Source organism: Callorhinus ursinus, unplaced genomic scaffold (assembly GCF_003265705.2).
Source record: "Callorhinus ursinus isolate GAN/ISIS: 27379988/994484 unplaced genomic scaffold, GSC_fseal_2.0 scaffold1, whole genome shotgun sequence".
Lineage (NCBI taxonomy): Eukaryota > Metazoa > Chordata > Mammalia > Carnivora > Otariidae > Callorhinus > Callorhinus ursinus.
The window spans coordinates 66,470,895-66,542,983 of NW_027397063.1; positions in this window are offsets into that span (position 1 = coordinate 66,470,895).

Consider the following 72,089-nt stretch of genomic DNA (forward strand, 5'->3'; position numbering starts at 1 on the left):
ATGTGATAGAGCATATTAATAAAAGAAAAGACAAGAACCATATGATCCTCCCAACTGATGCAGAAAAAGCATTTGACAAACTATAGCATCCTTGCCTGATTAAAACTCTTCAAAGTATAGGTATAGAGGGAATATACCTCAATATCATAAAAGCCATCTATGAAAAGCCCACAGTGAATAATATTCTCAGTGGGGAAAACTGAGAGCTTTTCCCTTAAGGTCAGGAATATGACAGGGATGCTCACTATCATCACTTTTGTTCAACATAGTACTAGAAGTCCCAGCCTCAGCAATCAGATAACAAAAAGAAATAAAAGGTATTCAAATTGGCAAAGAAGAAGTCAAACTCTCTCTCTTCACAGATGACATGACACTTTATGTGGAAAATCCAAAAGTCTCCACCCTCAAATTACTAGAAATCATACAGCAATTCAGCAACATGGCAGGATACAAAATCAATGCACAGAAATCGCTTGCATTTCTATACACTAACAATGTGACTGAAGAAAGAGAAATTAAGACATTGATTCCATTTACAATAGCAACAAAAACCATAAGATACCTCAGAATAAACCTAACTAAAGAGGTAAAAGATCTATACTCTAGAAACTGCAGAACACTTATGAAAGAAACTGAGGAAGACACAAAGAGATGGAAAAACATTCCATGCTCATGGACTGGAAGAATAAACACTGTGAAAATGTCTATGCTGCCCAGAGCAATCTACACTTTCAAAGCAATCCCTATCAAAATACCACTGACATTTTTCACAGAGCTGGGACACACAATCCTAAAATTTGTATGAAATCAGAAAAGACCCCGAATTGCCAGGGGATGGTTGAAAAAGAAAACCAAAGCTGTGGGCATCCCAATGCCTGACTTCAAGCTATATTACAAAACTGTGATCATCAAGACAGCATGGTATTGGCACAAAAACAGACACATAGATCAGTGGCACAGAATAGAGATCCCAGAAATGGACCCTCAACTCTATGGTCAACTAATCTTTGACAAATCAGGAACAAATATTCGATGGAAAAAAGACCATCGCTTCAATAAATGGTGCTGAGAAAATTGGACAGCCACATGCAGAAGAATGAAACTGGACCATTCTCTTACACCATACACATAGATAAACTCAAAATGGATGAAAGACCCCAATGTGAGACAGGAATCCATCAGAATCTTAGAGGAGAACATAGTCAATAACATCTCTTCAACACTGGCCACAACAACTTCTTTCAAGACATATCTCCAGGGGCACCTGGGTGGCTCAGTCGTTAAGCGTCTGCCTTCAGCTAAGTTCATGATCCCAGGGTCCTGGGATTGAGCCCTGCATCAGGCTCCCTGCTCGGTGGGAAACCTGCTTCTCCCTCTCCCATTCCCCCTGCTTGTGTTTCCTCTCTCACTGTGTCTCTCTCTCTCTGTCAAATAAATTAATAAAATCTTAAAAAAAAAAAAGACATGTCTCTAAAGGCAAGGGAAACAAAAGCAAAAATGAACTTTGGGACTTCATCAAAATAAAAAGCTTCTGCACAGCAAAAGAAACAGTCAACAAAACTAAGAGGCAAACCATGGAATGGAGAAGGTATTTGCAAGTGACATTACAGATAAAGGGCTGGTATCCAAGACCTGTAAAGAATTTATCAAACTCAACAACCAAAAATCAAATAATCCAAGCAAGAAATGGGCAGAAGACATGAACAGACATTTCTCCAAAGAAGACATACACGTGGCCAACAGACACATGAAAAAATGTTCAACATCACTAGCCATCAGGGAAATACAAATCAAAACCACAATGAGATACCACCTTACACCAGTTAGAATGGCAAAAATTAACAAGACAGGAAATAACAAGTATTGACAAGGATGTGGAGAAAGGAGGACCCTCTTACACTGTTGGTGGGAATGCAAGCTGGTACAGTCACTCTGGAAAACAGTATGGAGGTTCCTCAAAACATTAAAAATAGAGCTACCCTATGACCCAGCAATTGCACTACCAGGTATTTATTCCAAAGATACAGATGTGAAAAGAAGGGGCACATGCTTCCCAATGTTCATAGCAGCAATGTCCACCACAGCCAAACTGTGGAAGGAGTTGAGATGCCCTTCAACAGACGAATGGATAGAGAAGATGTGGTCCATATATACAATGGAATATTCCTCAGCCATCAGAAAGGATGAATACCCACACTTTGCATCAACATGGATGGAACTGGAGGGGATTATGCTAAGTGAAATAAGTCAAGCAGGGAAAGACAATCATCACATGGTTTCACTCATATGTGGAACATAAGCAATAGCACGGAGGACCACAGGGGAAGGGAGGGAAATCTGAAGGGGGAGAAATCGGAGAGGAAGACGAACCATGAGAGACTCTGGACTCCGGGAACCAAACTGAGGATTACAGAAGGTAATGGGGTGGGCAGATGGGGTAACCGGGTTATGGGTATTAAGGAGGGCACTGGGTGTTGTGATGCGCACTGGGTGTTATATGCAACTAATGAATCATTGAACACTAAAAACTAATGATGTACTATATGTTGGCTAACTGAGCATAGTATTTTAAACAATTAATTAATTAATTAAAAAAAATAAAGAGTCCGCCTTTGGCTCGTCATGATCTCAGGGTCCTGGGTTGGAGTCCCACATCAGGCTCCATGCTCAGCAGGGAGTCTGCTTCTCCCTCTCTCTCTGCCCCTCCCCAATGGCTCATGCTCTCTCTTGCTCTCTGTCTCAAATAAATAAATAATATCTTTTTAAATAAATAACATCAATGCAATCAAATATTCAATATTCTAATCTGTTCCATTTTCCTCTAGATTCAATAAAATCCTAATCAAAACCTCAGCACATTTCTTTTAGGAGGAGATGGAAGGATTAAAACTGATTGTAAACTTTATATTGAAATGCAAAGGACCTAAAATAAATGAAACAATTCTGGAGGGAAATAAAAAGATACCACTAGACATCAAGAGTTACAAAGTAACAGCAATTAAGACAATATGATTTTGGAGTAAAGCTCATCAAATAAGTGAATAGAGCAAAATAGAGTTCTTAAAAGCCAACCTATACACATCTAAACCTTTGATTAATGAAAAAATTGGCCTTGCAGAATAGTGGGGAAGGTTGCTTTTCAGTAAATGTTTCTTGTTCAGTTGGAAAGCTGTATGAAAAACTTCACTTATGACCTCTAGTTTACACCATATTTAAAAATCAGTATCAGGTAGTTTATAGTTCTTCATGTGGTGCATATAATAGTAAAATATCTAGAAGAGAATATAGGTGAATATCTTCATGACCTTGGGGTTGAGAAATAGTATTTAAGCAGAAATCTAAGAAGCACAAAGTTTATGGTTAATTATTGATAAATTGGTCTATGTTTAATTTAAGAACTTCTATTCATCAAAAGACAACTTTTGCAAGTAACAAAAAGCTAAGCCACAGTGTAACACTTAGATATTTCTATATCTTAAAAATAATTAGATTTAAAATAAAGAATTGGTAAATAATAACTTTAAAAACTCAGACAATTCAATAGAAAAATAGGGATAGTCTCAAACAGGCATTCACAAAAGATGACATCCAAATAACCAATAGATACATGGGGAAGCATTCAACCTCACCAAGGAAACACAAATTAAAACCACAATGAGATCATATTACACAGTACCCACTAACATGCCAGAGGGTCAAAATGAAAAAAAATGGACAAAAATGTATCAGAACAAACATGAAGAAACTGCAACTTACATACACTTTTAATAGAAATGAAAATTGGTACAACCACTTTGGAAACTCTAGGGTAGTATTTATAAAAGTTGGTAGAGGCATGCTCTCTTTTTTTATAAGTAGGCTCCATAATGGATCAATGATCCCTGCCTCATGGTATTCATTCTACATAGCTGTTTCCTCCTGCAGTGTATACACTGCAGAGGTTACAGAGCTGATCTCTGTAACCAGTAAGATACTATAGAAATAATAGTTAATGACTTCTAAGACCAGGTCATAAAAGACACTGTGGCTTCTACCTTACTCTTTTTTGGATCAGTTACGCTTAGGGAAGCCAGCTACAATATCATGAGGGCATGCAAGCAGTCCCATGGAGAGGCCCACATTATGAGGAACTGAACCTCCTGCCAATAGCCAACTGAGGAACCCATCTTGGAAGTGGATCCTCCAATCCCAGTCAAGTGTGCAGATGACGGAAGCCAAGGCCAACATCCTGACTACTGTCTTATGAAAGACCCTTGAGCCAGGAATACACAAAGCCAAATTGCTCCTCGATTCCTAACTAATTGAAATTACGTGAGATTATAAATGTTCATTTTTGTTTTAAGCCAGTAAATTTGGAATAATACACCTTCTGACCAAGCAATTCCACCCTTGCATAAAAAAACTCAAAAAATGTGCATATATATATATATATATATATATATATATATATGCACAAAGAGACAACTAAAACATTGCTTATAATAAAGCTGTTTGTTATAGTCTGAAATGGAAACAAACCAATTATTCTTCAATATTAGAATACTATACAAGAATGAAAACAAACTTCTGCTGCAAGCAAAACCACAGATTAATCTCATAGGTATTGTATTGAGAAAAGGAAGGCAGATACATAAGAATACAAAGTGTATGTTTCCTTCAAATACTTTTTAATAGCAGGTAGAAAGAATCATGGAGACAGAAATCAGAAGTCAGTTCCTCTTTGAAGGGGATGTAACTAGGAGAAAGTGTGAGAGGGTACCGGGATGCAGCCACTTCTGCTTGCTGATCTGATCGGTGCTCACGTGGGCAGGTTATTTCATGAAAGCTCATCAACTGATTTGTACATTTTTCTGCATTTATGTTATGCTCCAATGAATTATTTCCCTTGCAAATGATTTCTATGAAATTCATCTTTTCATCTCCCATAACACTTCATAAAAAGTAGCTACTGTGAATATGTATTGAATAGATAAGTTAAAGAATAGGACATTTTAGATTATATGACAAACAAGTGACACTTTCTATTAAATTTTTAAAAACAGTATTTCAAAATAAGATTATTTGGTTCTCTATGAAGACAATAAGTTGACTATGTACGTATATACACAAACATATACATACACACACCCATATATGTAGTTAAGTTAACATTCTGGTAATAGAAAGGAAAACAAAAAATGCCCTCAGATTAGATTAACTCTCTGAGCCCCAAGGGAATACTTTCTTTCTCACATGCTCTATCATTTCATCTCCTATTAAAAGAGATGCTATAATCTTGTGAATTTGAAATTCACACGCTCACATTATTCTGCATATGGACATCTCTGTGACGACAAAAAATCAAATAATAAATGAAGATTGCATCAGTGTCATTAATCAATTAAATTTTAATTATGTTTACTCTAATGCTAAAGTTAATTCCCCTAAGAGGGCACTCCACTTGCTTGTATTCAATAAGCAGTGTAGCAGACTCATGAATAGCACTTATAAACTGGCACGTACAATTAGCATTTAATTATATAAACAATGAAACTCCACTTACCTAAGAATTATGTGACCATAAGCTGCTATCATCCAGGGTGACTGCAATCTCAGGAGTTGCTGAAGGAGACACCTGATCAGAAGTCCACTGGGAAAGTTTGAAACGGGGGACTAGTCACGTCAACAAGAAGTGTACATTGATTTACTAGACAGCAGAGCAAGTAACACTCATTGATTAACCACTACCTGATCATACAATAAATATTTATGACTACTTTTATGAATCAGACACTGATGAGTGCATGGGAGTTAACAATGGAATAAAATGTCCGTCTTTGGTAGAACAAAGCAAAGTAGAGAAAACACACACACGTGTGTGTTAAACAGCACCACGACAAATGCAAAAGAATTCTCTGGAGACACAAAGGAATAAGTGAGATATTGGCTGAAGGGAGAGATGAAGCTAAATAAAACAGGGTGTATAGGAGTTTTCCAGAGGGTGGAGGGACACATTTTAGGAGTAGTAAAATACCATTACGAGGGATGGATGCTTGAAACATCATGACATAGTAAGGCATCTGCTAGCAATCCAGTATTCCAAAGTGGTAGTTTACAAGGATCAACTGTGACAGAGGAAGAGGCAAGAGCATTAAGCAAGTTCTATGCCATCAAAGATATCATATGCCTCACACTAGAGAGCCTGGACTATATTCCAAAGGAAATGAGCCATCGAAGGCTTTAAGGAAGGCCCAAATCATACCGCTATTTTTCAAAAATACTCTGTTAGCTTGGTTTTCTACCAAAATGGAGCCTGAGAGAAGGACTTCTGATGGATTGTTTATTTTTAAGATGGTTTCAAGAGCCAGAATGAGATTCCTGGGAAAACGAAGCAGGAAACGAGAAAAAAAGAACATAAAGATTTAGTGTTGAGGTCACCATTATGGGCAATGGGAGCTTACTTCTGCTTAGGCCTTTTGAGAAATGTACACGTTTCCCAGAATTATCTGCCTGAATGATAGGAGGTAGGGGCATTTATTCATTGGCCTCTGCTCACAGTGGGTCAGGGTCTGCCCCTGGGAGTCTTTAGTCTCTCCAACTTCTAAGGCCCACTTGCACTCCCTGAGTGAGCTCTCAGACACAGCCCCAAGACAGAAAGTAAAGATGTACCTGTGGAAGGCTGGTAGGAGAGAACTGCTTTCCAGAGGATGAGAACAGTGATACCAAAGGCATCTAATACAGATCTCCCTGAGCACAGATTCTGTGATGGCTGAGTATCCGCAAGCATAGCACCTTAGGACAGAAATGTGAGGGGATAGTGGTAAGCACCAGGAAAGATAGCAGCCTTCCTGACTGTATTTGTAACATGTTAATAGGCAAAGTTGACTTTTTTTTTTTTTTTAAACTTTACCAAATGTGGGCTTTTGCTGGGTACCTGGCTTGAGTACTGTACATTGCAAATCCCAACAGATAGTATTATTGTCCTTAAACAATATCTTAAATTTCTTTAATGGAAGGATCCAGGCACAGAAGTTAGATGGTGTCTGGTGGACATTTTACATGGTTAATTTCAATTTAATTTGCATTATAGCTCCGGACATAATTTTAGATGTGCTGAAACTTCAGCAGTTTTAGAAGTTTTATGTTTGGTGCTCTTATTCATTTGTCAATACTTCTGTCCAAAGCAACAATAGTTTCCCAGAGTTGAATGTTTATATCAGCATTTCTTAACCACTCCATGCAAAGCTTTTGTATGGCACTTTGATTTATTTATTTTTATGGCTCATTTCCTTTATTTTGCAAGCACCAGTATAGACAATCCTTCAGAATTTGCCAGAAAAATACTCAAACACAGAAGGACATGTTTGTCTTTTGATGGTGGATATTTATTCATTTGAGATGGAATTTTGATAAGAATCTTCATTGTGCAGATATTAATAATGAAACTTAGCAAAAGTAATCAGGAAGTCTCAAGAACAAATGCTTCCATAAAGACAGCGAATCAGGGCTCTAATATTGTGAATATTGCATATTGGTAGTGCTTGATCCCCCTGTCCTGAAGGTGAATCATCAGAACATTAAAAAACTTGTCAAAGCAATGGACAGATATTTCAACACTCAATGTGTTATTCCAGTTCCCTCTCTCTTATTCCTTCACTCTTCTTTTTGACAGTCTTCTGTGCACCTATACATAAAGAATTTTATGAAAATAAGACAGAACGTTGTGCTGTATTATAATTAGACCAATTATCCTTAAAGCCTCCTCTTTAGACAATGGATCTTATTAAACAATTCTCACCATGTCCTCCTTTCAGATAAAAAAAAGAAAACAGAAATGGTTCCCTAATATCTATCATTCAAAGATTTCTTTAGTAGAATATCAAGATTCCCCAGGACACAGTTTTCTTGAATAATTTTCCACTATTAGTCTGAATTTCTTATCATATGCCCCGTCTACTCACTATTCCTTAGAGATCATATTCAATATCACTACTTTCATGCCTAACATGTTTTATCACCACCAACTTAAGTGCCTTTGTTTAGGTATCAATATTATATAACCTAGAGAGCAAGGCAGGATTCAGTCTACACTTCTCCATTCTTCTCAACACCTAACACTATGTCCAGAACCTGGAAATTGAATCTCTTTCTTCTAATACTTTCTCTTCCCGTCTGACATATGTAATACCTTTTGACATGTGTATCTTCTGACATATACCTATCTTCTTTATGTAAAGAAAAATACTCAAAAGGCTTTATCAGTTGTGGGTTGTGTCTGATTATTTCTATACTATAACCTACAACATTTGTCATACCACCTATAAGTATGCTTGATAAAAACTCACTGAACAAATGAATGGATAGAGGAATGCACTATAACCTCCCAGTGTATATTTCAACTTTGCACACACACACAAAATCACTGTTGCAATTTATTGAGGGTGATCAGATATTGATGTTTGGGAGCCCTGGTTAAACTGACCTAGCAGGGTTCTTGCTAAAAGTGGATTTTATAAGTAAGCGCACAAATGGATTTAGAAGGTTCAGAAGCCTAAGTCTAGTCAAGCCAAGAATCTTTGCCAGGAGGAAATGGTATCTTTCCTCTTGTCAAACACCAGTCCTTGTTTTGGTTCTATATTTAATTTCTTCTTGCCTCTTAAATATCCAGCCCTGCTTCCTTGTCTTTTGAGTCACAACAATTCCAACTTTCTAGCTCTTCTTAATTCAGCAAACATGATCACACTTCCACCATTCTAAAACAAAACAAAACAAAACAAAACAAAACAAAACAAAACAAAACACAAACAAAAAAAACTCCTCCAGGAAAACTTTCTTGTTATCTATCACCTCTGGATGGATTTAGAGTTTGTGAGGTTTAAAACTTACTATAATTTGTGGGGCCTCTTTGAGAAAAAAAAAACCAGAAATGTATAAATACAAGATAAGGTAAAAATAAATGTTTATTATGAAAAACAGAAATTTCTACAAACGAGCAAGGACTAGAATAATCAGGCCCTTTCTTCTGAGATCTCTTTGAGAATTTATCAGAGGTGTTTACATGGAAATGCTTCCACTGCAACTGGGTGTAGAACATTCCATATCTCTCAGCAATGCACAGCACTCAGGGGACCCAGGCAGATGACTGTCCCTGAAGCCTAAGCTCATTATCTTCTTGGAAAGTCAGCATTTGCTACTGCCTTGTTTTTCTCCCTGTGCTCAGAGCTAGACCTCTAAAAGGAATATCTGATACTCTGTTTCCATTCCCTCCTCTCCTACTCATTCTGCTGCTCACTGCAAAATGGAGTCTACCTCTGCTGCCCCATTGTAATTTTGCCTGAAAATAATTTGTGATTTCTTTCTTGCCAAATCATGTTGATACTTTTCAGTGTTAGTTGCTTAAACATTTATAGTTGTATTTGACCATCAGTTCTTTTTCCTTGACTTCCAATGCTTTCTCCCGGTTAGCTTTTAGGTTCTTTTCTTACTTTCCTTAAGTGCTCTTTTTAATTTTATTCTTGGGATCTTTAAGTGTAATTTTACCCTAGAATCTCTCTGCAGCTCTATTTTAATTCTATATAGCATATTCTTCTTTCTCTACGTAACATCTTATTTTTTCAAATATCTTCCTCTTCTGTCAAATCTCTATAAGCCCATATTACTTTCCTAAATTCCAAGTGTTTATATCCAAATGCTTGTGCAAAGTTCCTGAGGTGGGAACAGGCTTGATTTATTTGTTCAAGGACCAACATGGAAGCTGGTATGTCAAAACTAATGAGTGAGTATAAAAGGGTAGAAGATGAATTAGGAATGTTAGTTAGTATGGTATCTATCAATGGAGTAGTTGCAGCAGAGTCATTAACAAATTACTTTCAGTTGTTTATTGTTTGTATAACTTCACCTCCGACTGAACTCCTTGAAAGAAGAAACTATATTCTCCCTGGTTTCTGCCTTCCTGGTACCTTTTTACTTGTACACCTTTTATTGAATGAATGCATGAATGAACATGAATGAATAGAAGGATTTCCATGAAACTTGCTCTGTGTCATTCAAAAATAAATGACTCCTGGTAAAATACCTGTAACATTTATCTTACAAGAACACAAGAGAGAATTCTTATAAAATTTCAAATGGAATCGCATATCTTCCTTTGATTTTAAATAAGTTCATGATAGAGCTAAGTGAGATAGCGACCTTTAAAAAGTGTTCTATTTACTTTCTGAATTTCATTAAGCATACAATTGATTTGTAAAATTGTATCAGAAATATGTAAACTTTCTCAAAGTGCCTATAATATAAAATTGGTAAAACTGAAAATTTCAGCAATAAATTGCCCTCTTGTCTAGAGTACTAAATGAAGAAATTTCCTTCAATAGTCATTTATATTTGATCACTTAAGTGCTTAGGAAGAAATACTAGGTACTGTCTACATGTTTACATTTTCAATAGAAAAATAGAGATGCTAAAGTTCCATAATAATTCACAGAAGATACAAACATTTCTAAAATGAGTTAAGCCTTATAAAGCCATCGCTTATACTACAATTACCTTTAATATAACTATAAACCGATTGAACACCAATCATTCCCACCTCCTACATTTTTTATGAATTCTGGCAAAATAAAAATAAAATAACAATGTGATTATACTATCACTTTTGTATTTATAGATACTAAACTCCTCCTGAAAACCAAAAAGTACAGGTAGCATAGTAAAAGTAAAAAAAAAAAAAAAAAAAAAATCCATGAACAACATCTTTAACAATCTAGGAGTCAGAACATCCCACAAAAACCTGGAATAAAAATAAGTATGGCCAAATCATAAATAGTAGCAGGACTTGCACAAAATGAGTAACTATATGGTGGCAGCAGCTGAAAGGGGAGGAAGGCACTTGAATTCGGTTTCTAGATTATTTAGCTCAGTAGATGGGTGCAAGCCAAAAATGGATGGCAGCTCCCGAGAGGCAGAGCTGCAATGGTGCACCTAGTTATTTATTTTGTGTGGAAAGAAAGCAACTTGAAGTGAGAATGTGTGTAGGTTCATGGGTAGAGGCTGATGGCCTGCTCATCTGTTGGAGAGCTGGAAGGAAAGGACTGAATGATCAGAGACAAAGAAGTCAGGGATAGAGGCATGTGGATGGAAGCAAGAGGGTGAGTATCAAGAGTAAAATGGTCACACCCCCTCTAACACCCACCATGACAGAGTCACTGAGCAATCAATGGATAAAATGATTTGCCCAGTTGGTGTTGCCCAACATTTGTCACTAGCCATTCCAGAACTGGTATGACTGATGGTCAAATGGAAGGAGTGGCTAAAGTGGCAGAGAAAGAAGCTACACAGGAGTCCAACAGCATGGATTCTTATTTACAAGGCACTTCTATCTACACTTGCCTCTGAATATTCAACTTGTCAGCAACAAAGACCAGTATTGAGCCTCTAATAGGACACAATTCCTCCAGGAGATAAAATTGGCCACTTGGAAATAAATCCCATCAAAATTTAGGCACCTTATATGTTGGTGACAGTTGTAAAGACCCAGTGACCTAGGGCACGTTGAGATATCCTTTTCCAGGTGATTTCTTTGGATTTTGATATCAAATATATCTCATTTAGTCATGCTACTTAGATTCTGATAAGATCACTAACCCAAAATGCTGCCAGTTCTGAGTAGGGTTCATAACAGGAGAAATATCTGCAGTCAGTCCAGGCTGCCATGCAAGCTGCTCTGCCACTTGGGCCATGTTGCTCTGCAAATCTGATAGTTCTTGAATTGTCTGAGGCAGATATGAATGGAATATGGACTACTCCACAGGCATTTATAGGTGACTCATAGTACAAAGCTCAGGGTCTGAGAGAAAAGCAATTTCCTACCCATTACTATTCTCCTTTTGAAAAATAATGTTTGGCTTACTCCTGGGCTTACTAGAGACAAGAGCACCTGACTGTAGGCCAAGATGTTACCATGTTACCCGAAATGCTCATTGTGAATTGGGCATTTTCTGACCTATCCAGCAATCAAGTTAAGTATGCACAGTAGCATGTCATCGTCAAATGAAAGTGGAAGACACTTTCACATATGTGAGATAGACTTTGAAAGTTCCAAAAGTATAAGTAAGTTTCACGAGTAAATAGCAGATATTCCAATGACCCATGATCATGTCATAGCCTCTCTCCCTCTTCACCTGCATCTCTGGTCTCAAGTGCAATTGCCTATGACCAATGATTCAGAATGAAAAAATCTAGACCTGGAAGCATATCTACCATTACAATCCTACTAGAGTATCCCTGAAAAACAGTCCTAATGGAAAGTTCTCTAAGTAGGCTTGTCTTTTTATTAATCAGCAATTTTTAGAACAGCTTTAGGTTTATAGAAAATTGGGGATAGTGTAAAGACAGTTCCCATATAACTATTCTCTCCCCACCCCTCACCCCTTCTCACAGTCAACCCTATAATTAACATCTTGCTTTTGTGTGGTACCTTCATTAACAATTGATGAACTGATATTGATACATTATTTTTATTTTTTCTCCAATAAAATTTAATTTATTAAAACAGACAGTGAGCCATATCTGATCCAGGGGCTATAGTTTTCCAACCCCTTCACTAAAGGACAAAATCAATTAATAACAATACTACCTTGGGGTACATCATAAAAAGATGAGTAATTAAATGCCAAGTTAGAAACCAGTGTTGTACAAGAGGAAAACCTAGAGATCACAGGAACAACCAAACTCTTCTAAATTACATTTATGAAATTGGAACCATGGGTTTTTGTGTGGTGCTTATGAAGCCCTCCAAGTTCAGTCTCAAAGTTCCTTATTGGTTGAAGGGACACTGAACCTGTAATTAAGTCACTGTTTCTCAGCTCCATGCCCATCTATCCATACTATCTCTGTGATGTTAGGGCTGGGGCTCTGTGAACCACCTTTCCACTTTGCCAGCTGCTGCCTGTCAGGCTGTGCCCACAAGGCTGCTAGATGGAAGCCATGCGATGGGAGGAGGGGTGGAGCCTAGTCCTTCCTGTCTGCTTCCTATTGGCTTCCAGCTCCTGTGGATGTGGCCCAGCCACATTCCTTCACTTTAACAGAAGCGCTTCCTTCCTGTCGTAACTGCTGAATTCAGTTGACGCATTATTTTTAACTAAAGTCCATAGTTTATATTAAGCTTCACTCTTTGCATTATACACTTCTATGGTTTTGACAAATACATAATGTCATGTATCCACCATTACAGTATTATATGGAATAATTTAACTGCCTAACAATCCTAATCTCCACCTATTCACCGAGAATTCCTGAAAAACACTGATATTTTACCATCTCTATAGTTTTGACTTTTCCAGAATGCCAAATAGTTGAAATCGTACACTATGTATATAGTCTTTTCAGATGGGCTTCTTTTACTGAGTAATATGTCAAGAACTGAGCTGGACAAAGCTGAGTTTCCAGGTGTTAAGGTGTTACGTTAAAGGTAACAAGCCAAAATGAAAGTTAACAGTCAAGGCTTTAATCACTTACTACAATGCATAAGCAAGAGGCTCACCAGGATAAAGCACCAGTTCCCTCAATCCATTGGAACATTTTCCCCATGGAATGGTGCCAGAGGAAAGTCATATGTATCAGTGCAGATGGGAGAATCTACCAAGGGAGCCCTGAGTAAAAGGCTCCTGCTGTTTTATAGACCTGTGGGGAGGAGGGGAGAAGAAAAAGGCTAGGAATGGAAAAGTACTGAATATGGAGTCAGAGTGGAGAAAAATGTTGCAAGTCCCTCCAATAAGGTGGTCATGGCAGAGGCATCTGAGAAAGGCCTCAGCAAAGGGGTCCCTATAAGCAGGTCTCCAAATTGAGGCACTTGGGCTAGGAATGAGATATGCATAAGAGCATGGCCAGCTGGGGTGGGGAGTGGGGAGGCTCTGAGTACTTGACTGTAATTCTCTTTAGACTGTGTTTTAAGTTGGCTGTGGGGAGGGCAGCTTTCCCTCATGAGGCCTGCCAGGTAAGTGCTTTGTAACTGCCTATGGTCAAGACTGAAAGGCAGCACATAGTATTTTGGCCTGGAGATGGACTCTTCAATATATCTTTAAAGTTCTATCTTTTCTTGGCATGATAACTCTTTTTTTTTAATGAATGAATAATATTCTATTTTATGGATATACCAGTTGTCTAGCCATTCACTTTTTGAAGAAGATCCAGATTGTTTCTAGCTTTGGGGAATTATGAATAAAGTTGTTATAAACATTCAATGCAGGTTTTGTGTCAATTAATTTGAGTAAATATTTGGGAGAGTTTTTGATTGCTGGATCATATGTTGAGACTATATTTGGCTTATTAGAAACTGCCGAACTTTCTTCCACAATGGTTGTGCCATTCCACATTTCCACCAGCAATGAGTGAGAGTGCCACATCCTTGTCAGTTTTTTTAAATTGTCACTGTTTTAGATTTTTGCCATTTAGTCATTGTTTTAATTTGCAACTCCCACATTACATGTTGTTATAGACTGAATGTTTGAGTCCCCATAAAATTAATATGTCAAAACCCTATCCCCCAGTGTGATGGTATTAGGAGATGGGCCCTATGGGAAGTAAAGTAAGATTAGATTATATCATAAGGGTGGAACCTTCATGAATGGGATTAGTGCCCCCATGAGAGTCATAAGACCTTGCTTCCTCTCTCTGTTCTATGTCATGTGATGTTATAAGATGGAAGAGGTTTGTCACCAGAACATACCCTCAGTGGCACCTTAATCTCAGTCTCCAGCATCCCAGGACTGTGAGAGATAAACTTCCGCTGTTCATACCACACAGTCTAAAATACATCATTTTAACAGCCTGAAAAGACACACGTGATATTGAGCACCTTTTCATATGCCAATCTGCCAGGTGTATATCTTCTTCAGTGAGGTATCTGTTCAGATCTTTGGCCCATTTTTATTATTGTTGTGTTTTAAGAGGTTTGTTTATTTGTTCACTTGTTTGTATTTTTTAGATAGCAGGGCTTTCTTAGCTATGTGTTTCGCAAAAAATCTGTCTCAATCAATGGCTTGTTTTCTTTTCTCTTGACAGTGTCTTTCACAGTGCTCAAGTTTTTAAATTTTAATGAAATCCAAATTCACATTTTTTTTAAGAATTACACTTTTAGCGTTGTATCTAAAAACATATCACCAAACCCACAGCCACCCAGATTTTTTTCTTATATTACCTTCTGTAAATTTTATTCTTTTACACTTTGCATTTAGGTCTGTGATCAACTTAGAGTTAATTTTTGTGAAAGGTGTTAAGGTTAGGGGTCAAGATTCAATTTTCTGCATGTGAATGTCTAGTTATTCCAGCACCCTTTGTTGAAAAGACTATCTTTTCTCCATTGTATTGCCTTTGCTTCTTTGTGAAATATCAGTAGACTATATTTCTATGGTCTATTTCTAGACCCTCAATTCTGTTGTATCAGTCTGTTTGTCTAGTCTTTCACCAATTTCACACTGTCTTGATTAATGTAGCTTTGTAATAAGTCTTTAAGTCAGGTAGTATTATTTCTGATGCTGTTCTCCTTCTTCAGCAATGTTTATTGCCTTTCCATGTAAACTTTATAACCAATTTGTTCGTACCTACAAAATAATCTGCTGGGATTTTGTTATCATTTTGAAACATATATTAAGTTGACAATAGCAGGGATAATATTGAGCAATGCACAGGATTTTGCATTTTGCTTGGAAAGGTAGAGACAAGAATTTACCCTGAATAATCAGCAATGGCTGATAGTTTGGCTGATGGTTGGGAACTTGGAAGAAACACAAGGGGGAAGTTAGTTAAAAGATCTGAGGAAAAATTATATAAATAAAACTTTCAAATGGGTGCAGGGTTTGGAGATATTTGTGCCCGTGAAAATTCTCATCAAAAAGCATCTTCAGTAAAGGAGGATTTTAATAATAAAATGGTCAGAATGACTTATTCTGTATATATGTCAATCATCTAACCTCACCTTGCTCAAGGACTTATGACGAAGTGGCCATTGTTGGTAAAGATGGAGGTTTTGCCTGGTCTTAGCAATATAGACTTCCACTCACCAAAGACCAATTAGCTTCCGCCACTGCTATGACTTCAATATGTAACACAGTCAACCAATTCTGAGCCCTTGATAGGGCACAATTCCCCAGGTGATCAGCCAGACAACTGGTGTAGGATTGATTACATAGGACTACTTCCAACAAGAAAGTTTCAATCTTTGCAACTTTGCAATCTTTGTGACTTTTGGTTCTCACCGGAAAATAGACATTTGCTCTGGATATGGATTTACTTTCCCTGATCACAATGCTTCTGCCAAAACCATTATCTGTGGACTTATGGGATGTTTATTTGCTGTCATGTTTTTCCACATAGCATTGATTATAACCAAAACCAAAGCAAAACAAAGAACTCATCTGATAGCAAGTAAAGTGAGACAAGGAGCTCAGGCTCATGAAATTTATTAGTCTTACCACATGCCCCATCATCCTGAAACTTCCAGCCTTATAGAACATTGCGATGGCCTTTTGAAGACTCAGTTATGGTGCTAGGTAGGGGACACTACTTGTAGGGCTAGAGTAATGTCCTCTAAGATGTAGTATATGGTTTAAATTAGAAACCGACAAATACACTGTTTATCTCATATCTAGGATTCATGGGTCTGATCATCAAGGGGGTAGAAACAGTAGTGGCTCTACTCACTAACACCCTAGTGAGGCATTAGCAAAATTTGACCTTTCTATTACCACCACTTTGGATTCTACATGGCCAGAAATCTTAGTTTCCAAAGGAAGAAATCTTCATCAGGGGACAGAGCATGCTTCTACCCGGGCACATAGCAATGGTTCTAATAAAGTGGAAGAAGACAGTGCTATCTGACCATTTTTTGCTCCTCATTCAAGGACATCTAGAAGGTAAAGGTACAGAGGTAGTCCTGAATCTTCTGTGATAATTGGTCCTGACTACCAAGGAGAGACTGGGTTGCTACTACACAATGAAGTTCATCTGGAATGCAGAGGTCCCCTGGCCTGCTTCTTATTATTCATGGGACCTTGTGATTAAAATCAATGAATAACAGCAACAATCCAACAGGAAAAATGTTAACGGCTCAGACTTAACAGAAATTAAGGTTTTGTTACCCTATCAGGCAAGGAACTAAGTCCAGCCAAGATGCTTCTTGCTAAGGGCAAATGGCATAAAACATAGGTAGTGGAAAAAAGTAGTTTTAAATACCATCTAGAGCTATATGATCGGTTGTAGGAATGGGGACTGTCATAGTTATGAGCACCCGCTTCTCTTATTTTAATATGAATATATGTATGCATCTATTAACCATTTTTTCGTGTTCTCTTCTCCCATTCCCATATCATATACTATAAAATGTGGTAGTGGTAATTAAATTTATATCTACATACTTAAATTGTCAGATATCAAATGGAGAATGTGATTCAACTAGAACAGGAGTGAGCATCACCCAAAGATCGATAAAGGGATGATGCACCCTCTGCTGAGGAGAAAGTTGAATATTTGGGGATATAAGAAAGATATGTGCATTATGTTTGGCAAGGATATGATTTTTCTGTTGTCTTTGTTGGAAATTAAATTAACTATAGCTTTCTTTTATATACTTTTGTAGTTTTACCTCTAATGTTACTTTCTAAACAATTTCTTCTCACACACGAGCACACACACACACACACACACACACACACATGCTATAATATTACAGAGACACATACATGTACAGGAGCACCTTAACTAAAACATTTTCACCTAGTTTCATCTCTGTATTCTCTCCGAAAGACAAGTACCCTAGCTTGGTCTCACTTCTCTTCAAATGTCTCCTGCCTGACCTATCTAACAACCTCAGCCCTTCCACCTACCACAACTCCAGCACTGACTGAGACCCAACTTTCTTTCAATTGAAGCATTTCTCTACTGTTTTTTTATTAGCTTATTAGATTAATTTATACCCAACCCCTTTTAAATCTTTAGTATTTCCTGAGTTGGGATTTCAGAAGGGAGCCTGTAGATTTTATTAATTCACCATCTTGCCAAAAACCCTAATTTCTTTTCTGATGCATTCTTTCTGATGCTTAAAAATATATCACTGATGTGAGGACTTTGTAATCTCAGGAAACAAACTGAGGGTTGCTGGAGTGGGGGTGGTAGGAGGGTTGGGGTGGCTGGGTGATGGACATTGGGGAGGGTATGTGCTATGGTGAGCGCTGTGAATTGTATAAGACTGTTGAGTCACAGATCTGTACCTCTGAAACAAATAATACATTATATGGTAAAAAAAAAGAAGAAGAAGAAGAAGAGAGCAGCAAGGGAAAAATGAAGGGGGGGAAATCGGAGGGGGAGACGAACCATGAGAGACTATGGACTCTGAGAAACAAACTGAGGGTTCTAGAAGGGAGGGGGTGGGAGGATGGGTTAGCCTGGTGATGGGTATTAAGGAGGGCACGTTCTGCGTGGAGCACTGGGTGTTATACGCAAACAATGAATCATGGAACACTACATCAAAAACTAATGACATAATGTATGGTGATTAACATAACATAATAAAAAATAAATCATCAAAAATTTAAAACTCTTTCTTCATTACTTCATTCGGTTAAATATGTGAATAATGCTACTGCTTATCAACAATCAGGTCAATGAGAGGAGGGTGAAAAATGGTAAAATAATACTGCAAATACATGTAAATGCAAAGTACAGGTCAAATTCTATTAAAATCATACAGAGTTGCCAAATTTGTTGTGTCCTTGAATGTTAGAAAACAATAAGCAGAAAATATTAGGTATAAAAGTAAAACAAAATGTTAAAGTGTCATTTTTAAAGGTTTAAAATGTGATATACAAATTAGGGTAATGCACGCCACAGGTTGTTCAATTCATAGTTCAAAATGCATTGGAGGAACAAAAATTTATACAGTCTTTTGGGAAAATCCTATCAATTAATTTTGCAAGTTAGAGTCTTATAGGGCAGTAAACATATGGAGCTACCTTTTCTACAAGGCAGAATTCATTTTTATCTCTACTTGATTAAAAAAATAGTAGGTAATGTCTCAGGATCTGGGTCCTAATAAAAAAGTCCCCTATAGTTAAATAATTTCTAGGAAGCCCAGTTAGACAATGTTCTGGTATCACAATGAAAAGACATGCAATCGTACTTGCCTTGTTTCCAAATTTTAGATATTTATTTCAACAATATAAAATTATTTCATAGTCTTATAAATCAACCGTATTCTACTTCTCTTTATTCTTTCCAATCCCTGACATTTTTATTTTTTATGTATTTAATTTAATTTTAGATAGTAAGAATGTCTAAATACTAAATAAGGCTGCTAATCTTCACACCTAGAGATAGGGCTTTTTCTAAACCTTAGTCCCTGATCCCGTCAAGAATTATTTGTGTATTTAAAATCATTTCTCCACTCTCTTTATAGTTCTCTCTCTTATTTTTCCTGCAACCTAGGACATTGACTCTGGTATAATTTTTTCACTTTTAAGGTAAGTTTTCCTTTTTCCTATATTGAGCTAACTTATTTTTTTCAAGACACTAATCTTACTGAAAATAATGTTTTATCTTATGTCCCCTTAATTTTGCCTCTTTAAAATGAAATGTATGAAAAATTTAGTTGCATATTTAATATTTAATTATCATGATAAGATAAATATTCAATGCTCTTTTTACTTTTTTACTCTCATTACTAGATGAAAAATTATAGTCCATTATGTAGTTTTAAAGAAATGATGATGATGATGATGATGGTTAGCCTGAGTACAGCACTCAGAATTTACTAATGTTTTCACTTTCCATGTCTCATTTAATTCTAATCAATTCTCCCTACAATACTTATGGGTAGTCTAGACAGATAGATGATCCTCTCTATGAAGGAATTAACATTGAGACTTGCAGAATAAATGAATTTACTACTTTACTGGTAAACTCTAGAACCACTAATCACAGACAGACCCTTAGAATCCGAATTGTATCTTTTTTCCAATACGTCACATTCTGTGAAAGTATTTTCTAAACTGCAAACTGCTATACAAGTAAGCAGAGTTATCATTACAACATTTCTTATTCCTTTTCTTTTGTCTAACTCTCTGCTACAGTATATATTCATTCACCCAGAAGAAAGAAGTTAGACAAGGCATACATGTATGGGTGTATGTATGGAGCCTGTATGAGGCTAAAAGTGAAACTTTCCCCCTAATTTGTTAAACAATTATATTGGACTTTCCAATTTATGAAACCGTTACTGAAGACACAAGCCCTGATGCTGCTGATACCTATCCCAAATTTATATAAGGAATAAAATAGATCTATAAGATAACTCAGCAAAACACTCCCTGGAGAGACCTTAATATGAAAGAGTCTGTTCCCGCTCAACAGCATGCCTCTCTTTATAAGATTCGTGGTGGATTATATAATTTCTGAGTGATTTAAGGGATTACATAAAGAAGTAACCTAAGTGGTGTTTGCTGTAAGGAAAGCAAAACAAATAAAAAGCAAAGCCATTCTAAATTGCGATCAGCATAGCAATCATTAGCTTCTTCAACTGTAGGAATAATTTGACTCTGTAAAAACGAGAATCTGACTTATTTTCCAAACATGGTGCTCCAGAGCCCATCTTTACCTTGGCGTTTACTGCTGGGATTACCATAGGCAACCAGCTGCTCTCTACTATAGGGAGGGAGGCCAAGACTCAGATGGAAACAGTCAAAGATTAAAATCCTGCCGTTTAAGTGTAAGTGAGAATCAGAGCATCAAGAAAACTTCAAAGAATTTCTGGGAGTCAATAAATGGGCAGTTTTGAATGAATAACTGGGTTTTTACCCTCGTTTTTTTCTGTATTTTTTTTTTTTTTAACAAATTAGGCATGGACATTCTAAAAGCTAGTTTGTAATGACTTTGGAAGCACAAGAAAATTCTATTACTTCTTTTTCAAAGACAAAATAAACTTGTGTTTTTTTTTTTCAGATTTTAAAGTACAGAGTGAACACGATCCAGCTATAACAATTTTTTACTCCCTATTTATGGTCTGACTGTCCCACTTTTTGTTTTTGCTCATCTTCTTCTCCCAACCTCAATAGTTCTTAACTTTTTGCGACACTGGCAACTTTGAAAATATGATGAAAACTATGGTCCCTAACCTTGGGAGCAAATGCACAAACATACACAATTATGTAATCAGGTTATGAGTCCCTAGGATCCTACCCTTTGAGCCCAGCTGAAGAACCTTTACTGCACCTATCATGTTCTTTTATCTTTGCCTGTCAAACTCCAATTCAAATTTCGAGACTCAATCCAAAATGCCACCCCTGAGAAGTCTTCTCTATTTCTATCTCTTTATGCAAGTTGACATCTATTATTCCCTCCATGATGCTTATACCTTTCTTATAACCATTTAATCATTTTGCTTACTTTCCTTCCTTCCTTCAACGTTTATTAAACAGGCACCATAAAACTAAAATGAATAAAACGATTTTCTGTCCTCGAGGAACTCCCGCTGCCCTGATGAGACTTACACAGGTGTGTGACCATGTGAGATAAGTGCTAACATGTAGTGCAGGAAATGCCGTGGACATACAGGGAAAAGGATGCCCAGTGTTTCTTATCAGTATGCTGAATCCTACTTATGGGGAGTTCTGTAATTTACCAAAAACTGTCCAAAAACTCATCTTCATTTAATATCCCCAACTTTGCCAGTTGCACCAATATTAATAACAATTAAACTTACAGTTGATAAAATAAATTGAGAGAAGTGAAAATATTGTACAGAGTGACCTAGCAAATAGGATTCAAAGTAATGTCCTCTGACTCCAAAGCCCATACTTTCTTTCACACTATGGAAGCTCTTCCCTAGCCTGGTGTAAGTCAGTGTAAATCATGTGTCCATTTTCCTACTACATTAGAAGGTTCTTGGGCTCAACGTACCGCACCCTTTTCATTTCATAGTGGGAGGGAGTAATAGGTGATAAGACCTGAGGTTAGGGATAGGAAAAACCCAAGAAGGACGTTTTGGTCTGTTTGGGGTGCTGTCATTTTTATCTTGAGTTGGCCAAGGGCCATTCACAGGTTTTGAACAAATAAGCAAAAATTTCGATTTATAACGTTAAAGGGTCACCGACTGCCTGTGAAGAATAGACCATAGGCAGTCTCATCAGAAGATTTTACAACACCGCCTGTGAAATTTGATGGCAGCTGGATCTAGGTGTCATTGGTAAATATGATAAGAAGTAGTCAAAGTCAAAATATATTTTACAAATAGAGATGAGATGACTTGCTTATAAATTTGATGTTGAGAGAAAGAGAAGAGTCAAGAATATCTTCAAGGTTAAGGGTGTTTATTTGAAATGGGAAGACTGAGCATCGCAGTTTGAATGGAACAGCAAAGTAGAGTTTATTTTTAGATATGTTAATTTTGACCTGCCTACTGCACAACCAAATGGAGATTCCAAGGAGTTGGGTATAATAAGACACCGGAGTGCTGGAGAGAGACTCAGACTCTACTTAAAAATTGGGAAGTCGTCAACATATAGATGGCATACGGAATTGCTTACCAAGATAAGAATTTTAGGGATAGAAGTGATGAAGTCAGGGAAAATAAAACAAAATCAGAAGTGACATAAGAAGACGCAGAAGGGGCCATGCCTATTCTTTCAAAAAACGGGTGACCCCTTTTGTAAAATATTTGGTATGTTGAACTTTATGAAGACTGTTGTTGCATTACCAGCAGTTATCATTGGATACCATGGCCAGAGCAGTTTCACTGAAATGAAGGGAATAAAAGCCTAATAGGAATAGGTTCAAGAGCATATGGGAGGAGAAAGATTGGAGACAGTGACCCTGTTACATGATGATTTCTGGTCCTCAGGCTATTCTGGCGCTCAGTGACCAGAAAGTACATTAAAATGTGGTAGAGCTGAAGACTTAAGATGATAAAAGAGAAGTCATTTTTCCTTCAGTCTTGACTGCAGGGAACTCATTCATCTAACTACATTTATAGGCTGCATGTTCTGTGAAAGATTTTCATAAATGAATGTAAAAGAATTTAAAACCTTAGCAGAAAATGTATATTTAAAAATTAACTAAAGCCAGTTGGAAATTTTTTTGCAAAGTTCAAACACTAGAGCCAATGAATCTGACTGACAAGAGATCTTCTTGGAATCTCAAGTAGAAATATTTCAATTTTACTTTACATGCAATCCTAAAAGTCTTAATTATTTGGTTTCCCAGCTCATAAAGGGTTAGAAACAGATTATTAGACTGAGGTTGCCGATAAGAGAATGAATAAAATGTGAGAGTTTGTTTGCAAAAGTGGCAAGATATTTTAGAATTAAGTGGTAGTTGTAATGAATCAAAGAGTAGAACAATTGGGTCCATTTGGAGAAGGGAAAAGCTAATCTATAGTCCTTAGAAGGCCCTAAAAAGGCATGAAATTAATACTACCAAAAATTATCAGTTACTAGGTCATCTCTTCAGTGAAGTCAAAGAATATCTAAAATGGGATGATCCATGTTAGATAATTTTATGTTGAAATGTATTGGTTGGCCGTCCTTTCTTCTTTCTTCATTTCTTTTCAGTGTCACATAGATGAGCTATTCACAGAATTATCTGAAACTCATATTCCAGCTGTCTGGGATATTTGAAGAATTACTATACTATTCCTTATGAGTATCACCTCATTCTCTCAAAAACATTCTCTATAACTCAGTGTAAAATTCCATTCTTGAAAACAAGTATTATTTATACCCATATTTTAAAATTGTCTCTATCTATAACATATTTATTGTTCTGAGTGATAGAAATAATATAATTTTGTAACTTAGAGTTCAATATCAGTAGGATTTTTACAAGACTGTAAATAATGTGAAAAACTTCATAAATGCAGTTATTCAAAATGATTAAAATAAAGGTTTTTTCCTTAGAAGAAAACAAAGCAAATTATCATTTATTGAGTGCTTACCATGCGTCAGACTAAGCGGTCATATATCTTTCCTACATATTATTTACATACTTTATCATTCTGTTTTATAGATTTTTTACATTGTAAAAGGCAGAAAGACTGACCTCGCAAGAACACGCTGCTAACGTGAGGAGCTAAGATTTGTGACTAAATCTACTTCCAAAGCCTGTCTTGATGCTGAAGTAAGTTTTTGCCATGCGGGAAATTCATACACATAAAACTTCATTTCCAAATAAAGTCAGAAATACAGACATTGCTGTTGCATTCATCTATTTACAGTGGTTCTCAAACTTTAGTATTCTTCAAAATTACCTTGAGTGCTTATTAAACACAGATTGCTGCTCCCTCTCCAAGTTTTTCATTCACTAGATCTGCGGTGGGGATGCAAATGTATACTTCTAACCTCCAAGATGATGTTTATGTTGCTGGCCTGGGGACCACACTTTAAGACCACTGGCCCATTAATTCCTTCAGTACCCCAATAGTTAACAAACACTTGTTAAGTGTTTTAAGGGATATGACCAGTGTGTTAACTCAGTGGAGGAAATCCTTACACAATGGATAGTATATAAAGTAATCATACACTTGAAAGATCTTACAATTTTATTTGTCAATGTCACCTCAATAAAGCTGGGGGGAGAAAGTTCGGGTGTTCATATTGTACCCTAGACATATAGAATCAATCTCCTGAGGGAGGATGAAGGAGTTAATATGCAGGCAGTAGAGTGATGCATGGTGGCCTCATTTCACAGAGGAGAGAATTTTGAGGCTCTCAGGATGATCTAGTGATAGAATAAAGGTTGGACTCAAGTTGGAATCTAATTTCCATTGGTCAAAGTCCTCTGCTATCTCATAGTTACCCCATTCCTTCCCATCTGATCTATTTTCTTTAAATTTTGATCTGCTACTTTCTTTGTGTGTGCGTGTGTGTGTGTGTGTGTGTGTGCGCGTGTGTATTGTTATGTTAATCACCATACATTACTTTCAATAGCACCTTTGCTTATTTCCCTTTTACTTCAAATTCCAGAAGGAGGTAGTTTCCACCAACAGAAAATGGATCAATGAGAAGTGTTCTTGGGAGTTCAAAATAAAATAAGTCAAAGAGTTAGAATCCATATTCCCTTTTTTGGTTAATTCGTTAAAAGCCTTTGATCTCAAAACCTTTCTATTCAGATGAGAATCCCAGAAACGGACACTGGGATGAGGATTTCCCATGCAAATGGTTGTTAAAGAAGCCATCCTAGAAAAACAATGAGTAAGGGAGTGGGAGAAGCAACACAGGGAAAAAGAAAGATCAGGCAAGGATGCAGTTTTAGGCAAAGTACAGCATTTCCCACACAGGAGCTGAGACAGTAAATTATCTTTTGGTGTTTGTCCCTGTTTGAGGCAAGGAAGCTGACTTTTCAACTCTCACACCAGTTAGTTACTTTAGAGGCCATCCTACAGGGATATACATTTCCAAGTATTTCAGACTCTGCTGTCCTGCAAAGAAAGTAGAGAGAGCAAAGGCCTCTGGGTCCTTGGAAAAGTGCACACCAATCTGGTACAGGGATCAGAGCAATGAGGGCAGAGCACCACTAGTGTGCCCTAAGCCACAGGTCTATCCTTAGCTGCCCTTATACCCACTGCTTTGAAATCTGATGTTTCATAAGATGCTGACAGTTTTTTATCTCTAAAATATTTTTACTTTCTAATTCTCATTGCCGCTGTTGTGGTTAAGGATCCTTTTGTCTCTAACATGGTAATTCTAGAAGCCTACAAATTTTGGACGTCAATGGACCTGTTTTTAAATGTTTCTTTTTAATCACTCACCCATTTTGCACAACCATATGAGTGATTTCCATGAGGAGTAGTTGCACTGTTGCTTCTCTTCATATAATAAAGTTTTGATTGTGTCATTTACTTACTCAGAACTTTTTATTTATCACCACAACTGATAGAATGAACTCCAACTGCCCTGGGTGTTCCTGCAAATCCTCCACAATCTAAACCCAGCCTATCTTTCCTGTAGAGTATCTCTCCATCTCAACTAAGATGCTTATATACCAACCATTCCCAAGACTCCCTTTCTCTGAAAAAAATCTATGCACTATTAAACCTCCCTGCTTTTAACTATTCTATTTGCCCTCCTTGGTGCATCTCTGCCCACGCCCCATCTCCCTTCATTGAAATCTCCCCTATTCCTCACGGTCCAAATGAAATACTATATCCTCTGTGAACTCTTGGTTAATCTCCAATCAGGATTAATTACTACCCACTCCCCTCTCTTGGTGTTCCTATAGCACATTCAACATACACTTCTTATGGAATGTTCTTTTGTGTTTTACAGTGTTGTTACATATAAATCTGTCCCATAAATTGTGAGTTCTTTAAGACAGGGATTATGACTTATTTGTTCTATGCCCTAGCACCCACAAAGCACTGCCTAATATATAATAAATCTAGTAAGTCAAATCATTATACTGTACACCTTAAATTTATACAGTGTTGTGTCAATTATATCTCAATAAAACTAGAATAAAAGAGAAAAAATAATTGTAGAATTCAATAAATTAAACATGCACTCAATAGTTTGTGTAGAAAGATATTTTACATACTTGAAACAAAGAACAGTTAGGGAAAATAAAGGTAGGAAACATGACAACTAAAGAAAAAATAGTGTATGTTCAAAATACAGTTCTATACAGGTATTCTTTCCCCTCGTTAAGGTCAAGGAATTCGTGATTTATGGGCTTTTCATCTCAATGTGCTCCCAAACCTAACTTTGTATTACAGAGTGTCATATGGTGGATGAGATGTTCTCACAGAAGCAATATTCTATTTCTTTTTAGTTGGCAGAGATACTGAAAAATCATTATTTTGCTTTAGTGTTTTGATGGTGTGGTTTTCCTTTTGGGTTATTTTACTCTAGTAGCCATGTGAGTGAAGTCTTATTTCTGGGAAGGAAAGGCATAAATTAAGCAACCACAAATGGAAAAAGAAGTAACTCTGTGCGTGTGGTATACATGACTGCTAAATGTGACAATGTTTTAACCTCTACTTACATTTTGTTCTCATTGTTCAAAACTATGGAACCAATGTATTAAATAGATAGTCCCTGATTAATAAAGATAGATAAATAGATACATAAATACATAGATAAAATTTCTGATGGAAAGGTAATATGGGTAGCAGGATTGTAATGTCTTACGATAATGTCTAACTATATTGAAAATAAGAAAAGAGAAAATCCCGCAAAATTCTATAGCAAATGCCATTTGCACCCCAGCCTCAGATCCCTTCCCTTCCAGAGATCTCCTACAAACAGTACCCCCACAAATTGCCAACTTCCTGAGTGCATTCTCTGGCTATGAGAACATGCTCAGCCTAGGCTGATGTATCTGCTAGAGATTTGATACCCCAAAAGTAACCCTCAGCCACTGAGCAATAGAAGTTGGTGGGTAAATACCCCACAATATCTCCCTTTTAGTGGAAAAGATCTGAGATACGGTTCACACCGTATCTCACAGTGTCCCAGAGAAACCAAGACCCAGTTGACCACAGAGGCAACACACTCATGGCTGCCTTCTTTATTAACTTGCCTACTTTTCTTGACTAATCCTCACGCCTTCTCAGAGCTTCCTGGGATCACTTTAAACTATTTGTACGCTATCTCAAAGTACCGAACACTACCTCAAAATCAGTTTTTGAGGGAATCAAAACTTAAGTTCCTATGAAAATATTTTTTTAAATATGGGAAATATGTTTTTTTAATATTTTTATTAACATATATTATTTGTTTCAGGGGTACAGATCTGTGATTCATCAGTCTTACACAATTCACAGCACTCACCATAGCACATACCCTCCCCAGTGTCCATCACCCAGCCACCCCATCCCTCCCACCCCCTCCACTCCAGCAACCCTCAGTTTGTTTCCTGAGATTAAGAATCTCTTATGGTTTGTCTCCCTCTCTGGTTTTGTCTTGTTTCATTTTTCCCTCCCTTCCCCTATGATCCTCTGTCTTGTTTCTCAAATTCCTCATATCAGGGAGATCATATGATACTTGTCTTTCTCTGATTGACTTATTTCACTTAGTATAATATCCTCTAGTTCCTTCCATGTCATTGCAAATGGCAAGATTTCACTTTTTGATGGCTGCATAATATTCCTGTGTGTATGTGTGTGTGTGTGTGTGTGTGTGTGTGTGTGTGTGTATCACATCTTCTTTATCCATTCATCTGTTTATGGACATCTAGGCACTTTCCATAGTTTGGCTATTGTGGACATTGCTGCTATAAACACGGGTGCACATGCCCCTACGGATCACTACATTTGTATCTTTGAGGCAAATACCCAGTAGTGCAATTGCTGGGTCATAGGGTAGCTCTATTTTCAACTTTTTGAGGACCCTTCATACTGTTTTCCAGAGTGGCTGCACCAGCTTGCATTCCCACCAACAGTGTAGGAGGGTTCCCCTTTCTCCACATTCTTGCCAACATCTGTGGTTTCCTGACTTGTTAATTTTAGCCATTCTGACTGGTGTGAGGTGATATCTCATTGAGGTTTTGATTTGGATTTCCCTGATTTTGAACACTTTTTCATGTGTCCGTTGGCCATTTGGATGTCTTCTTTGGAAAAAGGTCTGTTCATGTTTTTTGCCCATTTCTTGACTGGATTATTTGTTCTTTGGGTGTTGAGTTTGATAAGTTCTTTATAGATTTTGGATACTAGCCCTTTATCTGATATGTCATTTGCAAATATCTTCTCCCATTCTGTCGGTTGTCTTTTGGTTTTGTGGACTGTTTCTTTTGCTGTACAAAATCTTTTTATCCTGATGAAGTCCCAATAGTTCATTTTTGCCCTTGCTTCCCTTGCCTTTGGCGATGTTTCTAGGAAGAAGTTGCTGCAGTTGAGGTCGAAGAGGTTGCTGCCTGTGTTCTCCTCAAGGATTTTGATGGATTCCTGTCTCACATTTTGGTCTTTCATCCATTCTGAATCTATCTTTGTGTGTGGTGTAAGAAAATGGCCCGGTTTCATTCTTCTGCATATGGCTGTCCAATTTTCCCAACACCATCTGTTGAATTTTCCACTGGACATTCTTTCCTGCTTTGTCGAAAATTAGTTGACCAAAGAGTTGAGGGTCCATTTTTCTAGGCTCTCTATTCTGTTCCATGGATCTGTGTGTCTGTTTTTGTGCCAGTACCATACTGTCTTGTTGATTACAGCTTTGTAATAGAGTTTGAAGTCTGGAATTGAGGTACCTCCAGTTTGCTTTTCTTTTTCAACAGTCCTCTGGCTATTTGGGATCTTTTCTGGTTCCATACAAATTTTAGGATTATTTGTTCCCTTTCTTTGAAAAAAAGTTGATGGTATTTTGATAGGGACTGCATTAAATGTGTGGATTGCTATAGGTAGCACAGACATCTTCACAATATTTGTTCTTCCAATCAATGAGAATGGAACATTCCCCCCCCCTCCTTTTTTTTGTCTTCCTCAATTTCTTTCATGAGTGTTCTATAGTTTTCTGAGTACAGATCCTTTGCCTCTTTGGTTGGATTTATTCCTAGGTATCTTATGGTTTTGGGTGCAATTGTAAATGGGATCGACTCCTTAATTTCTCTTTCTTCTGTCTTGTTGTTGGTGTATAGAAATGCAACTGATTTTTGTGCATTATTTTTATATCCTGCCACTTTACTGAATTCCTGTATGAGTTCTAGCAGTTTTGGGGTGGAGTCTTTTGGGTTTTCCACATAAAGTATCATATCATCTGCAAAAAGGAGAGTTTCACTTCTTCTTTGCTGATTTGCATGCCTTTTATTTCCTTTTGTGGTATGATTGCTGTGGCTAGGACTTCTAGTACTATGTTGAATAGCAGTGGTGATAATGGACATCACTGTCGTGTTCCTGACCTTAGGAGAAAAGCTCTCAGTTTTTCCCCATTGAGAATGGTATTTGCTGTGGGTGTTTCAAAGATGGCTTTTATGGTATTGAGGTATGTACCCTCTATCTCTACACTGTGAAGAGTTTTAATCAAGAAAGGATGCTGTACTTTGTCAAATGCTTTTTCTGCATCTATTGAGAGTATCATATGATTCTTGTTATTTCTTTTATTAATGTATTGTATCACACTGATTGATTTGTGGATGTTGAGCCAAACTTGCAGCCCAGGAATAAATCCCACTTGGTCATGGTGAATAATCCTTTCAATGTACTGTTGGATCCTACTGGCTAGTATTTTGGATCCATGTTCCAAGTTATTATGCATCCATGTTCATCAAGGATATTGGTCTGTAGTTCTCCTTTTTGATGGGGTCTTTGTCTGGTTTTGGGATCAAGGTAATGCTGGCATCATAAAATGAGTTTGGAAGTCTTCCTTCCATTTCTATTTTTTGGAACGGTTTCAGAAGCATAGGTATTAATTCTTTAAATGTCTGGTAGAATTCTGCTGGGAAGCCACATCTGGCCCTGGGCTCTTATTTATTGGGAGATTTTTGATTACTGCTTCAATTTCCTTAGTGGTTATAGGTCTGTTCAGGTTTTCTATTTCTTCCTGGTTCAGTTTTGGTAGTTGATACGTCTCTAGGAATACATCCATTTCTTCCAGATTATCTAATTTGCTGGCATAGAGTTGCTCATAATATGTTCTTATAATTGTTTGTATTTCTTTGGTGTTGGTTGTGACCTCTTCTCTTTCACTTATGATTTTATTTATTTGGGTCCTTTCTCTTTTCTTTCGAAGTCTGGCCAGGGGGTTATCAATATTATTGATTCTTTCAAAGAACCAGCTCCTAGTTTCATTGATCTGTTCTACTGTTCTTCTGGTTTCTGTGTCATTGATTTATTCTCTGGTCTTTATTATTTCTCTTCTCCTGCTGGGTTTAGGCTTTATTTGCTATTCTTTCTCCAGCTCCTTTAGGTGTAGGATTAGGTTGTGTATTTGAGACCTTTCTTGTTCTTGAGAAAGGCTTGTATTGCTATATACTTTCCTCTTAGGACTGCCTTTGCTGCATCCCAAAGATTTTGAACAGTTGTGTTTTCATTTTCATTTGTTTCCATGAAATTTTTAAATTTTCCTTTAATTTCCTGGTTGACCCATTCATTCTTTGGTAGGATGCTCTTTAGCTTCCATGTATTTGAGTGCTTTCCAACTTTCCTCTTGTGGTTGAGTTCTAGTTTCAAAGCATTTTGCAGGGAATGTGCATTATTTTTATATCCTGCCACTTTATGCAGGGAATGATCCCAATCTTTTGGTATCAGTTGAGATCTGATTTGTGACCCAGCATGTGATCTATTCTGGAGAATGTTCCATGTGCCCTAGAGAAGAATGTGTATTCTGTTGCTTTGTGATGAAATGTTCTGAATATATCTGTGAAGTCCATCTGGTCCAGTGTGTCATTTAAAGCCTTTATTTCCTTGTTGATCTTTCATTTAGATGATCAGTCCATTTTAGTGAGGGGGTTGTTAAAGTCCCCTAGTATTATTGTCAACGTGTTTCTTTGATTTTGTTATTAATTGGCTTATATAATTGTCTGCTCCCATGTCAGGGGCATAGATATTTAAAATTGTTAGATCTTCTTGTTGGATAGACCCTTTAAGTAGGATATAGTGTCCTTCCTCATCTCTTATTACAGTCTTTGGTTTAAAATCTAATTTGTCTGATATAAGGATTGCCACCCAGCTTTCTTTTGGTGTTCATTAGCATGGTAAATGGTTTTCCACCACCTCACTTTCAACCTGGAGGTGACTTTGTGTCTAAAATGAGTCTCTTGCAAACAGCATATCAATGGGTCTTGTTTTTTTATCCAATCTGATAGCCTGTGTCTTTTGATTGGAGCATTTAGCCCATTTACATTCAGGGTAACTATTGAAAGATATGAATTTAGTGCCACTGTATTGCCAGTAAGGTGACTGTTACTTTATATTTTCTCTGTTCCTTTCTGGTCTATGTTACTTTTAGTCTCTTTCTTTGCTTAAAGGACCCCCTTCACTATTTCTTGCAAGCCTGGTTTGGTGTTCACACATTCTTTTAGTTTTTGTTTTTCCTAGAAGCTTTTTATCTCTCCTTCTATTTTCAATGACAGTCAGGCTGGATTTAGTATTCTTGGCTGCATATTTTTCTCATTTAGTGCTCTGAATATATCATGCCTGTCCTTTCTGGCCTGCCAGGCCTCTTTGGATAGGTCTGCGGCCGATCTAATGTTCCTACTGTTGTAGGTTACAGACCTTTTGTCCTGAGCTGCTTTCAGGATTTTCTCTTTGTCTCTGAGACTTGTGAGTTTTACTATTAGATGTTGGGGTACTGACCTATTTTTATTGATTTTGAGGGGTGTTCTCTGTGCCTCCTGGATTTTGATACCTGTTTCCTTCCCCAAATTAGGGAAGTTCTCTGCTATAATTTGCTCCAATATACCTTCTGCCCCTCTCTCTTTCTTCTTCTTCTGGGATCCCAGTTATTCTAATTTTGTTTCTCTTTATGGTATCACTTCTCTCTCAAATTCTCCCCTTGTGATCTAGTAGTTATTTTTCTCTTTTTCTCAGCTTCTTTATTCTCCATCATTTGGTCTTCTATATCACTAATTCTCTCTTCTGCCTCATTTATCCTAGCAGTTAGAGCCTCCTTTTTTATTGCATGTCATTAATAGCCTTTTTGATTTTGACTTGGTTAGATTTTAGTTCTTTTATTTCTCCAAAAAGGGATTCTCTAGTATCTCCTATGCTTTTTTCAAGCCCAACTAGTATCTTTATAATCATCAACCTGAACTCTAGTTCTGACTTACTAATGTCCGTGTTGATTAGGTCCCTGGCAGTCGGTACTGCCTCTTGTTCTTTTTTATGAGGTGAGTTTTTCCATCTTGTCATTTTGTTCAGAGGAGAATAGATGAATGAGAGAACAAAATGCTAAAAGTGTAACAACAACCCCAGAAAAATGTACACTAAACAAGTCCGAAGAGACCCAAAACTTCTAGAAAGTCGTAACTTTTCTGTTCACAGAATCGCTGATATTCCTTTCTTCGATCTCCTGTTGAGTTTGTAGGTGTTCTGAATGGCTTGATAACTATCTAGCTGAATTCCTGGGACCAGATGAAATTTAGGTTTCCTACTCCTTCTCCATCTTGCTCCTCCTGGGGTCAGGAAATATGTTTTTTAATTTATTTTTAGGATTACATATTTTTAATACATGTCATTTATTTTTAAAAAGTGAATTTTTCATTCATGAAACAAACACCCATGTATATACAAACTATTTTCCAGATAGATAGAGCAACACACACACAAACATACATACATACTAAAGATTGCATTCTGTACTTGAGTTTAACTTAGTTTTTCCTTAATAACTTATTTTATTAGTATTTACTTTTCATCTTACAGTTCATAGAGACCATTTTCTCATATTATATATTTTATTACTTTTGGTGACATTGTACTGTAATTTGCTATGGTAGTTATCATTTATAACTTGAAAAGCACATTAAAGTAAAAACTGTCTATTATAAATTTTCATGTACTTATAATTTAGTTACATTAAATTAAACCATTTCCTCTAAATGCCCCTTTGATATTTAGTATATCATTCTCCTTGACTCAGGTATACCACATAAAATTTTATCCATATATAACTATTATGACTAGATTATCCTCTAATCATAATAGCTTGCCTTTCCCTAAATCTGTACACAAAATTTATAATGATGCAAAGTGAGAAAAATATGAAGGAATATCAGTAAGTAGTTTGAGTCTTAAACATTTGGATCACATAACTATTACAATGAAAGCATTTCCCAGTGAAGTTCTAAATAAGAGATTATTTTCCAGTTTCCATTATTTTGATTGAAATATTTTTCTGGTAATTGTAGAATTCCAAATTGAAGTCTTACTGAACATTGACACAGGTGCATTTGCACCTATTTTTTTTTAAGATTTTATTTATTTATGCGAGAGAGAGAATGTGCACTCATGTGCAAGTGAGCAGAAGCAGGGGTGGGGAGGGAGGGAGGGCACAGGGAGACCGAGAAGCAGGCTCTGCACTGAGCAAGATTCCCCATGTGGGACTCAGCCCCAGGACTCTAGGATCCTGATTTGAGCCAAAGGCAGATGCTTAACTGACTGACTCACCCAGGCGCCCATTGCACCTATTTTTTGAAGGAAGAAATTTGCTGTCAAGAGGCACACCATGTGTTATGGGTGATTATTTCTTGTTATAAGGAATGGGTCTTCTTTTCTTCATATTTAAATCATTATTTTACTAAATAAACATAATCTGGCTAATACCTTAAAGAACTATTTACTTTATTACCAGGTATATTAGTAATAAATGGGTAGATTTAATATGAGATTTTAATATTTTTATAATATGCATGTTAGAATAAGATAAACGTGGTCTATCCAGGAAAATGAAAGAATTTAAAGGTTTCTCATAGAACCAGACATTTCTCTTGTGGTTTCTGCCTTTCAAGGCATCCTTATAAAAGGGAACCCTATCCCAGTTAATGAAAATATTTTATTTTGGGGTTTCACCAAATCTTTGTTCTATCAAGAATATTTCTTTGTAATAAAAGTGTAATTTTTATAATAAATTGAAAAAAATTAAAAAAATAAATTCAAAAACTTTCAGTGCTTCTAAAATCATCTAAATAATTTCTAAAAATCAATTTAGCCTTGTTTTTTTTTCTTCTTGGAATTTTAAAATAATTCTAAAATGCAGTTTGAAAATTCTTCCAAACACACATTCTGACACGTTCACAATTGTCTAGGCATTCACTTGCTTCACAGTACACAAATTGAGCACATTTCTATACAACTCCTTTGGGCCTTATAAGAAGAATGAAATGTGATTCCTACTCCTTTGCAGGTTACAGTTCAGTAAGATTGATAAACCAGCACATGAAAACCCACAAGTCCTGCTATAAGAGCTGTACAGACAAAGGAATCTAAGGGTGCAAAGAATGTATTGGGGTAAGAAATAAGAATTCACAGAAGAGGAGGCATTTGTGCTGGTGCTGAAAAATCCAGAGAATTTTATAAAGCAGCGTTGGGGAGGGCATTCTACACAGATATTAGCAGATGCCGAGGCATGGAGGTGAAAGAAGACAGCCCCAAGAGAAGAGTGAGTATTTAGATGTGATTTGGGCCTGGGTATCTAATTGGAGGGAAGAGATGCAAGATGAGATGTGTCCCAGTGTAGTGTGATATAATATGGGAGATCTTTGAGGACCTTAATTTTAGTATCAATCCATCAAAGTCAGACGACTGCCTGAATAGGTCAAACATATTTCCAGGGTGTGAGATAGTTGGAGTTATTCTCAAGATTGCAGGAATTATGTGCAATACTGCTAATGGGTGGATGAGATACAGTGCCTCACCGAGCCCCTTGCCAGCTTAACCCTTCCATTCCTGAGAGTGTGGCAGACCACAGATTTACCCAAATGTCATGGAAATTAGTTGAAATCATTACTTTGAAATCATGTTTCAAAGTAAATGCAATGTTCTAACCATTCTACTGCTCTCTGAGCAACCTGCATGTCTATACATACATACGTAAAACATACACAAGCATATATACATGTAACTGCCGAAATTCATCATATTGGCTATGCTGAGACAGGGTCTACTTCAAATGATTACAAACATAATGGAAAAAGAATTTACACAACAAGGAGACAGAAAATAGAAATCTTTAAAAAAATTTTCATTCTTAGAAAAAATTATTCAGAAAAAGATACCCAACAGTTCAGTTAGTTCTTAGCAGGTATGCTGTGGCACGTTACCCTATGGCAAATCCTTCTCAAATGTTCTGAAAAATTTAGATTTATGTGCAAAATTCATTTTTGCAACGAAATATGACTAACAATTTCTGATGTAGAGAATGTCCATCTTAGCAAGCTGTGTCCCACAAGGTGTTCTACAACCAGTGAGTAAGGAACACAACACAAGTGCAGCTGGCACTCCCGCACTAAAAAAATAATAATATTATTATTATTTATAAATAATAATAGTAAAATCAGTTTACTGAAACATGTGAAAAATGTTAAGGGGAGCTTGAGAGTAATAAGGAATTTTATTCAAACAGTGGCATGATATTGAAGAGCAGATAAGTGAAGTGGTGACTGAAAGAGTTTTTGTAGATATTGAAAGACATAGGTATTTGTTATAGTGATTGTATCATAATAACTGCTGATTTGCTTGGCCCTGATTTGGGTCCTTTAACACCATCAAGTGTGTGCTTCCACAAATTCTAGTATTAGAAAGTGTGTCATGACAACCAAAACGTTGATGATATCACTCTTTTAACACTTGGGATTAAGGCATGATTTATCTCTTGAGAGATCCAACAAGCAGAGGTGAAGTAAAAAAAAAAAAAAAATGTCTGTCAGTTAATGTATCATTTGAAGCGCTGTCATAATTATTTCCTAGTTGTTATTACCCTGTCATATGTATTAATGTGTGGGCTCTGTACTGAGACCATTTAAGTTCAGATTTCACAAGCATATAAATTCCCAATATAATACATTTTGTATTTCTCTGTAGCCACTATATAAAATGGTATGGACATTCCTCAAAAAATTAAAAAGAGGACCACCATATAATCCAGCTATTCCACCTCTGGGTATTAATCCAAAGAAAATGAAAACACTAACTGAAAAAGATATCTGCACCCCCAAGTTCATTGCAGCACTATTTATAATAGCCAAGATATGGAAGCAATTGAAGTCTCCAAGGATGGATGAATGGATAAAGAAAATGTAGTATATAATTTAGTAGAATAGTACTCAGCAATAATAAAGAAGGAAATCTTGTCATTTGAGACAACATGGATGGACCTTGAAGGTATTATGTTAAGTAAAAGAAATCAGACGGAAAAAGATACTACATGATTTCACTTACATGTGGAACCTGGAAAACAAAACAAATGAACAAACAAAATAAAACTCATAGATACAGAGACCATATTGGTGGTTATCAGAGGGTAAGGGGGTTGGGGTGGGCAAAATGGGTGAAGGGGGCCAATTGTATGGTAATGAATGGTAACTAGATTTATTGTGATAATTACTTTGTAGTGTATATGAATATCAAATTATTATGTTGTACACTTAAAACTAATATATTGTTATTTACCAATTTTACCTCAATTAAAGAAAGTATCTGTACCTCTGAAACAAATAATGCAATATATGTTAAGAAAAAAAAAAAGAAGAAGATAGCAGGAGGGGAAGAATGAAGGGGAGTAAATCGGAGGAGGAGACGAACCATGAGAGATGATGGACTCTGAAAAACAAACTGAGGGTTCTAGAGGGGAGGGGGCTGGGGGGATGGGTTAGCCTGGTGATGGGTATTAGGGGGCACGTTCTGCGTGGAGCACTGGGTGTTATGCACAAACAATGAATCATGGAACACTACATCAAAAACTAATGATGTAATGTATGGTGATTAACATAACAATAAAAAATTTAAAGAAAAAAAAGAAAGTATATTTCTTGTTCCTTTAATAGTCTAATGAGAATAGGCAGTGAGCTTGGGAATCTCTTCTGCAAAACTTTATTCAGGGATTTAGATTCATTCCATTTCATATCTTTGTCCTCCTTCCGGACCTCTGGGTGTTCCACTGGATGCTTTGCACTAAACCAAGAAATTAGGGACAAAGAGTGCACAGAGAATCTCATGAGAACAGTTCTAGTAGTTTTAGGGCAGACCGAGAAGTGAATATATGACTTCTATACTGATTGTATTGGCCAGAAGTCAGTCACATGGTTCTACCTACCTCTAGAGGAGTCCAAGAAATGTGTAGTTATGTGCCAAGGAGAGAAACAGCAATGGGATTTGGTTGAACCAGTTATGTTGTTTTTGTTCCAAGTGGGGTATGGCCACTCTCATATAACTTTGATATCTAGAATACTGGGACTAAAATATCACTTATACTGTACTGGTCAAAGAGTTATTTTAAATTATGGCTAGCTTTCTGTAAGATGGATGCTAACAACCCAGAAAGGGACCTAAGGAAATCTAGTAGGGTAGGGAGAGACATAAAAAAGTGCAATGTAACGACGTGGATGGAACTGGAGGGTGTTATGCTGAGTGAAATAAGTCAATCAGAGAAAGACATGTATCATATGACCTCACTGATATGAGGAATTCTTAATCTCAGGAACAAACTGAGGGTTGCTGGAGTGGTCGGGGGTGGGAGGGATGGGGTGGCTGGGTGATAGACATTGGGGAAGATATGTGCTACGGTGAGCACTGTGAATTGTGTAAGACTGTTGAATCACAGATCTGTACTTCTGAAACAAATAACGCAACATATTTTAAGAAAAAAGAAAAAGAAGAAGATAGCAGGAGAGGAAGAATGAAGGGGAATAAGTCAGAGGGGGAGACGAACCAGGAGAGATGATGGACTCTGAAAAACAAACTGAAGTTTCTAGAGGGGAGGAGGGTAGGGGGATGGGTTAGCCTAGTGATGGGTATTAAAGAGGGCACATTCTGCATGGAGCGCTGGGTGTTATGAACAAACAATGAATCATGGAACACTACACCAAAACAAATTATGTAATATATGGTGATTAACATAACAATAAAAAAATTAAAAGATAAAAAAAGTGCAATGTACATGATGTATTGCTCAGTAGACTGAGGATTTTTAGCACATAGAAAAGAAAACTAGAAAGGCCAGCATGTAGACGAGGTACTGGATTGAATACATGGGGCTTTTAATTCTAAAGTTATATACAATGGGGTAAAGGTCCAAAAGATAGATTTGATTAAAGTTGCATAAAACTCAAAGATTCATAAAGGTCATAGTACTGCTGTGGGGCTTATAAACTCTGCATCATTGCGGGTTGAAATTTGCCATCAGCCATCAGAATTCTGTGGTGAATGTGGCACTAGACGGAATATTCTACCAGCTAACCTCTGAAGTCTCTTCTAGGCTGAAATTCTAGATCCTGTGGCTGATTTTTAAACTACGGTTCCTTACTGTGAATCTTGACCAAAAAAGCTATCTCCAAATATCAACCCTTCCCCTTAAATCTGAAAATTATCTGAACACATTATCCCCTCCCTCATACCATTTATTTAACTATCATAAAGTTGTCCAATTTAATTTGAAATGTTTTAAAGTTATTTTAAAATGTCAGCCAAATCATTGTCCTTTCTTTAATTTTATATTTGGAATCACAGAAGGAAGAATTTAGCTTCCTGTAATAAATAATGGCCCTATGTTTCATTTTAAGAGGCAATTCATTTGTGGGTTGGCTGTCAGTATTCTGCAGCTGGATATTCAGTGCCTGCAGTGTTATGGGAAAGACTAGGGAACTCAGAATGACCTGGCAACATTCAGGGCAATCAGTTATTTCAGTGAGGTTGTCTTTAATCCAGTGGCTGTTTTCAAAAATCTTTCTAGCTGTTTGACTTTTCAAGGTTTGATTCCATATCCCCAAATCTTATACTTTGGAAAGTTTCTGATAAACACGTTTTTTTTCTTCCCAGATATTGCATTATCTTTGTGAAATTGAATATTGATCCCTTTCACTCAGTTTTAAAGTCAAGGATAATTCTGAGCCTCGAGTCCTGGTTTAAAGACATAGCATATAATTTTACATGTATACTTCATGGCTCTCTCCAGTGAATTTAGTTTTTGTAATCAGTGTACCTTGTTTGTAGTAGAGTATGGAGACTGAGCTGTCATAGGTTTCATTTGCAAATATAAACTCCTGTGGGCTAGATAGCTTCTTACAAGGCAAATTGGGATGAATTAGACTTTTTAACTTTTATTCAGGTATTAGAAATTCTTAGACTTTGAACAGCCTTCTAATTAATGTCAAATATCTTTAATTCTTTTTGAGGACCTTAGATTTGCAAAATCAGAACAAACAAGCTTGTATTGGTAGAGCCTCAAGGTTCAAGGGTGTAGTGCTACTTTTTGCATTAACAAGGAGAATACTGTGTTCTAAAGTACTAAGGCAGGGGGCGGGAGCAGGGAGTGCTAATTTTTAAATTGTAATTGTAGTTGAGTTGTGATATTTCTCTGAATGTTATAGTCATGAAGTTATTCATAAGACTTTGGAGGAAAGGTACCTCTTATACCTACTGTAGAAAGCCTATAGCATACTCCATAACATCAGTTTTCAGTCTTTACAAAGAGCCGTAATGTTGGCAGTCTCACAGCTTCCAAGGTAGCTCATTACTATGTCAGAAGACTACAGCCTTAGAAGGCTAGTCTACATATTAATGAAAATTCCACTTGCAACTAGTTCTGTCCCCTAAGGCCACATAAGACAATTTATAATTTTATATCTAAGTAATAGATTTGCAGAAACTGGAAGGTTGTAATCAACGTAGATTAGTGCAATTTATTTAAAATAGTCACTACATTATGAATTCATTATGTAGATACCCTATTTAAAAGTTTTCTTTAAAAAAAAAACTGGGCAGAAAAGAAAAGAGCTTGAAAACATCTTTGCAGCCTACACGGTGGGGTTGCATCTTCTGCAAGCTCTAAAGGTAGTTACAAATTAAATTCATGGATGATGTGATTGCTACATTTCTGCTCAGAGTTTAAAGAACAAAATCTGGATATGAATGCCTCTCTAAGACAAGAGTAATTTTTCTTTTACTTTCAGTACACTTTTTTTATGACACTAAAGGATTACTGTTTTTAAGTCTTTCTTTCTCCCTCCCTGCCTCTCTCTCTGTCTTTCAATTTATAGCTCTGCTCTTTTCCTTTGATGTTTGACCCAAATGTAATCAGAATCAGAAACTCTGCCTCTCCTTTAGTCCACATCCTGAACTGATGGATGACTAGATGAATAAATCATTAAATAAATAAGTCCCATGAATATCCTGAACATCAGCTTCATAGCAACAGTCCTTTTCACTTTTGTCTTCATTTTTGTCCCAGGATAGTTTCTTTTACCCAAATATGGTAGATTGGCAACTCGTTTACATATCTTTCATTTGGAGATTGCCAACCTATTCTGAAACTCCAGTACTAATAGATTCCCAGCTGTAAAAGTGTCCCCTTCATGGAAAATCACTTGCTGGGAAAATTTTGAGTCCAGCATTCTCAGAATTTTGACGAAAATGTTTTTTATTTAGTTTTACAATATTATTTCAACACTAGGCACGTCCTCCTTTTGGTGCCAGGATCAGTTTCTATAGCTGGGTTAGGCCATTGCTTGACCATCTACTTCTAGTAGGTATAGATTCTTTGAGGTATTAAATGTTGTACTTGATCTTTATGATGCAAATCATGAGTTAATAGTGTATAAAATCATTTGAATTATGTGGTGACTCAGCCTCAAGTATTCTGGATAATTTTTATTCTTTGGAAATTTCAAAATTAACGATATAACAGACCATTATTTGTCTGCCACAATATATGATTATTATACCTTTTTGTATGAAAGGGAAGAGATTATGTATGTGAGATTTCTCACATAAAATAAAATCTCTTATTATAAACTTTTATTTTTATTTTTTTAACATTTTCTTTCTGGAAAAACTTCAGGCAGAAAAGTTGATATTAATACCAATTTGATAATTAATCTGTGTCTCTTTGTGGTGGTCACTATCTCACTGATATGGTTATATAAAATATCTGGCTGTCATCTTGTATAGCACATTATGTGATAATCAAATTTGAGCTTTCCTTCTGGGGACACCATCTCCCGAGACATTTTATGTATCCTGTCAAGACTGTTAAGCACTGACATTTCATATTTATTCTGAAGAGTGATACTTCCAATTCTGCTTATTCTTTTATTTGAGAATTTATTACAGCATACATAGAACAGTTGATTGTCATCAAACATCTTGCAAAAGAATTGATGTGAAAGTTAGAGAGAAGGGCACAGAAAAATAGATCAATGTGACTCTATATGAAAATAACACCTGCCAAAATTCTCAACAACATCTTTAATAAAGAAAATACAGCTTCTTAAATATGTTTTTTGAACTCATTCCCCCCGTGAAAGAAGAAATATAGTATTAAAATTAAAATGTTATTAAATTTTAAACCCAGAAACTAATCCCAAGGCATCTTGATCCATTAGAAGCTCAAATTATATGATCCTTTTTGAGCAATAAAACCTCCAAATAGCACATAATAACCCCTGTGAAGGTAGGCTTTAGAAGTGGGAAATTATATTCATACCCAGATAGAGGACAAAGGGAGGTCATAGATCAAAGAGATTCCTGAGCTGAAAGAGCTAGGTGTAGGACTAGATGCCAACCTTTAAGTTTTTAATTGTATAGAAGATCTTTATCCTTTATTAAATCTAGCAAAAGTTAGGTGGCTCTTCCATCTGGATGCAATTTTAAACTGCTAAAAGCATTTCCCTGGTGATAAATGGGCACAGGCATTTTTAAGATCAAGTATTTATACCCCATAATATTATCAATGAACTTTTGTGGGTACCTTTAACTTTTATTATAAAATGGATTTATTTAGTATCTATTATGGACATTTTGAAATGTAAAAAGGTAAACAGAAAATCCAGCTTCATCTATTATCAACTCCTGGACAACCGTGTTTTACCTGTCGCCCACTTTCCATTTGTCTTATTCTCATTTGGCCAGCGGAATTATTTTGAAGCAAATCCTTGCAGGTAGTTTTTATTTGTTTATAAAGAACAAGGTGCTATCCTTTAGCAAAGAATATCATATAAATAAGTCTGATCATTATAGATTTTTTAAATGTGGGTTTCTTTGGTGTTGAAGAATAGTTTCAGAGTTGGCTTGCTCTAGTTTAACACCTGTCCCTGATTAAGGTAATAGACATCAAAATTGTGTCCTTATTCCCATCACTGAGTGAGTAAATAAAAATGTGGCAGCTGCTAGAAATCAGACTCAGAGCAAACACAGGGCCTTCATCAACGCACTGATCAGGAGACTTGAACGCTGGGGATGGTGAGAGTTAAAATCTGAAGATGGGATGAAAATGAGCGTATTTTAAAAATTAAGATTATTCTTGGAAAAGTAAGTAAAAAAGCTTTCCACTCAATCCTGAGAAGATGTAGAAACTACAATTAAGATGCACATTGTGTTCTATTGGCAGTAATTTGGTAGAGAAACAGTCTGGCTCCAGCAGGGAATTCACGAATCTAATGGGAATTGTGGCTTGTTGAATTCTAACCTTCAGGCTTTGTCTAACCTGCTGTTTGACCTCAAGAGAGGCTTGGAGCCTACATTTTCTTCAGTCTTCTCTGGGAAAAGAGGCATAGGATGATGATAGTGGTGATGATCAAGCTTGTATATTTGTATACACTTAAAATGGATTGGGTTATTACTCTTGGTAGTAATATGTATTTTTTTTATAATTCACAATGTACATTCGTTTCATTTTCAAAACAAGCCCAAATGAGTAAGGCAGGTATTTTCCCCTCTCTGACTGGGGTAACTGAGTCTGATAGGGTATGTAATTTATTAAAGGTCAGCAAGGAGGAGGGCTGCAGAGCCAATGCTTGAGTTCACTTCTGATTCCAGGTCAAGGTTATGATAGCAGATTGCTGCTATCTCTACTGTGGAAAGATAGTAGATATTAAACCTATGGTTTTCACTTCTGTCCACCCCTCTACTGCTCTTGTTCAGTCCCATGAGACTAACATGTTACGTTTTGAAAGGTTTACAGAGTCAGTCACACATGGGAGCAAGATCACTCCACCAAAATAAGAAATTCTCCTCTAGAATGTACAAAAAGGATTTCAACAAGACAGCAACTAAAAAGGAAAAGAAAAAAAATTCTTTAGGCTGAAGGCAGGTTGGTAAGAAACACACTGGGATTTGTTGGGACTTGAGTGTGACTGTTCACTGAACCATTCAATAGGAGAGAGCACCAGATTGCTCAGCTGATTACAGACAAATCAAGATTTTAAAAGGCCATCACAAATCTGCCTATTCTTCTTTCGCTGAAAAAAAAAAGATGTTTCCTTAAAATGTAATAAAAACATTCATGTCTGTAAATGATGCCTAATTCTTAGGAAGGGAATGAAGGTTGGGGGCTTGCAAAAAGAAGTGTGACATACTCATGTTTCCTCTTATGTTCCTCTCATGATCTCTCTTCACCTATCAAAGGAAACTTCATGGCACCATGCTTAACACTTGTACATGCAGCCAAAACATTGTGTTTATGCAGCCAAGTTTAAAATAAAGGATCAAGACACAACCAAGTTTGAGAGACAGTTTACTATTAATATTTTTTGAAGAATTTTTATTTATTTATTTGACAGATTAGGAGAGTACAAGCAGGGGAGCAGCAGAGGGACAGAGAGAAGCAGGCTCCCCGCTGAGCAGGGAGCCCAATGTGGGGCTCAATCCAAGGACCCTGGGATCATGACCTGAGCCGAAGGCAGATACTTAATCAACTGAGCCACCCAGGAGCCCCAAGACAGTTTATTATTGAAGAGAAAATGCTAGACCAAGAGTCTTGTTCTAGCTCTGGTTCTAGTCCCATCTGCCTTTACTTTGTGACTTGGGCAATTCCACTCAATTCATGAAATTTCCTGAGTGTACCAGCCCTATTAGACAGACACTAAGGGAGTGCAAATCAAGTAATCACCATCCGAGTGGTCTCACAATTTAATAAGAAAAATTAAGGCAATTATATAAATGACCTTAACATAGATGGATTAAGATAAGTGCATTATGAGAGGTACTAATGGAGAAATTTGCAGTTTCTAAGTCAGGTGAGTTCACCCTGGATAGTTTTCAGGAAAGGCTCTGTGATAGGCAGAATTTTGGCCAATAACCACCACCTCCCTTATCATGCCTATAAAAAATGACACATTATATGAACAAAAGGACTCCACAGATGTAATTAAGGTTGCCAGTCAATGACATTTAATTAGGGAGATTATTTTGGGTTATTTGGGTGGACCGAATGTACACACATGAGCTCTTAAAAGTAGAGCTTTCTCCCAGCTGAGGGTAGGAGAGGAAGTCAGAGATACGCAGCTAGAGGGGAAGTCAAAGAGATGTGAACTGTGAGAGACTCAGCCAGCCATGAAAGTCATGAATGTGGGTGCTTCTAGGAGCAAAAATCAGCACCTAATAGCCAGCAAGGAAATGGAAACCTTAGTCCTACAACCTCAAGAAAATGAATTCTACTTACAACTTGAATGATTTTAGAAGTGCATTCCTCCCCAGCGACTCTGGTGCTAAACACAGCCCTGCCAACACCTTGATTTTGGCCTTGTGAAACCAGGAGCAGGGGACCCAGCTGAGCCCACCAAGACTTCGGACCTACAGAACTGTGATACTAAAATTTTTCATTGCATTAAGTATCTAAATTTATGGTAACTTGTTATAACACCACAGAAACAATTATAAGCTTCATGGCTCTGACCTTTAATATATGGTTCGGATTTTATTTTTTATTTTTTTAAAGATTTTATTTATTCATTTGACAGAGATAGATACAGCGAGAGAGGGAACACAAGCAGGGGGAGTAGGAGAGGGAGAAGCAGGCTTCCCACAGAGCTAGGAGCCCGGTGTGGGGCTCGATCTCAGGACCCTGGGATCATGACCTGAGCCAAAGGTAGACACTTAATGACTGAGCCACCCAGGCGCCCTGGTTTGGATTTTAAAAAGAAGAGACTAAGGGAGGCATTCCAGGCATAGGGAAAGTATAGGTAATAGCACAAAGGCAGAACAATTCAAGTGTGATACAAAATCAATTCAGTTTGCCTCATAAAACTGAGTCTCACAGCTTCTGTTAGCTCATCTGTAAGTGTGCCATGCACATTTTTCTTTGGAGGCCTAAGGGTGTAGGAAAGTGCCCCAAGGAAAACTGTGGGGAATATTGAAGAAAACAACCTTGTTGACCTATTTTGGACCATTCCATTGACAACCTCCTTACCCTTACACTGCTTCAACCATTATTGTTTTACCTTTAGCCATCCTCTGTATAGGACTCGATGTGTCATTTGAAGAAAGGATTCAGCAGTTTAAAACTTTAAAACAACTAAAGTCAAGGCTCCCTTCAAATCAACAGTCCATAATTACTTCTCAAGCATGTTATGAGGATCCAATTAGATAACTGTGAAATGTTATAGTTTCACATTATAGGTAGTTTTCCTATGGTGATATGTATTGATAGAAGTATGACCCAGAAGGACTACCACTCAAGATTGGCATTGTCATTAGAAGTTATCATGCTCTAGCACAAGTCTAATGATTTTACTGCAATAGAACCCTCTCCCCCTTCTTTTAGACTAGTTCAGGGTGGCTGTTAAGGGTCTGGAAGAAGAGGAAACGCTGCTCTGCCTAATTATTTATGACCCAAATTGAAGCTTTGCTGCTTTAGTATGTGACTTCTAACCTCTTAAATCAAATCATTATCATTCTGCCAAAGGGAGGGGAAAAGCAGGGGGGAATGCTTAAAGGGACTTTTATGATCAAGAAGAGGAGGTGGCACATATAACATCTACTCTCATCTCATTAATAAGCACTGAGTTAGTTATGAGAACACAATGTAATTATCTGGCAAGCTGGATATGGAGTATTGCCAGGAGCCAAATGACCAGCCACCATGGAAGGAGTAAGGTTGAAGATTTTGACTGATGGCTGTCTCTGTCTCAGGGTCATGTGCAAAAAAAAAAAAAAAAGCCTCCAGGATAAGGAAGAGATGTAATTTTTTCAATAGCAAAAATCCATGGGACTGATGGGGAGATGGTGTGTGTAGGTGGAGGGAGGATAGAGGATCCAATGTTGGTAGCAGGGTTAGCAATAAGAGAAAGGTACTATGAGTTATCTTTCATAATTTATGAAATCTACATGCATTCCACTTATGACAAGATTTTGTGGTATTTCACAATAACAGAGGAGTGCACAGGTACCCAAGTATCCTGAATAATTTCCGGGACCACAGGTGGGCACAGACCTCAAAAGAATGAGAAGCAGTATACCTAAATGAGGCTATATGGGATAGGAGAAACAATCAGTATGGAAGCTATGCAGTGTACACATGTTGCAAATGCAATGAGGTCCAAAAATTTTTACCATTATTAAGGAAGTGAAGGACAATGGGAGTTTGGAAATTTCATGGCAAGGAGCAGAGTCTTATTAAGGTCATCTATGGGTAGGTGAATTTCTTTTTAATATATTTTTTACTGTGCAATAAATTTTTGAGTATACCTCTATGCCAAGAGTGCTTTCAACATATGTTCCATGCCAGAATAAAAGACACAGTCCATCTGTACGACACCTGTATCTTATAGCAAACAGTAAGAGATTCATGGAAAACATTACATGGTCTTTGTTGAAGGACAGTTATCAAAGTTAAGAAAAAAGACCAGGTGTATAATGGTTACTGGTGAGTGCAGTGGAAAGGAAGATGCAAATTGTGTTTTTAAAGACTTGAAAGCCCTCATATAGAAGAGAAATTACATTTTTTTCCCAACTGCGAAGGATAGAGTCACCAAGAAAAAGTGGAAACTTAGAGGATTCAAATACGTTGTTTTAGAAACAACTTTCTTTTGTCCTTAAAGACAGAATGGGAGACCTTGAGAGGAAACTCAGACTTTTCTTAACTAGAAGGTTGCAAGCAAAGTCTTGTTGACCAGCTGGAAGGAATATAATGGGGAGAAGAGGTGGATGCTAGGTGATAGCTCTAAGTAGGCTTTGGGTTCCTTCCATCTGGAGATTGTCACTTCATGACAAGAATGCAACAAAGACAAAATTCCTCCACACTTTAAAAATAATTCATCTGTGCTGGATCATATTTCCTTGTGAAAGAAACAAAAAAACAACCTTTGTTGTGGGACAAGTGTTTTGTGTGTTTTGCTTTTCCTTTCTATTTTTGGAGAAGTTTGTGCAAAGATGACCTAATATGAATCAACCTACTTTAAGGACACTAGACACTATAATTTTATTGATTACTCCTTACTTCCTAAGAAGGAAAAAAAAAGACATTTCTTATAGAGAGTAGAGATATTCCTATAGGCATCACTTAGTTCCCCAAACTTTTAAAGAAATAGAAGCGAGGATATAGACATTACTATATACAGGATATAAGGCACAAAACTATTTGCTTAAGGCAAGACACCAAGTCAATGCAGGAAGTAGAAGATACCTCACCTTTGGCTCTACTTTAATATTTTGAGCCCTCATTGCAGCTGTTTCCTAAAAATGTGACTTTTATGTTGATTAATGTTATTTTAAATATCCCATTATGAGTTCAAAATTATTGGCTTGAAGCTTCCAGCTAAAGTATAACAAAAAAATAAAATAAAAATAAAGACAACATTCACTGTCCAGAAAAAGAAAATTATTAGCTAAAGAAAACAGATTGGAACTTACAAAACAACAAAAAAGATCTTTGAATTACATATCATATTAATTAAAGATACCACCTTTCCTTTGTTATTTCAAAGTATTGAAATGCTTTTTCCAAAAGGTTTTTACTCAAATTTATATCAAAAGTTTAGTCAGCTTGATTAGTATTGTTATTTTTATGTTACCAGCTCTGCTTATACTAAGTTTGTAACTTCTTCTGAAAGCCATCATCTGCCCCCTGAGCTATTGTAACACTCTCCTAAAAACTCCTGAAGTCCAGCTCTTCAATGTCAATGAATGTTGATGGAGAAACATTCTAAATTATAGACTAAGATATGTGACTCTGTCCAAGAAGCATGCATGACCTTCCTCTAAATACAAGATAGTCCAAATTACTTAGCCTAACATTAAGATCAACGAATTAGCAGTAAAATACTTTCTAAAATCTTATCTAATAATTTCTCATAACCTTCACATCCAATCGTACTGGGGCACATAATACCAGTTGTAAAGAGTCATATATTTTCCTTGCTTCTTCTGAAAGTCCTTTGCATACCACAGACTTCATATCTGCTTAACCCATTTCTTTTCTATGCATGAAACCTAATTCAAATCGAAAGTCTTCTTTTTTATTAATTAATTAATTATTTTTAAATATTTTATTTTTAACTAATCTCTACACCCAACATGGGACTTGAACTTACAACCACAAAATCAAGAGTTACATGCTATACTAACTGAAACAACCAGGTGCCTCCAAATCTAAAGTCTTCTTATAGGCCTTTCCTGGACTATTGAAGAGGCATAAACTTATCTTTCTCTTATTTCCATTGTATGTTATAATCAATATTATATATCACCTATTATTTGATTACTTTACATTAGAATCATTTTATATTAGTAACAGTGGCTCTTTACTCATCAGGGTCCAGTCAAGAAAATGTAAAACATACCAAATGTTTTAATAAAAATATGATATATTTGGTTACATAAATATTTAGAAGACTGAAAAGGCAAAACAAGAAACAATGAGATAATAAAGAGCTATTTCCTACAAGAAGCAGCTAACATCTCTGTAGATGAGGTTAAAAAAAGGGAAGAGGTGTTTTTATTTTTATTTTTAATTATTTTACTTTATTTATTTGAGAGGGAGAGACAGAATGTGAGCAGGGGGAGGAGCAGAGGGAGAGAATCTCAAGCAGACTCCTTGCTGAGCACAGGGCCCCACACAGGGCTCAAACTCATGCCCCCCAAGATCATGACGAGCTGAAATCAAGAGTCGCATGCTCAGTGAACGGGCCACCCAGGACCCCAAAAGGCAGGAGGTAAGTTTATTTATTTATTTATTTATTTATTTATTTATTTATTTATAATATTTATTGATTTATGAGAGAGAGAGAGACAGAGATGGCGAGAGACAGCACAAGTGGGGAGGAGAGGGAGAAGAAGGCTCCGTCACGAGCACGAAGCCTGATGCAAGGTTTGATCTGACAGGGCCACCCAGGAGCCCAGGTAAGTGTTTTTAAACTGTCTTGGAGGAGGCTCCCTCAGCTGGGGCCCAGACTTCTTTAAGAGGACACTGCCCTGCTGTACTGGGACCTCAGCATCTCAGAGAAAACAGTGGAGCTGGTGCTCAGACCTTTGAGGAGGGGCACTATTTCTCAGGGAGCACGGTGAGACTGGTTCTGGAGGGAAGTGGAAAAACTGAAAGTGGTTATCAACTGCCACTCACTGCTAGAATAAAGAGACATTGCTGGGATTTGTGGACAGGAACAGAAAACAGCACATTATGGAACTCACCCTCTAATATTTTTCTAGCACTCCTTATTAGCAGAACTATCAGGTGGCAACAGGCAAAGTAGGAACATGGTGGTTTCATAGCTCAGTGAAAGCATCACAAAGAAAGCGTAGAAGGATAGAATTGGCACTGAGAAACAAAGTAATAGCCAACACATTTTCTTGAGGTTCTGAGTTCCCAGAGGGCAAGGACCATGTACGGATCCTTATTTCTCCCACAGAGCATATTATCATGTAGTAGAAATTGAATAAAATAACATTGGGTGACTTTTCTCATGTAGTAGAAAATCAGTAAATATTTTATTTAAAATACGTATAAATCCTTGATTAACTCTGAGCCACAGGTATCTCAAAAGTAAAATAGAAAGGACATCAACTCCTAGAAATAAAATGTAGAGCGATATAAGATAACTTATGTCAAGGATAGGGAATTTTAAATAAAGTTTTATACTTTATTTTCTGTTATTTTATCTTCAGGAGACCATCCCAGAAATAGTGCAATAAACCTTTCCTACTGTTAGGGATACCCTGGTTTTCCAAGGAAACAAATTAGGAGGGCATTCCAATATCTTACCAAGCCTTTTTTTTTTCAGCATTGTCTGAAATTTTTTGCAAGTTTGAAAATAAAAGAAATATCTCTGAAATGAAATTAAAGTAATCTTTTTGGGTAAATAAGAATGAGAAACTTAGAAGGGGGAGGATAAAGTAGACAAAAATATCTTAAGTATAAATTTCCAGATTTGGCATAGCCTTATATCAAAAGCTAATCTGGGATAATAAGAAATGTGTGGCAAACATAGAATTGAAATGAGAGGTATCATCTTAAAAAACAAGAGATCAAGTAAATTAAACTTCCATAGTTTTATCTATTGGTAAATGCTTCTTCATATTTAAGCAGAAAATGAGAGATATTTCCTACAAAGCACTGTTTATTATGGCAAAGTTTATGATATATTTGCCATTTTAAGCATTCAGAGAAAAGAGACAGTGAGATGGAGACAGAGTGAGAAAATAAAATATGTGTGTGGGCATATATATGTGGCAAGCATTTGGTATAGAGGGTTGTGATTGGTAAATTAATACTCCTAAATTCTTCAAGAAGATCAACACAGAAAACATCTTTATTTTCCTTCACTGACTTTCCATGAACTTTAACAAATAAATCATCAAACAAATCCCTACATAGAAAAATGGCTAGCAATAACTGTGAACATTTATTTTTAATTATTTGTTTTTGATTTTTAGAGAGAAAGAGAACACATGCATGAGCAGGGAGGGGGCAGAGGGAGAGAGACTTTGAAGCAGGCTCCATGCTCAGAGTAGAGCCCAACATGGGGCTCTATCTCAGGACCCTGAGATGATGACCTGACCTGAAATCAAGACTCTGATGATGCTTAACTGACTGAGCTACCCAGGCACCCCAATTGTGAACATTTTATTAAGCCTTTAATGCCAGTCACTGAGGCAAGTGGTATACATAACTATTTGCTTTATTTCTCACAATAACCCTGCAATGAAAGTACTATTATGTAACTAGCAAAATATCTGGTGCATAAAGGTACTTGGTTAATATTTGTTGAGTGAATAGATACATGAATCACTAAATTTCCATTTTACTGATAAGATGCTGAGCTATGAAAAAAAAGCTACCCAATGTTATTTTATTCAACATGTTCTGAAGATTTTTTAAAAACTAAAAATTAAAAAAAAACTATTATCAGTTTTTGAGATAAAACTTTGATATAATTAAAATAGTTAATGTTTAAATTCACATGTACATTGTTGAAAGAAGAGAAAATATTCACTCTGTGAGATAATGCCTCACAGAATCATAGCAATATTCTTTAAATTATCAATGGCAACATTATAAAAATTTGGCATAGAAAGAGAACAATCAGAAAACCAGTATTTCTTATTTCTCACTTGATGATGACAAAGTGCATCTGTTCCCAAGAACAATCTCTGCTTATCTACAGAAAAAAGGGGAATGATGATAAAACACATATTTCTGTATGTTTTGAATGCATTAGATCAACTTCAAAAGTGTTTTTTTAAAAGGCCATTTTCTGACTCCTTATCTCTTCTCCCCTTGTTCACTCTATTGCTCTAAGCTATATATGTTAAACTCCCAACTATTCATACATACAGATCCCGTCCAAATCCTACCTCTTTCATGAAATTGTTCTAGATAATTCTGCCCAAAATAGGTGTATCTTTCCTTTGCATACTTATTTAAACTCTGACTTTTGGGGGGCATATTTTACCATCTGCTTGCATAATTGAAAGTTGCATTTGAAGTCCAGCTGTAAGTCAGTTCAATTACTGAATGGTATAAGCTATCTTCCAGAAAGAAAAGCAAATCATATATGAGGAAATTTAACACCATCCAGAGCCTCAAAGTAGCTCTTTAATTTTCTTCCACAATTTCTGGTACTCTATTAGAGTAGACAAGAATTGAGTGAAAATCAGGAGACAATAACAATGGAAAGGCACAAGAAGTTTAGTGTTTTTTTTTTTAATTCAGAACTATAAAATGATTCATATGTAATTAATGTTTAATAAATTAAATTGGATGTAAGTGGAAAGTATAAAAAGAATTGCTCAGAAATTCTATTTTATGCATTACTTAAAATATAATAAAGTTCAATGTATGGATTTAATATCATATTAGGCCTAGATGAAGAAAGAATTTGGGAAGTGGAAGATAGGACAGTAGAAATATCTGGAAAGAAGCATGGAGAGACAAAATTATGGAAAACATGGAACAGATCATAAGATACATTTGCTATGGGGAAGAGGTTCATGTATTTGAAGTTTTAAAGAGAGAATAGGTTATAAGTCATGAATTTCCCAAAACTGACAAAAGATATATCAAGCCAAATATGTGAGTAGTGAACCTTAATTAATCAGGATAGATAAGAAGAAAATCACACCTAGATATATCATAGTAGAACTCTGAAAAATAAATACAAAAATAAAATCTGAAAGCAGCTGAAGAGAAGAAAATGAAAATCATTGTTTTCATCATTTCATCTTAAAATAAAAACAATGAAAATCCTAGGGTGCCTGGGTGCCTCAGTCAGTTAAGCAACTGACTCTTGCTTTCAGCTCTGATCATGATCTCAGGGTCATAAGACTAAGCCCTGAGCTCCATGTCTGGCTCCATGCTCAGCACAGAGTCTGCTTGAAATTCTCTCCCTCTCCATCTGCCTCTCCCCCGCCGCCACACACACACACACACACACACTCTCTCTCTCTCTCTCTCAAAATAAATAAATAAAATCTTAAAAAAACAATGAAAATCAGAAGATAATAGAGTATCTTTAACAGCTAAAAGAAAATACCTGCTCAAATATAATTCTTTACCTAATGGAAGTATTCCCTTAAAAAAATGAAGGTGATATCAAAGATATTTTTCAGACAACCAAGAATTCATCACCAAAGAAGGAAATGGCAACAGGATTCATAAATCATTATGAAAAGAATGGATTAGTCAATAAATGATGTAATTTGTTATTCATATAAAAAATAATGGGGACCTTTGCTTCATACTATACACAGAAATAAATTTCAGATGATTAAAGACCTAATGTGGAATAAAAGAAACTTTAATTTTTTTAGAAGAAATATGTGGTAGAATATTTCTGCAACTGCATGACAGGAAAAAAACCCACAAATCCTAAAAACATGATAAATATGTTTATAATAATAATAAACCTTTCTCTGAATAAAAAAAATTTCCATAAACAAATGAGACTACAATAAACCACAATATGGAAGAAAATATTTATATTGCATACAACTGATAAAAAATTATTATCCAGAACTTATAAATAATTTCTATAAGACAATAGGAAAAGGGGTGTCTGGGTGGTTTAGTTAGTTGAGCATCTGACTCTTGATTTTGGCTCAGGTCATAATTTCAGGGTCCTGGGATCAAGCCCTGAGTCTGGCTCCACGCTCTGTGCAGAGTCTCCTTGAGGTTCTCTCTCTCCCTCTCCCTTTGCTCCTCCCCACACTCGATCTCTCTCAAGCTCTCTCTCTAAAATAAATACATAAAATCTTAAAAAAAATAAAACGATAGGAAAAAAGACATACTCCTCAGTAGAAAAATCATAATAGTAAATGAAGAGACAATTCAAAGACAAGAAAATCTGAATAGCCAAAGCAAAGGAACAAAAGAAAAAGAGAAATTAAAATATGCCCAATTTTAGGAGAAATCAAGGGAATTGAATTTAAAACAATGAGGTACTAGGGATTTTTGCATTTAGCCAAGATAGAGTAACAAATATTGGATTTACTCTTATCCATATGACAACTAAGACAAAACAAAACAGAACAGACAAATATAGGAAATCACAATTTAAAAGATATTAAATATGAACCAATGAAGGACTCTGAATCCTTAGAATGAGAGACAGCAACAGAGATACTCCCTCTAATTGTCCACGTCATTGACTTGAGGAAGTTTCTAGGTCTTATTGCAGTGATGAGGAACCTGGATATAGTGGTAAAATAATGAGCCTACAAAGATTTCCACTTCTGATTCTTTTGAAACTGAATATATTACCTTACATGAAGACAGGATTTTGTAGATGGTGATTAAATTAATAACTGCGATATGGGAGAGATTATCCAGGATTATCTGTATGAGCCCAAACTAATCACATGAGTCCTTAAAATCAGATAAAATTTCCCAGTTCAGTTCAGAGTTAGAAGGAGACATAATTATGGGAAAATGGTTAGAGAGATGGAATTTTGTTTGCTTTAAAGGAATGGGCACAATTCAAGGGATTTAGGCATTCTCTAGAAGCTGGAAAAATCAAGGATATGGATTCTCCCCTGGAGCATCCTGAAAGGAACTCAGCCCTGCTTACTCCTTGGTTTTAGCACAGTAAGACCCATGTTGGACTTTTAACCTACGGGACTGTAAGATCATAAATTTATATTGGTTTAAGCCACTAAGTTTGTGATGATTTGCTATGGTAGCAATAGGGAGCTAATATACCAGGAGAAGCATGGCAGACTTCCTGGGATTCTAGGAAGACCAATGTGGCTGGGCTTCCTAGATAGGAGAAAGCTGCATGCAGAGATTTCCAAATACCTGCAGAGTCCCCCTTATACATTCAGCTGAGAGCTGATCAGTGTATGCATGTAACAAAAATATCTGAGACTCAGGAAGAAGCATCCACAAGGACTGTAGGTAATAATACCCAACACTTAACACAGCTATGAATAGTGCTTGCTCCCACCAGCTAGAATGGAAAATCTATGATTCATGGGACATTAGGTGATTATACAAATGGATCTTACCTTAATAATGGGGAATTAGTAGCACTAGAATGAGCCCTGCTCGGAAGTGTGGTCTAATATCACTTGGAATTAGAGGGTAATAAGTTAAATACATATTCTATAAACCCCAAAACAATCTCTAAAAGGCATAAAGTATCTAAGAAAATGGAGGGGAGAAAACGAAATTATAAATAAATAATTGAGGGGCGCCCGGGTGGCTCAGTTGTTAAGTGTCTACCTTCAGCTCAGGTCATGATCCCAGGGTCCTGGGATTGAGGCCCACATCAGGCTTCCTGCTCCATGGGGAGCCTGCTTCTCCCTCTCTCACCCCCCCTTCTTGTGTTCCCTCTCTCACTGTGTCTCTCTCTGTCAAATAAATAAATAAATAACCTTAAAAAATAAATAAAAAATAAATAATTGAAAAGTAGGCAGAAAATGAGGACATGGGAAAAAATAACAGATGGTGCAAAGAATAAACAAGTGTTGGTTGATTGATTTAGATGTAACAATGTAAATTATCACATTAAATGCAAATGGCCTAAATATCCCAAATAAAAGGCAGAAATTATCATACTGGAAGAAGAAGCGGAACCCAACTATATGTTTCCTATAAGAAACACACTTCATATGTAAAGACATAATAAATTAAAAGTAAAAGCTAAGGAAAAGGTATGCTGGCACAAATCAAGAGAAAGCAGGTGTAACTATATTAATATCAGACAAATTAGATTATACAAAAATTATATTACCAGGTACATAGATTATATAGGTAAATTTGTCAAGAGGAAATAATAAGTCTAAATAAACATCTGTAAGAGAGCTTCCAAATAAATAGAGCAAATAATGATGGAACCACAAGGAGAAATAGATAAACCCACAACTATAGTTGGGTATTTCAATACCCCTCTCAATCATTCATAGAATAAACAGAAAATTACCAAAATTGTATTAAATCATATCCAAGAACATATATAAACTAAAATACATAATGAACAAGTGAGTTTATGCTACGGATGCAAAGTTTGTTTAGTATTTCAAAATCAATCAATGTATTTAACCATATTTATAGCCTAAGTAGAATAAACATAGAATAATCTCAAAAATACGCAGAAAAAATTTTTAACAAAATCCAACATAGTCCCCGATGAAAACTTTCTGCACACTTAGAAAGTGTGTAGGAAGGAGTTAACTCAGCAGGCCTGAGTTGTTCAAACCTTACACGTTCCCACTTTTCATGAATGGTCATTGGCCAAGTCCTCAGAATGAGCTCTTGGGATGTTCTAACTGATAAGAAAGTTTTGAATGTTTATGGCTTTAAACCATACTATACTAGCTAGTCTAGATAATTTAAGCAAACAATGATTTATGTGAACACCTGCTTTCCTTCTAGGGGTCTGGAATTTCAGTAACTATGATCAGTAATGCAGACATTATGTGCCTGTATGGTCAAACCCCAATAAAAACTCTGGACATCTAGACTCAGGCAAGTGTCCAGTAAACAGCACTTTGTATGTGTTGTCACAATCTATTGCTAGAGCAATTAAATGTGTCCTACACAAGTCTACTGGTAGAGGACTCCCAGAAGCTTATGCATGGTTTCCTTCAGACTTTGCCCTATGTGCTTTTTCCCTCTGATGATTTTGCCGATATCCTTATACTGTGATAATCTGTAATAGTGAGTATAATGACAAGCAAATCACTAATCCTCAGAGTAGTCTTAATGACCCTGACACAAAGATAACAAACACAACCTTATAAAGAGAGTCTATGAAAAACTTACAGCTAATATCAAACCAAATGATGAGAGACTGAATACTTTGCCCCAAGATTAGATACAAGACAAGGATGTACACTCTTCTAGTCAATGGTGTAATATAAATTCTGGCTAGTGTAGGAGAAAGTAGTGAAAAACAATTCCTTTGTAAAAGAAATAAAATCTGTCTTTATTCACTGACATGTGTCTATAGGGTTCAATATATTCTACCAAAAAAAGCTATTAAAACTAAAACATGAGTTCTGCAAGGTTACTGTATGCATAAATCAATTGTCTAAGCACTAGCAACAAATAAATAGATAAATAGGACTATTAAACTAAAAAGAGAGTCCAGAAATTGACCCACATACATGGACACGATTTTTGGTAAATGTGCAAAGGTAATTCAGTGGCAAAAAGAATCTGCTCAACAATAGTATTGCAGCCTCTAGATGTTTATACAGAGAAGAGGAAAAGGAAGAAGAAGAAGAAGAAGAAGAAGAAGAAGAAGAAGAAGAAGAAGAAGAAGAAGAAGAAGAAGAAGAAGAAGAAGAGGAGGAGGAGGAGGAGGAGGAGCAGGAGGAGGGGAAGGGGGAGGAGGAGGAGGGAGAAGAGGAAGAAGAGGAAGAGGAAGGAGAGGAAGAGGAAGGAGAGGAAGAGGAAGAAGAGGAAGAGGAAGAAGAGGAAGAGGAAGAGGAAGGAGAAGAACAAGAAGAAAAAGAACAAGAAGAAGAACAACAACAGCCTTGAGCTATTCCTTGCATCATATATAAATCTAATCTAAAATGGGTCACTGAACTAAATGTAAACCCTAAAATTATAAGATTGCAATAGCAAAATATTTGAAAAAAACCTCTGTAACTTTGTATTAGAAAAATTTTTTAAACTTATGAAATGAAAAATATGATTCATAAAAGAGTGAGGTAAAGAATTTGATTTCATTAAAATTAAAAGTTTCTGCTCTCTGAAAGTCACTGTAAAGTGAATAAAAAGCAAGAAAAAGACTAAAAGAAAATACCTGTAAATCATATATTTGATAAATTATACTTAGAATGTATAAAGAAACTTCAAAATTCTCATTCATTCTTGATGAGTTTGAAAAATGGTAAAATCCCTTCAGAAAATAAAATTACACACAAACCTGCTATATTACTCAGCCATTTCATTTCTAATAATTTACCACAGAAAAATAAAAGTATAGATCCATATAAAGATTTGTACATGAATATTTATAGCAAATTTATTTATAGTACCCAAAACCAGGAAATAACCCAAACTTCTATCAATAGTTAATGTGTAAACAACGTGTGGTCTATCCAGACAATGAAATATCTTTCCACAAAAAAAAGGATGAATATTCAGACTACAACAAAGATGAAACTCCAAATAATCCAACTGAATGAAAGAAGCCAGGCATGCCCCCCCAAATGCATATACTATTACTTCATTATACAGAATTTTAGAAAATTCCAACTAAACTATAGTGGCATAAAACAGATCAGTGGTTGCCTGGGCACAGTGGTGGGACACAGGGAAATGAGCAGAGACGGCTTACAGAGTGGCATAAGGAAATGTTTGGGGTGATAAATATTATCTTATCAGGGTGATTATTTCATAGCTGCATTTGTGTGTGTGTGTGTATGTGTGTATATACAAATATATATATATATACACAAACATATACATTTATATACATATATGTATCAAAACTTATCAAATCGTATGCTTTAAAAATATGCAGTTTATTGTAAGTCAATAATACTTCAGTAATTATGTCAAGTTGTTAAAAAACAAAATACTGATGTATATCATTTTACATTTTAAACCAAGTGTTGGTGAGCATGTAGAACAATGGCAGTTCTCATATATTGTGGTGGGAATATAAATCGTTGCAAAAAATGTGAACAACCTGGCAAATGTGACTAAAGTTGCAAGTCATGCATACCCTACAAATCCATCAATTCTATTCCTTATGATATTCCTGCTCAAAATTCTTGCACATATTCACAGGGAGACGTGATGTACAAAAATGCTTACTTCCATATTGTAATAACATTAAAATAAATAAACCATGACATGTAGAACAAACAATATATGTTTAAGAATTTATACACATGTAGTACAATTAAAAACATACATATGGGAATGATCTGCACATAAATCTTGTTCCTGGGGATTAGTGGAAGGGAATTGATTGGGGGAGGATTCTAAAGAATCTTTAATATTTCTAAGTTCTTGTTTCTTAAGTGGGTGGTAAGTAGATTGATACTTATTCTAGTATCCTCTATACCTGTGTGTTTAAAACATTTCTAACATAAAAGGGAGCAATTCTACATAATTTACAAGTATGAGTATTGAAAATAAGAAGGACAATTGAGTTTATGCAGGGTCACATAAGTAGCAAAAAAAAAGTTCTGTGTAGGATTTAAACCTTCCTTCTCTGGTTCATTCACACCACTGTTTTTATCTTAATAAAAAAGAGAGAGAGAGAGAAAGAAGCTGATTGCTTGCATATCAGATCACATAAAGATAGTAACTTGGTTTTTGCCATCATAAAGCATTAAAATGCCTACTTAAGAAAAAAATAAGTAGAAAAGATAAAAGAGCTTGCATAAGCATACTCTGATACCTGGGTGTTATAAAAGTAATAGAGCAAATAAACCCATAGAAATCTGAACTGCCAGGAGCCTGTGGGAGCAGGGAAAGGGAATATGGAACACATAGGTAATAATAAAGATATTTTATTTAAAAAAATGAGAAAAGATGTAATTAAACAAAGGAGACTTCCCTGTCCTCATGTGGAGATTTTTTAAAAGGAATATAGAACAGTAAAATTCATGTCAAAAACATTCCCTTGTGCTGCTATAAAAAATTAAATAATTTTTAAGTCTATACCTCAAATGTGAGACAGGAATCCATCAAAATCCTAGAGAAGAACATAGGCAGTAACCTCTTCGACATCAGCCACAGCAACTTCTTTCAAGATACATCTCCAAAGGCAAGTGAAACAAAAGGGAAAATGAACTTTTGGGACTTCATCAAGATAAAAAGCTTCTGCACAGCAAAGGAAACAGTCAACAAAACATGGAGGTATCCCACAGAATAGGAGAAGATATTTGCAAATGACACTACAGACAAAGGGCTGATATCCAAGATCTATAAAGGACTTCTCAAACTCAACACCCAAAAAACAAATAATCAAGACAAAAAATGGGCAGAAGACATGAACAGACTTTTTTTTTAAAGATTTTGTTTATTTATTTGACACAGAGGGAAAGAGCACAAGTAGGCAGAGCAGCAGGCAGAGGGAAAGGGAGAAGCAAGCTCTCTGCTGAGCAGGGAGCCTGATGTGGGGCTCGATCCCAGGACCCTGGGATCATGACCTGAGCCGAAGGCAGCTGCTTAACCGACTGAGCCACCCAGGTGCTCCGAACAGACATTTTTCAAAAGAAGACATACAAATGACTAACAGACACATGAAAAAATGTTCATCATCATTTACCATCAGGAAATTCAAATCAAAACCACACTGAGATACCACCTTACACCAGTTAGAATGGCAAAAATTGACAAGGCAAGAAACAACAAATGTTGGAGAGGTTGTGGAGAAAGCGGAACCTTCTTACACTGTTGGTGGGAATGCAAGTTGGTACAGCCACTTTGGAAAACAGCGTGGAGTTTCCTCAAAAAATTAAAAATAGAGCTACCCTATGACCCAGCAATTGCACTACTGGGTATTTACCCCAAAGACACAGATGTAGTGAAAAGAAGGGCCATGCACCCCCATGTTCATAGCGGCAATGTCCACAATAGTCAAACTGTGGAAAGAGCCGAGACGCCCTTCAACAGACGAATGGATAAAGAAGATGTGGTCCATATATACAAGGGAATATTACTCAACCAACAGAAAGGATGAATACCCAACTTTTACACCCACACGGATGGGACTGGAGGAGATTATGCTAAGTGAAATAAGTCAAGCAGAGAAAGTCAATTATAAGGTTTCCCTTATTTGTGGAACAGAAGGAATAGCATGGAGGACATTAGGAGAAGGAAGGGAAAAATGAAGGGGGGCAATCGGAGGGGGAGATGAACCACGAGAGACTATGGACTTGGAGAAACAAACTGAGGGTTTTAGAGGGTTTTAGGTGGGGAGGATGCGTTAGCTAGGTGATGGGTATTAAGGAGGGCACGTATTGCATGGAGCACTGGGTGTTATACAAAAACAATGAATCATGGGACCCTACATCAAAAACTAATGATGTACTGTATGGTGGCTAACAAAACATAATAAAATAAAATAAAATTTTAATGCAATATATGTTAAGAATAAAAAGAAGAAGATAGCAGGAGGGGAAGAATGAAGGGGGTAAATCGGAGGGGGAGACGAACCATGAGAGACGATGGACTCTGAAAAACAAACTGAGGGTTCTAGAGGGGAGGGGGGTGGGAGGATGCGTTAGCCCGGTGATGGGTATCAAGAAGGTCACGTTCTGCATGAAGCACTGGGTGTTATGCACAAACAATAAATCATGGAACACTACATCCAAAACTAATGATGTAATGTATGGTGATTAACATAACAATAAAAAATTTAAAGAAAAAATCAAATTTAAAAAAAATGAAGGTATTTGCTAAAATGGACTTATATGCATTTGTGCATATGCACATTTATATGTGCATAATATTAATGAACATAAAATACAAAGCTATAACATGTAACACATATATCATTTAGCTAAGCATTATCTTAAGTTGAACAAATTCAGTTTTTGACACAAATATCATCATAGAAGAGGTTGTATTATTTGATGAAGTTTGTTTGCAAACTTCAGCTAAATCTTGATCACCAAATATATTCAGTTCAGATATTAACAATTAGAGGAACATGCTCTGAAATAGTGGCCTGAGCCGTCACTATTTATTTCTTCAATATAGATAAATTATTAGGAATTATTTATTCAAGATGTATTCATTATCACTAAACATAGATTAGCATAGGTAGGTGCCAGGTACTACCCAAGCACTGTTGATATAGAGATGCACCTGTACTTAAAGACAGATATTGAGTGGATTATCAAAATACACTCCTTTGAATGCTATAATAGGAGTGTCTTTAAAGTCTTTCTGAGAGGGCACCTGGGTGGCTCAGTTGGTTAAGCGACTGCCTGCAGCTCAGGTCATGATCCTGGAGTCCCGGGATCGAGTCCCACATTGGGTTCCCCACTCAGTGGGGAGTCTGCTTCTCCTTCTGACCCTCTCCCCTCTCATGCTCTCTCTCACTCTCTCTCTCTCAAATAAATAAATAAAATTTAAAAAAAAAGTCTGAAAAAGAAGAGGAAGACAGGTCAGGAGAGTCAGCAAGACTTCACAGATGTCATTAAAAATGAATGGAATAAGGCTTGGGAAAGTATTTTTGAAGCACTGAAGATTTTTAACATTTAAGAAATTATTATTTGTTATTATAAATTCCCCCACTTCAGTTCTCAATAAAGAGGACATTTCACAGCATGATGGAACTTTGTACATGTAAGCATTCAAATATTTTATGAACTACCAAAACTCAAATCTTTTCAAATATTTATTTTTCCAGAATCTACTTAGAAGTAAACATCAAACCCATAAGTGAAAATGCAGTTAATATTTTACCAAGGATAGTTTCTGCACAATTCATTGCCTAACAGGCATGTTATGTTTTTTTCCTAAATATTAATGGCAGGCAGAATATTGACCTCCTAAAGATGTCCACATTCTAGTCCCTGGAATCTATGAGAATATATTAGATTACACAGCAAAGAATACTTAAGACAGCAACTAAGGTTGCTAATTAGCTGGTTTGAGATGGAGTGATTATTCTGTATTATCCAGGTGGGCCCAAGTGATCACATGGGCTCTAAATGTGGGAGAGGGAGGCAGAAATGTCAGAGTATGAATGATAAAATGTGAGAAAGACTTGAGAGGCCATTGCTGGCTTTGAAGAGGGAGGAAGGGACCCTAGGGCCAAAGAACGCAATGGCCTCTAGAAGCTGGAAAAGGCAAAGAAGTAGATTCTCCCCTAAAGCTTTCAGAAAGAAACATAGGTCTGCTTTACTTTAGCTCAGTGAAATCCATTTTGACTTTTTTTTTTTTAAGATTTTTTATTTATTTATTTATTCATGAGAGAGAAGAGAGAGAGAGAGAAGCAGAGGGAGAAGCAGGCTCCCAAGGAGCAGGGAGCCTGATGCGGGACTCGATCCCAGGACCCTGGGATCATGACCTGAGCCGAAGGCAGATGCTTAACCATTTGAGCCACCCAGGCGCCCCATTTTGACTTCTGACTTCAGAACTGCTAAGACAATCAGTGTGTATTGTTTTAAGCCGCCAACTTTGTGGTAATTTGTTACAGCAGCCACAGGAAACTACTACAGTGAACATTTATTTTATTCTCTAAAAAACAAGTTCTATAAACTTGTTTATAGAGTTACTTGAAAACTCCAGCCACTGCTATTATAGATTTCTATGACCACATTTTCCACAAATGGAGTTAATGGCTTAAAACAACACCCATTTCTTGGGTCACAATTCTGTAGGTCAAAAGTATGGACAGACTAGACTGGATTCTATGTTCAGGATCTCACATGGCAATATCAAGATGTCAGCCAGCTTGGCCTCTTAACTGGAGACTCTGAGAAACTATCTGCTTCCAGACTCATTTCAGCTTCTCAACAGATTCACTTCTGTACAGCTCTAGGCTGAGATCTCCATTTCCTTGCTGGCTATCAACTGGCAACAACTAAGGCTGCCTGCATTCCTTCTCAAGCGGTCCACTTAGTCCACCTCAAGCCAGCATCGATGCATCAACTCCTTCTCCTGCTTCAAATCTCCAAATCTCTCTCATGCCCTCTTCTGTCATCAGCTGGAGAAAGTTGTCTACTTTTAATGCCACCTGTGATTAGATCAGACCCACCTGGATAATAATCTCTCTCTTAAGGTCACGTAACATAATCGTGGGAGTGATGTCTCACCATTTTCACCGGGTTCTAAGGATTAGAGTAGGACATATTTAGAGGTCAATTATAGAAATTCTGTCTACCACAGCTACTCAATTGACTTTTTAATTTTTAATATATTTAAATATTAATGAATTTATTTATATGGCTAGTTTATACACTGCTCTGTATTCTGTTGCATTTTTTTATGGAAACATATTTCCACTAAAAGATAGGAAACTCCTAAGCACAGGAATAATATATTACATTTATTCATTAATTGACACTATGTTAGAGCTAAGGATACAGACATAAATAGGATTGTCAGGAAGCAGTCTAATAGAATAGTATTTGGAAAAGCTGGAAGAAGTGTAGACAACTTTGAAGAATATTAAAAAATCTAATGGTATTGATACAGTACTTACATGTATGATTTAAAGGTTGTGGGACTGTGGATAAGAATCTCTAATCTCTAATCATGTTTATTAGCGAGGTTTTTTTCCCTAAATACATTCAAAATCTATTCAGTGAGCACCAACTATGAGCTAAAATGGAGAGGAAAAAACAAAACAAAACAAAAAACAACTCTTAGTCTCCCAACTAAAAGAATGTAATGAGGATCGAATGACATAACTTAGGTCCAAAGGTTATAAAGCTCTCAAAGTACTATTCAAATATGAATTATTAAAATTATTAGTGCAGGTTTTATTTGGCATCTTCTATGTCTACATCATCCAGTAGTGGGCAAATCATAGAACAGATACTCAGTGAAAACACTGAGCACCGCTGTCATCAACAAGTAAATATATGTATTATATTTCACTTGTCTTTTTAACTTTCAAACTTTTCTCTGGGAAGTTAAAGTAATTCCCTATTTCTCACTTCTTCATCTGTTTTCTTCCTGGTTTGCCCTTAGGCTGTACAGGGATTTAGTTTTACAAGTGCTTAAATGTTTCCTGATTCGGGAAACCTTCCTGATGGGGGAGGTGGATTCAAGGCCAGACAAGGGTAGCAGATGCCACAATACTGGTGAGAAATGTCTGAGCTTGCCACAGCCAGCTAGAGAAGTTCCCTGTAGGAGATGGGGAAAACTTAAAATGTTGCTGCAAAGTTGGCTGCCATACTCAAGGGACCAGTGTAGCGCCTTGGAAGCTACCCCAAATCTACTATCCAACAGGCTCATTAATGTAGTGCTGCAGAGTGACATTAGCTGGAGGCAGTCACAGTGGGGCTTTCAAATTTACTGTGCATCAGAATTATCTAGGGTTGCTTGTTAAAAATACAGGCTCCAGAGGTATACCCTAAGAAATTCTGGCTTAGAAGGTCTAGGGAGGGGAAACACAACAAAGCCTAGGAAACAGTACCTTTTAATAAAATAGCCTAGGGAATTCTGAAATATAAAGGCAAATAAAATATATTTATATTACTCTTCTTTAGTGATATGACCAACAACAATTTGCAAAGAAAAAGTAAAAAAGAACTGAGTTCTGGCCTTTCTCCTAATGCAATAGCTTTACTTAAAGTCTTATTTGCCTGTTTAACTTCGTTCAGTGCTATGGCTTTTATTAATGAAAAGTTTTAGTTTTGTAGATTCACTTAATGTTGTAAGCCATAATATGGAGAGATCCTCTGTTTTTCATAGCATTTTGTTTTTCTTTATTTGTTTCTTTTCTCTGCTGAGATCTCCTATTTTTCATTTATTTCATGCATTTCATAATTACTGAAGCATTTTTATGATGACTACTTTGACAGTTTTGTCTGGTAATTCTATCATTTCTGTCATTAGTGTTAGCAACTATTGGTTGTCTTTTTTCATTCAGGGTGAGATCTTTTGTTTCTCAGTATGATGAGTAATTTTCAATTAAAATCTAGATAATTTGAGTGTTATGTTATGAGAACATGGCCCTTATTTAAACATTCTGTTTTAGCTGACCTCTTCTGACACCACTCCATCCAGAGGCGAAGGAGGGCATCACTGCCTTGGTACTGCCAGGTGGTGGTAGAAATCCAAGTTCCCTACTCAGCCTCTTTTGAAAACCATGGGGGAAATGACTCCTTCCTACAGCCAGGTGTGAGTGAATTTGTACTACTCACTAGGCCTTTGCTGATACTTCCCTTGCTGGAAGTGTAAGAGTGCCTCATCACTGCTCCATCCATGGCCTCCACTGACACCCAGGGTAGAAAGTGGCCTCCTTAATGCTGGCAGTGAAGGAAGTCCTGAGTGTCCACCAATACCCCGGCCTATACCTTCCTAGTATGGAGAAGATGGTGCGCTTCATTATTGGAGGGTAGGGTCAGTTTTTAGCTCCCTCGTGGTTTCTACTGACACCTGTGGATGGGGTGGGCCTCTTTATTGCTTAGCCAGGATGAAAGTCCTGGTTCCCTATTGCCTCCTCTGCCACTGTACCGTCAGGCATACTACCTTGTTGCAGCCCTGTAAGGGTGGAAGTCCAGGTTCCTTACTTGGCATTTGCAGGAGGAGTTGGGGTGGGGTCACATTTTTATCTGTGATGTTTAGCTGGAGGAGAGTGGTTATTGCCTAAAAGTGTTCTGTCTTGAGAGCTTGCCCCTTTCCTTGTCCTTTTGCTAGACAGAGCAGACTTTTTGAGAGGCTTTTTCTTTTGGCAAGTATTGGCAGTTCTGAATTGCCAACTTCAGGGATATGTTTCAAAAAGAAAACCCAAGAAACTCACCACATGTCATTCATAAAGTAGCAAAGTCCCTAGCTATTCTATCTACTTTTCACCTTTCAGAATCTTCACATATTTGCTTTATATAGAATCTTCAATGTTTTCAGTTATACTTAGCAAGAAGAATAGGGAAAAGTATTTCTACTCCATCTTTCCAGAAGCAGAATTCTTGGAGAAACATTTTTTTTTTAATCAATGGAAAAAAATGTGTGAACCAAAGATTTAATATCCAGCCACATCTTTATCCATATATCCATGGATGGACATTTAGGTTATTCCCATATCTTGGCTATTTTAAATAATGTTGCAATGAACATTAAGGTACATATATTTTTCAATTTAATATTTTTGTTTTCTTCAGATAAATACCCAGAAGTGGAACTGCTGGATCATACGGCAGTTCTAGTTTTAATTTTCTGAGGAACCTCCATACTGTTCTCCATAGTGGCTGCATCAATTTATATTCCCACCAATGGTGTATGAGATTCCCTTTTCTCCACATCCTTGCCAACACTTCTTATTTCTTGTCTTTTTGATAATAGCCATTCTGACAGCTGAAAGGTGATGATATTTCATTTTGACTGTCAATTCGATTTATCTTTTAAAAAAATAAGTATTTTATTGATTTTTCTATTGTTTTCTATTTTCTATTTCATTTATTTCTACTCTGATCACTGTTATTTATTCTTCCTGCTAACTGTGGGTTTAGTTTTACTTTTTCTAGCTCCTTAAGATGTAAGGTTAGGTTTTCATTTGAGATCTTTCTTCTTTTTTAATGTAGGTGTTTATCACAATAAACTTCCCTCTTAGTACTACTTTTGTTGCCTCTGCTAAGTTTTGGTAGGTTGTGCTTTCACTTTTTTCTCAGTTATTTTCTGATTTCCTTTTTGATTTTTCTTTCACCTAATGGGTGAAAATTCAAGAATGTGTTATTTAATTTCCAGATATTTGTGAATTTTCCATTTTTCCCCTATTGTGGTCAGAAAATATACTTTAAACAATTTCCATCTTCCTAAATTTGCTAAGACTTGTTTTGTGACCTAACATCATCTATCCTGGAGATAGTTCCATATGTGCTTGAGAAGAATATGTATTCTACTGCTGTTGGGTGGAATGTTCTGTATATCTCTAAATAGGTCCATTTGATCTATAGATCCTCAAGTCAAGCCTTATTGATATTTTGTTTGGATGTTCTATCCATTATTGAAAGTGGAGTACTGAAGTCTCCTACTGTTTTTGTATTGCTATTTCTCCCTTCAGTTCTGTCAATGGTTACTTCACATATTTATGTGCTCTGATGTTGGGTGCATATACATGTATAATTATTTTATCTTCCTGGTAGCTTGGCCCTTTTATCATTATGTAATGTTTTTTGTCTCTTCTGACAATGTTTTAATTAAAGTCTGTATATTCTAATGTAAGCATAGGCACTCTTGCTCTCCTTTGGTTACCATTTATTTTTTTCCATTCCTCCATTTTTAGCTTTTGTGTGTTGTTAAATCTAAAGTGAGTATCTTGTAGACAATAAATGTCTTATTTTGTTGTTGTTGTTTTATCCATTCAGTCATTCTATGTCTTTTAATTAGGGTGTTTAATCGACTTCCATTTATGTTATTATTGATAGGGAAGAATTTACTATAATGAATGATTATATATAACACTCGATAACCTAGAAGAAATGGATAAATTCCTAGAAACAAACCTACCAAGATTGAATTATGAATAGACAGTAAGTCTGAACAGACCTATAACTGGTATGGAGATTGAATCAGCAATTAAAAATTCCCAAATAATAAAAAAAGAAAGGACTGGACTAGATGACTTTACTAGTAAGTTCTGCCAAACATTTAAATAAGAATTGATATCCACCTTTCTCAAACTGTCCCACAAAACTGAAGAGAGAGGCACATGTCCAAACTCATTCTGAGGCCAGAATTACTGTTATAATGTAGCCAAACATACCACAAGAAAAGAAAAACAGAGACCAATATGCCTAATAAATACAGAAGCGAAAAATTCTCAAATACAACAGCACATTAAAATGGTCATACACAACTGAGTGGGATTTATGCCTGGGATACAAGGATAGTTCAACATGTGCAAATCAAAGAATGTGACACACCACATCAACAAAATGAAAAAAAAATCACATGATCATCTCAATAGGTGAAAAATAAGTTTGTGACAAATTTCAACATCTTTTTGCAATAAAAAATTTCTCAACAAACTAGTAGAGGGCAAGTGTGTCAACAAATATAGGTTATATATGAAGCCCACAGCTGCATCATACTTAAAACTAAATGCTTCTCCTCTAAAATCAGGCATAAGGCAAGGATGCCCACTTCTATTCAACATGCTACTGAAGGTCTTAGCCAGACCTATGCAAGAAAAAGAAATAGAAGGCCTCAAAATTAGAAAGGAAGAAGTTAAATGCAGTCTCTGTTTGCTGATGACATGATCCTGTATACAGAAAACCCTAAAGACTCCATATAAAAACTGTCAGAATTAATAAATAAATTCAGTTAAGTTGCAGAATACAAAATCAACAATCAAAAATCAGTTTCATTTCCGTACATGAAAAGCTATCTGAAAAGGAATTTAGGAAAACAATCCCATTTATAATCCCTTCAAGAATAATAAAATACTTAAGGATAAATTTAACTAAGAGAGTAAAGTCTAGAAACAACAAGAAAACCTATACTAAAAACTCCAAATATTGATGAAAGAAATTAAAGAAGACACAAAAAAAGGAAGGACACCCCATGTTTACGGATTGGAAGACTTAATGTTATTAAAATGTCCATACTACCCGAAACAACCTACACATTTAATGCAATTCCTACCAAAATCCCAATATCATTTTTTTATAGAAAGAGGAAAAAAGACCACCCAATTCTACAATTCATATAGAACCACAAAAGACCAGGAATAGCCAGGTCAGTATTGGGGAAGAACAAAACTGAAGGCATTATACTCCCTGATTTCAAAACATACTTCAAAGCTACAGTAATCAAAACAGTATGAGACTGGCATAAAGACAGATACATAGATTAACAGAACCGAATAAAGAGCTCTCCCAAAAATCTATGTATAGTCATCTGATCTTGACAAAGGTGCCAAGAGTACACAAACTCCTAGAACACATAATGACAGAGCTTAATAATATTGGTCTTGGACTGTGATTACATGGATATGACACTAAAAGTACAGGTAACAAAGCCAAAAATAGACAAGTGGAACAATATCAAACTAAAAAGTTCCATATAGCAAAAAAAATAATCAACAGAATGAAAAGGCAACCTATGGAATAAAACATATTTACAAACCATATATCTGATAAGAAGTTGATCTCCAAAACATATAAGGAACTTCTACAACTCAATAGCCAAAAATCTAATAACCCAATTTAGAAATAAATGGGTAAGGACTTGAATAGATATTTCTCCAACAATTACATACAAATGACCAATAAATGTGTGGAAAACTGTTCAATGTTACATAGGTGAATGCAAATCAGAACCACAATGAGATATTACCTCATACCTTTTAGAATGCCTGGTATCAAAAAAAGAAAAGAAAAAAAGATAACAAATGTTGACAAGCATGTAGCAAAATGAGAACTTTTGTACACTTTTAGTAGAAATTCAAGATGTTGCATCTGCTATGGAAAACAGTCTAAGTTCCTCAAAAATTAAAAATAGAACTACCATATGATCCAGCAATTTCACTTCTGGCTATTCATCCAAAAAAGTTAAAGACAGGATCACAAAATGTTAGCATCCCCATGTTCCTTACAACATTTTACACAATAGCAAGATGTGGAAACAAATGTCCACTGATAGATTAATGGATAAAGAAAATATGAGAGATATAGATGATATACATATAGATATATACACACAATGGAATATTATTCAGCCTTAAAAAAGAAGGAACTCTTGCAATATGCAATAATAGAGATGCCACTTGAGGACTTTGAGCTAAATAAAATATGTTCAGTCACAGAAAGGCAAATACTGCATGATTCCACCTCTATGAGGTACCTAAATAGTCAAATTCATAGGATCAAATAATGGAATGGTGGTTTTCAGGGTCTAGAAGAAAGGGGAAATAGGAAGCTACTAATCGATGGGCATAAAGTTTCAGTTATGCAAGATGAATAAATTCTAGAGATCTGCCCTACAACATTGTACCTATAGTCAAAGATACTGCATTGTACACTTAAAATTTTGCTAAGAGAGTAGATTGTATGTTAAGTAGTCTTACCACAATAAAATAAAATTTAAAAAAAATAACAAAAAGCATCCTGAGGTATGCATTAAGCATAGAACACATTCTGGGGGTGGGAGGGATGGGGTGGCTGGATGATAGACAGTGGGTAGGATATGTGCTATGGTGAGCGCTATGAATTGTGGAAGACTGTTGAATCACAGATCTGTACTTCTGAAACAAATAATGCAACATATGTTAAGAAGAAAGAAAAAGAAGAAGATAGCAGGAGGGGAAGAATGAAGGGGAGTAAGTCAGAGGGGGAGACGAATCATGAGAGATGATGGATTCTGAAAAACAAACTGAGGGTTCTAGAGGGGAGGAGGGTGGGGGGATGGGTTAGCCTGGTGATGGGTATTAAAGAGGGCACATTCTGCGTGGAGCACTGGGTGTTATGCACAAACAATGAATCACGGAACATCAAAAACTAATGATGTAATGTAGGGTGATTAACATAACAATAAAAAATTTAAAAAACAAGTAAAAAAAATGTAAATGCAAATATAAAAAAACACATTCTGGATTTTGGACATTTCAGGCTTAAAATCATAATGGGCAATATTTAATTAATAACAATAATATTTTAACATGGGCTGCATATTGAAACGATAGATCTATTGGGTTAAGTAAAAATTTTGGGCGTCTGGGTGGTTCAGATGGTTAGGCGTCTACCTTCGGCTCGGGTCATGATCCCAGGTCCTGGGATCGAGTCCTGCATCGGGCTCCCTGACCCTTGGGAGCCTGCTTCTCCCTCTGCCTCTCTCTCTCTCTCTCTCTCTCTCTCTGTCTTTCATGAATGAATAAATAGAATCTTTGAAAAAAAAAAGAAAAAAATTATTAAAATTTAAAAAAGAAATCTTAAAACTCAGTAATAATTAGATTACTAATAAAATATGAGCAAAATGTTTGAGTGGACAATTCCCAACAGAAGATATATGAGTGGTTACTAAGTGCATGAAAACATGCTCAAAAACATCTTTATTTATCAGATATGCAAATTAAATCCATAATGTGATAATACCACATATCAATAAGAATGGCTAAAGTTAAAGACCAATTGCTGACAAGGAGATGAAATAAGAATTCTCATTCATTCCTGGTGGAAATATAAAATTATA